General features: G+C 40.1%; 3 protein-coding genes and 1 pseudogene across 6 annotated transcripts; 1 reads left to right on the forward strand and 3 right to left on the reverse strand.

Moving 5' to 3' along the window:
* Nucleotides 1-23,021: 23,021 nt before the first annotated feature.
* On the forward strand, nt 23,022-23,736 carry LOC109219093 (annotated as a pseudogene).
* A 2,987-nt stretch (nt 23,737-26,723) lies between these two features.
* LOC109219090 lies at nt 26,724-27,272 on the reverse strand. The gene has a single exon (XM_019383511.1). The coding sequence runs from the start codon at nt 27,270-27,272 to the stop codon at nt 26,724-26,726; it is 549 nt and encodes a 182-aa protein (XP_019239056.1).
* Nucleotides 27,273-29,898: 2,626 nt separating this feature from the next.
* On the reverse strand, nt 29,899-35,398 carry LOC109219092. 2 transcript variants are annotated; one of them, XM_019383516.1, is made up of 10 exons: nt 35,002-35,398; nt 34,836-34,905; nt 34,208-34,275; nt 33,754-33,815; nt 33,070-33,151; nt 32,719-32,952; nt 31,506-31,634; nt 31,360-31,421; nt 31,136-31,276; nt 29,899-30,247 (listed from the first exon to the last, which is right to left on the reverse strand). In XM_019383516.1, exons 1-9 carry the CDS (start codon nt 35,050-35,052, stop codon nt 31,156-31,158), a joined length of 879 nt encoding a protein of 292 aa, XP_019239061.1. In that variant the 5' UTR covers nt 35,053-35,398; the 3' UTR covers nt 29,899-30,247; nt 31,136-31,155. The 2 variants fall into 2 exon arrangements, with proteins under 2 accessions (XP_019239061.1, XP_019239062.1); XM_019383517.1 differs by having other exon boundaries at nt 31,160-31,276; nt 35,002-35,397.
* Nucleotides 35,399-36,445: 1,047 nt separating this feature from the next.
* On the reverse strand, nt 36,446-50,683 carry LOC109219091 (serine/threonine-protein kinase EDR1-like). Of its 3 annotated transcripts, none has more exons than XM_019383514.1 (15): nt 50,570-50,683; nt 49,347-50,101; nt 45,260-45,697; nt 44,343-44,443; nt 41,416-42,404; nt 41,088-41,306; nt 40,950-40,990; nt 40,374-40,442; nt 39,069-39,169; nt 38,798-38,876; nt 38,602-38,700; nt 38,439-38,507; nt 37,388-37,437; nt 37,087-37,263; nt 36,446-36,874 (listed from the first exon to the last, which is right to left on the reverse strand). In XM_019383514.1, exons 2-15 carry the CDS (start codon nt 49,836-49,838, stop codon nt 36,715-36,717), a joined length of 3,084 nt encoding a protein of 1,027 aa, XP_019239059.1. In that variant the 5' UTR covers nt 49,839-50,101; nt 50,570-50,683; the 3' UTR covers nt 36,446-36,714. The 3 variants fall into 3 exon arrangements, with proteins under 3 accessions (XP_019239059.1, XP_019239060.1, XP_019239058.1); XM_019383515.1 differs by lacking the exon at nt 50,570-50,683 and having other exon boundaries at nt 49,347-49,675; nt 49,961-50,406; XM_019383513.1 differs by lacking the exon at nt 50,570-50,683 and having other exon boundaries at nt 49,347-50,406.
* Nucleotides 50,684-62,922: the final 12,239 nt, after the last annotated feature.

Consider the following 62,922-nt stretch of genomic DNA (forward strand, 5'->3'; position numbering starts at 1 on the left):
AAGGAACGGTAGTAGCAGCATTCCAAAATGGGTTGAACAGGAGCGGTTCAAGGGCGACCAAAAAATTATTGAGTTGGCTCATGAAATACACTCCTACCACTTGGGACGAAATATACAATGTGCCGAGGTGAGAGCAGTTAAGGATGACCTCAACGGACTAACCTAACGGTTGACATCGGTCCAAATGGAGTCGAGAAAGGATCGCAGAAACGATAACAGAAGGGACCATGCAGGTCCACATCCCAACCGTGTAAGACACCAGCCATACGTTAGAGCTGCCGTCATACCACCCCCCGCCATGGCGACGGTCCGTCCAGGCCACAGACAGGGACTCACCGAGACGACAGAGGTATGCTTCCACTACTATCTGCTCACAATTTTTGTGTCTCTCCTTCAGAGATAGTCTACGCCCTGGAGAAGCTCGGCCCCAAGGTAAAATGGCCACAAAAGATGAAGTCCGACCCAAATACCAGAAAGTCGAATGCCCTCTGTGAATTCCACCAGGAACGAGGTCATAAAACCAAAGACTGAATTGCCTTAAGGCAAGAGGTAGTAAACATGCTCCATCAAGGGCATCTGAGAGAACTAATGAGCGACTAAGGAAGGGCGAACTTCGCTCGAGGACGAGAACAGCATCAAGGCCTATTGAAACCGCCCTCCCCAGCCCGCACCATCCAAATAATCATTGGCGGAGGCAACGATGCAACAATCAACAACGTGAAGTTCACAACCACCCATAAGCTAAAACGATCAATCACCCATGAACGGTATGATGACCTCGAAGAAAGAATCATCTTCGACGAGTCGGATACCCACAGTTTGACCTTTCCTCACTATGATGCTCTAGTTATTACTTTGCGCATTTCAAATACCGATGTAAAATTAATTATGGTAGACGACGGAAGCGACGCGTGAATTATTCACCCTCGAGTTCTCACAAAAATGAGGCTCGAAGATAGGATAGTGCCACGCTACATCACACTAACAGGTTTTAACAATGCAGTTGAGCCTGGAGAAATCACTCTACATGTCCTGGCCGGTGGTATCACTCTGGAAACTACGTTCCATATTAGGGATCAAGATACGGCGTACAACGCCATCATAGGACGACCTTGGATACACACCATGAGGGCCATCCCATCCAGCTTATATCAGATTGTCAAGTTTCCCACCCCGTAGGGAGTATTCAGCATCCGCGGCGAGCAGCGCACAGCCCAAGAATGTTACTGCATCGCCCAAGACTGCACATACACCCAACAATTAAAGGGCAAGGGCGCAGAAGCATAGTAATTACCGAGGTCGAGGTATGATGGTGACGAAGGGAAAGATGTCATCAAGCACCCTGAGGCCGTGGAGGCTACGGGATCAACTGTGGAAGACCTCGACCCCGTTCAGCTCGATAAAAACGACCAAGCAAAAAGGCTTATATCGGCCACAAACTTCAAGAACCAGGTAAATTCCATCAGGGAGTCAAAATACCGAAGGAAATAGCAACACATAAATTGAATGTTGATCCACTCTACCCCCCAGTACGGCAGGTTAGATGAAATTTAATGTCGCGATAAATGATGTCGTCCGCGAAGAGATGGAAAAATTACTTGAAAACGGCTCCATCAGGGAGTCAAAATACCAATGGGTCGTCAACGTGCTCATGGTGAAAAAGAAAAATGGGAAATGGCGGATGTGCGTAGACTTCACAGATCTGAACAAAGCATGCCCTCAAGACTCATTCCCACTGCCTCACATTGATCAGCTCATCGACGCAACAGCAAGGCACGAGCTGTAAGTTTCCTGGAAGCCTATTCAGGTTACAACCAGATCCTCATGGAGGAAGAAGACCAGGAAAAAACTACTTTCATCACACACCAAAGGATGTACTGCTACAGAGTTATGCCGTTCGGATTGAAAAACGCAGGGGCGACATACCAGAGACTAGTAACCAAGATGTTCAGAGAACAGCTCGGCAAAATCATGGAAGTATATATTGACGAAAGAAAGGAAAGCAATATCGACCATTTGAGAGAAGCCTTTGACATACTCAGGCGGTACGGCATGAAGTTGAACCCCGAGAAATGCGCCTTCGGCGTAACATCAAGAAAGTTCCTTGGCTTTTTAGTGTCGCAAAGAGTCTTCGAGGTTAACCCCGACCAAATCAGGGCTATAGAGGGAATACCAGAAAACTTAACCAGCAAGAAGCAGGTGAAGAAGCTGACCGGCTGTATAGCCGCCCTATCGAGGTTCATCTCACGATCCTCTGATATATGCCACAAATTCTTCGGCGTGCTCAAAAAAGACAACGGACTCCAATGGAATTCCGAGTGCGTCGACGCCTATCTTCGCCCCCGCTGCTTGCTAAGGCAGAACCCAGAGAATGACTCCTAATCTACCTGGCCGTGTTCGACGTTACAGTAAGTGCAGTCCTGGTCCGAGAAAATAAAGGCACGCAATCTCCAATCTACTAAATTAGCAAGACCTTGGTCGATGCTGAAACGAGGTACCCCACATCGAAAAGCTAGACTTGGCTTTGGTCGTTGCTTTACGAAAGCTTAGACCTTATTTCCAGTGCCACCCCATCTCGGTGGTCACGACCTTCCCTCTAAGGAGTATCCTGCACAAACCCGAGCTGTCAGGTAGGTTGGCCAAATGGGCCATTGAGTTGAGAAAGCACGATATAACCTATTAGCCGCGAACAGCGATAAAATCGCAAGTAGTTGCTGACTTTGTCGCTGACTTCAGCGCTAAAATAATGCTCGAGGTCAAAAGGAAAGCCACTAGTACTTCCCCCAAGACACACGACCTATGGATTCTGTACACCGATGCTCATCCAACGCGTCAAGATCTAGACTAGGACTTGTACTCGAGGTCCCGACAGGCGAGATAATTCGCCAGTCCATACAGTGTCCCGATATGACTAACAATGAGGCCGAGTATGAGGCCGTGATTGCAGGGTTAAAACTTCAATCAAGTATGGAGCACGACAAGTAGTCCTATGATGTGACTCACAACTCGTCGTTAATCAAGTCACAGGGACTTTCCAAATCAAGGAACAAAGGCTACAAAAATATCAGGTCGAGATCTACAAGCTGCTGCCCGAGTTCGACGAATGTCAGCTCGACCAAATACCTCTAGCACAGAACATCGAGGCGGACGACCTCGCCAAATTGGCGGTGGCCACTAAAAGCATAACCGGAAAAGAGAATGTGGTCACTCTCCTCCCCTCGTCCATCGACCAAATTGAGGTACGCACAATTAACCTAACTTGGGACTGGCGCAACCGTATTGTCTCCTACCTACAGGACACCGTGCTCCCAAACAACAAAAAAGAAGCCAAAAAACTTCGAATGCAAGCGGCCAGGTATAGCATCATCAACAACGACCTGTACAAAAGGACGTATGGCGGCCCTCTAGCAAAATACTTGAGACCAAACCAGATGCGGCGCATCCTAGAAGAGGTCCATGAAGGTCACTTCGGGGCTCACACCAGCAATCGAGCCCTAGTCAAATGTCTCATACGAGCAACTACTATTGGCCCACAATGAAAAAGGAAGCAACTGATTTTGTTAAAAATGCGAACAATGCCAAAAGTACGCCCCCATGATCCACCAAGCGGGCGAGAACCTCCACTACGACACCTCGCCCTGGCCCTTCATCAAATGGGGAATGGATATCGTCGGCCCCCTTCTAACAGGACGAGGTAATGTACGATTTCTTTTGGTTTTAACTGACTATTTTTCTAAATGGGTGGAAGCAGGTGCGTTTGCCCAAATACGCGAACAAGAAGTGATCTCCTTTATATGGAGGAACATCGTATGCTGCTTCGGCATTCCCAAAGAAATAAGTTGTGACAATGGACCCCAATTTACAAGGAAGAAGGTCGTCGAGTTCTTCAAAAAATGGCACATCAAACGAATACTCTCCACACCATATCACCCAGCAAGCAACGGGCAAGCTGAATCCTCCAACAAAACGATATTGAATATCATGAAGAAGAATCTCGAAAATGCCAAGGGACTGTGGCCAGAGCTACTGCCGGAAGTACTACAGGCATACCGCACTACGCCAAAGACAAGCACAGGGGAAACGTCGTACTCACTAGTATATGGGACTGATGCAATGATACCGGTCGAGGTCGGAGAACCAAGTCTAAGATATTCAAATGATAGCGGGCCAAGCAATGATGAAAACAGAAGGCAAGACCTCGATGAGGCCGAAGAAAGAAGAGACATGGCTTACATAAGAATGGTAGCCCAAAAACAATAGGCGGAGAGGTATTATAACAAAAGAGCCAAGGTGAGACCCCTCAAAGTCGGGGATTATGTACTCAAGGCCAAAACATAAGTGAGCAAGGATCCACGGGAAAGCAAACTGGGAACCAATTGGGATGGCCCGTACAAAATCACGGTGATAGTAAGCAAAGGATCTTTCCAACTAGAAACAATGGAGGGAAAATTACTACCAAACAATTGGAACGTCGCCCATCTCAAATACTTCAACTTCTAAGGACATACGTCCTCCGAGTCGTACTCTTTTTCCCTCACCTGAGTTTTTTTCCCAATTGGGTTTTCTCGGGGAGGTTTTTAACGAGGCGACGGAGGGGGCATCTCGAAGTTAAGTATAAGTTCATCGCTCAACCTCTCAACTACTTCTTCAGGTCGACCAATGAAGGGACTAGATAGGTTGGGACTTCTCCAATATATGTATAAGCAGAGCAAAAACATGTGCACTTCTCCAGTGTAAGTATAAACAAAGCAAAGTATGCAAACACACGATGTTCACGTGTCTCCACCAAGAACATTACACCAATCCAGGAAGTAACATTCGACCTCGCTCGAATTAATTATAAGTCATCGTTCGACCACGCTCGAATCGAATTACATTCGACCTCGTTCAAATTAATTAAAAGTCATAATTCGACCTCGTTCAAATTGACTTACATCCGACCTCGTTCGAATTAATTAAAAGTCATAATTCGACCTCGCTCGAATCGAATTACATTCGACCTCGTTCGATTAATTAAAAGTCATCATTCGACCTCGTTCGATTCGACTTACATTCAACCTCGTTCGAATTAATTAAAAGTCATCATTCGACCTCGCTCGAATCGACTCACATTCGACCTCGTTCGAATTTATTAAAAGACATCATTCGATCTCGCTCGAATCGACTCACATTCGACCTCGTTTGAATCAATTAAAAGTCATCATTCGACCTCGCTCGAGTCGACTCACATTCGAGCTCGCTCGAATCAGCTCATACTCAACCCGACTTAAGTCTGACTTACAAGTTAAAATTGTTTGAGTCAACCACGACAACATGAAACTTACCTAGATTCAATCAAAGATATATTCGACCATGTTCGAGATAACACATACCAACGCAACTCTTCTAAAGCAACTACTTGAAGAAATTCGTTCGAACAAGAATAAAAAACCCAGTAACATACGGTAAGGGTTGCAATCATTTCATTCCAAAAATATCTTACAAAGGGCCAGAAAGACGCCCACAGAAAAAAAGAACAAAAACTAAGTGCAAAGTACTTCACATCATCCTTGCCTTCTTCGCCGCCGTCTCCACCACTCGGCCTAGCAGCGCCATCTCCACCACTCGGCCTAGCAGCGCCATATTTACCACTCGGCCTGGAAGCGCAATCTCCACCACTCAGCCTAGCAGCGCCGTCTCCGCCATCACCTTGGGGGTATTCATCCTCGTACCAGGCATCCTCCTCAAGATTGTCCAATTCTTCCTCTTCCTCGCCGTCGTCGACTCCAGGGGTAGATGGATCATAACCATAAGCAATCCTAGCCGCACGTGCCTCGGTGCGAGCATCATCAAAATCAGCCTTAGGAACCTTCCTTGCAGTCATCAAATTCCTATAAATGTCCAGCTGAGCCTCGACATGGATCCACATCTCGTATAAGTTCTGTGGAACGTCAGGGAAAGTAGAATTATGAGAGGAGGACGGTTGGGCCAACAGCTTCGCCTTTTCGGCCTCAAGGACGGTGACATGCTCCTTTAGGTCCGAAATATCTTTCTCGAGACCACCAATCCGTTCATTAGACCTCGCCTCCCTGAGTGCGGCTATCTCAGCATCGCTTGCCCGTTCAGATTTAAGGACACGAACAGCGTCCTCCGATTTCGCCACCTACGCCAATGCCGCCACCCGGGCTCCCTCGGCCCTCTCCAACTCCGCCACTCTCTCGACCAACTCATCACTCAAGCCATTAGTTCTGATCGAGCTCTGCTCAAGCTCAGCCCGCAGAGACATCACTTGAGCCTGGAGGTCGACACACTCAGCCGCAACCCCCTTGTCACTTCGATCTCGTCCTCCTTAATCTTGAGCACCCCCTCAAGCTCGTTGCATTTGCCGATGACTCTCACGAGCTCATCGTCCTTCTGACTCAACTCCTCCCCGAGGAACTGGAGGTTACGTCCTACGCGGAGCCGAGCACGCATCTCACAGTACTTATCACGAAATCAGCGATACCATTTTCATAAAGACCACCTTCCGCTTCTCCGCTCGGCGTGAACTCTTAATCTCCAAGATAAGAATCTGAAGAGAGAAAGAGCTAAAAAAGAAGGGAAGAGTCAGTAAAAATGAAAAGGAGAAAAATGCAAGGTACAAGAGCAAAACAAAGATACCAACTCACTCGCAAAGCCAGTCCAGATACGCTTAACGATAGGTCAGCATCCTTGAACGATTGTAGAGTCCTGTTCTCGGCGCCATATCAAAGATGGGACCACGCACTCTGTATTGTTCAGCAAGTTGCAATCCAAAGGGATGACTATTGAACGAGAAGATCCATCAGTTCTCACCTCAACCCGAGTAAGCCCCTCCTCAAACATCTTCTCCTTCTCAGGGTCGACGTCAGAATCGGATTCAAAATCATCTACGGTCACACCTCTTTCCCCCTCCTCGGCAGAGGAAGGAATATCGACTGGCTCGGATATTGACGAATCATTCCTCGACACGACCGTGGCAACCTCTGGTAAAGGAGCAATCTTAGCATCAAGAACCGAAACCCCGACGTTCGAAGTCACGCATTTCAGGCATGGGCACGGCTGGCCCGGGCTCAGCACCTGTTGATCCTTCGCCCATTGTTACTTGCCGCCAACCTCTACTCGCCGCCTTTTCAACGGAATCGCTTCTTCATCGCTTGGAGACGACTCATCCACCAAATGCAGTAAAAAAGAAGCCGTAGTCCCTGTTTATGGGGCAGCCGCCCTACGGCCAGGCCTACGCAGAGCTGGGACTTTAGAAGAAGCAGCGGTCCGTACAGATTCACCTGTAGTCACAGCGGTCAGAGACCTGGTTGCAGTACCCAACTGACGAAAAGCAGGGGTGGGATATTTTTCCTTCTTCGGAGCCCTTCGACCTATAAGAAAGGAAAACCGCGTGAGTGAAAAAGAAAAGCGATATTGAGGTCGAGGTGACCGGAGATCAGAACTGGACTCAACGGTCGAAGAAGGTTGGGGCCCAAATTTCTTGTTAAATGACGACCATCACGAATCCCCACCGTGTGGGGCAAAACCTGAGCCACCCAGTTGCAAATATCGGCGACCAATGTAGGAGGCTCCTTCTCGACTGCACCATAAAAGAACGATTAGGTAACCAAAGGAAGACAGCAAACGACTAGTCAACAAAAATATTTACGGGCGAAGTTCCACTCCTCGGGAAACCCAGCAGAGTTCGCCACCACGTGCTCGATTTTGACGTAGAAAAAGTCAACCCAAAACCTACGATTGGTCTTATCGTCCATTTTCACCACTAGTCCTTTAGCCCCTCGATGACGAAGGTGTATCATCGTGCCCTGGTGAAAGCTCGGAGCGAAAGGATGTAGCAAGTGGAGGATAGAGATTCCGCGGTGGCCAGCTCCGTGTACTTTATCAACATAATGAAGAGTTTGTAAATATAGGGAGAGAGCTGAGCCGGACAGATGTTGTAGTAGCGGCAGAGTTCCTCCGCTAATGAGGGAAGAGGAAGAGAATAGCCCACTCGAAATGGGTACGCGTAAAATGCGTAGTACCCAGGACGATGAGTATGGACCACATTGTTCCCGGCCAGTACCAGGTCAATGTGAGCAGGGATGTTGTACTTGGCCCTAAGTTTAGAAAGGTGGGCCACTCCCATCTCAGATTTCACAGGCACAGGTGTTTAACCAAAAAATAGGTATTTCAATAAAAGCCTATTTTTAGAAGTACTCGGGCTACTGACAATCAAGAAATTCAATATTCTCACAGTGATAAGAAAGGAAATTAGAACATGAGATAGAAAAGTAATCAATAGAAAGCAAAAGAAAGTAATTGTATTCCAACAATAATTAGAACGGGTCTGTAAAAATGATATCTCTTTCCCTTTTATAGGAATCTATAAGTACAATGTCTTTCCCCTTTTATGATCGAATCAGTATGAGCATTAATGATATTAATGAGACGTTATAATTGGTAATCGTAACTGTTCATGGAGATTCTGTAACGTTCGAGATCATTCATGCTCATTAATTGATGATTCATGAATCTTTCCTTTTTATTGTCTCGATTCATTCCGCCGGTACCTCTTCATGCGACCATTTAAACTTGAACGACAATATCTTCTCCTCTCGTGGGTGATTTGCTCGTATCTGTTACGACTTGTGCCTCTTTTAATGCATCTCTCCAATTGTCGCTTTCTCAATGATCCACGTGTCTTGTCATATCATCCATTCACATAAATCCACGTGTAATATTTATTTTTACCAATACAAATAGTCCCCCCACTTGTCGAATATTCTGCAATTGAATATTTGGGAAGTGGTATGTATTTATGGCAGGAATTTTTGCTGCCGTTTCCCATGTATCATTATGTCTTCTCCACAATCAACACGTCATCCGTCACTTCCATTTAATGCATATGCCACGTGATCTTCGTTAATTGGATGTGCGACTCTTCAGCGATTTCTAGGGCTTTTTTACGGCTGCATCAGTCATGAAGCAACTGTTTCATTATGACGTTTCCATCATGACCCCCCTTTACATGACGATTTCTTCTTCATATAAATACTCCGTTGCGTTTGTTTTTACGAAAAAATTTCTACAGTGTTATTTGTTCTCTATAGTTCTCGTTCTTCATCACATATTTATTTCTTATACAACTATGTCTTCTTCAAATCCTGATCCTCGTAAAGTTGTTATAGTGGATGAACTTCCCCCTTTCTCTGCTCCTACCAGAAGTAGAAGAGGTAGTAGGTTACGTAGTTTAGGATCTATTTCTATCCATAGTTCTTCTTCTTATCCCAATACTACTCCTCCGTCGTCTTCTAGAACTAGGGCTTCTTCTTTACACAGATCTTCTGTTAGAAGTAGAGATTCTAGTGAACCACTTCGTGAACCCACTGTTGATGAGATTATTCCTGCTGAACTTTCCTTCTTTATTGAGAGAAAATCGATTAGGAATCAAGTCACTTCCATGACTTCTCATGATCGTGCTAATGTTTACCCTTCCCAGATTACTGAGGGTTTGATTTCCATTGTGCGGAGAGACTGTCATTGGAAATTTGATTTCCCAATTTTAGTTCCTAATGCAAATCAAAGAATCACCTCGTTCAAAGCTGGTTATTCTTTTGTGTATACATATCCCTTTACGTTGGGTTTTAGACCTCCTATTGACGTAGTCATCATAGAGTTTTGTCATTTCTTAAATGTTTGTTTAGGATAGATTGGTCCTATCGTACGGAGGGTCGTGGCATGCCTTAGATACTTGTCAAACGTGGCAGCTTTATCCTTCACCTTTTATCATCTGATTCATCTTTATTCCCCCAAGTTATTTTGTTCTGGGGTGTTTACTCTAGTGGCCAGGAGTAAGAGGGTTTTAGTGAGCCCTAAAGATGACAAAGATCGTGGTTGGTATGCCCGATTTGTTGCTGCTCCCACAAGTGGGTTAGTTGGAGAAGAGAACATGCCTTTCCTAGAAAAGTGGAACTTTGCACGTAAGTTTCTTTTCATATTTTCTATTTCTCTTCTTTGTGTTTTGTGAAGAACCTGCAACCTCATAGCTGTTTTATTTTTCTATTTTAGCAACCATGGAAGCTGTTGAGGAAGTCCCAAATTTCCGTGGTTGAGTAGAAAAATTGTTAACCGTTGCTCCTATGGAAGAAAGGTCCTGGAAATACCTTTCTAACAGGTTTGGATGGAAAGTGAAGACTCATGGTATCTTTCTTTTCCACTTTCTACCTTGCTTTTATACTTACTTGGACACTTATTAACCCTTTTCTTTACTAGGGTTTCCCATTCGGGGTGTGAGTGCCGCATCGATTTCCGCTTCGAGACTCTCTATGTCAATGGCTCAAGAGATAATCTTGAGTTCTTCATCAAAAAGAAAAGTTAAAAGAGCACACGGTTCTGAGAGTGAAGAGGAGCGGGATGAAGGCTCGTTGGTTCGTAAGCCTCGAGCTAGGAGACGTGTCATTTTAGATGACGAAACTACTCCTCCTCCCAGTTCTGTTCCCATGCACGAACATGAAGGTGTTACCTTAGTGAGTTCTGATGATGAGATGTCTACCGCTTCCCTTGGCTCTACTGAACAACTCTTTTCTCGTGGGTTTGATGAAGATTTTGGCTTTGTTTCTGAGGAAATGCCTCTTGCTTCTTTTCCCGTGTCTGTTCCAATTGATCCTCAGTTCCCCGCACCTGTTGCTACTGCTCCGCCCGTGTCTATCTTGACTCCCTCGACTGTTCCTATTGTTACAACTTCTCATGCTGAAGTTGGTTCCTCTAGTAGAGCAATGAAAAAATTTACCATCGAGGTTTCTGAGGATGGTAATCTTTTGAAGAAATCCGGCCAAGCTGATGTATGGCTGAAGCCATTGATTGGCCCAGTTGAGAAGTAAAAATTAGCCACAGTTTTTTAACGTGGATGAATGATATTGTACATTCATCTTTGAAGGTATAAGCCTTAGCTTTTTATTTTGCTCGTGATTTCCTTTTCATTGGTATCATATTTTTCTTTTCTTTGTGTAGATCAAGCTCATCGGTACGGAGATGATGAAGAGGATCATCCACATAGAGCAGTTAATGAACGATTATCACATCGAGGCAGACAACTGGAAAGAGCAGTTCGATGGCCTTCAGCTTGAAAAAGAAATCTTAGAGGAAGAAAAGTATACCTTGGAGCAACAGGTGAAAGTAATGGCAGCAGAGTTGGCAGTTGAAAAAGCCTCATCTAATCAGGCGGGCAAAGATAAAAACCTTCTTGAGTCTTCATTTGCTGAACAACTTTCGAAAGCCATTGAAGAAATTAGGGGTCTGAAGGAACTACTGAACCAAAAATAAGTTTACGCCGGGGAGCTTGTTCAAACGCTCACCCAAGCTCAAGAAGATCTCCGAGTGTCTTCTAACAGAGTTCAATTTTTAGGGAGTTCACATGCCCCATTACAGGCTTCTTATGATGCTGCCTTGAATGAGAAGGAAGAGTTAAGAAGTGAGATTGAGCAGTGGGAAAGAGATTATAAAGCCCTTGAAGATAAGGCCGTTGTTGAAGTTAGTTGGGCTTTATTTAACACACGCCACGACACTTTAATGGAGGCAAGCCAAGAAGGCTTTGACTTAGCTGCTGAGATTGCAAAGATTAAAGAAACTATTGAGAAAATCCAACAGAGTCAGAGCTTTTCTTCACCTGCGGTTGACATTCCCGAGGGTGATGAAGTTACTCCTAGTGAAGCTGCTGTTCAATCTCCTTCCTCTCAAGTTGTTTCTCCCGCTACTGATGATGCCATTCTTCATCCTACTGGTTCAAATTCTGCCCCACAGTGAAAGTTTAAAAAGTTTGAAGTGTTGTTTCGTATTTTTTTTGTTAGAATGTTTGGAAGTTTACCCCTGGTCCTTTTTGGGGGTTTAGTAATGTTTGAAAAGTTTTACCCCTAGTCTGTTTTGGGGTTTTAGCATCAAGTAACTAGGTTGGAACTAAGTTTTATATTTAGTTTTAACCAAGTTTATAATTTTACTAAGTTTTTGTCTAACTCTTATAATACCTTTATTTTGAGTTTCTGTTCTACTCTCTTAGCGGTTTACCCTTGTCTTATATTTATAAGTTTGCTCTTTATTTTCCGCCTATTTTAATGTTTGGGTTTTGTTTTACCCTTTGTTTTTTAACTTTGCATTAAAAATGCTTCAATGCTTCGTGACTCTTTTGAATAAGCACGAATTATAAAAGAGGGCCCTTTTATATACGACACTTAATGAAGAAGATGTCTCAACTTTATATTGGTGTAAACATACGAAAGAAGAAGTAGGAACATACATATTTCTTAGAATAACTTGAAGAAGTTTTGTATTCTTGAACTTTCAAACTATATACTTTACATGTATTCAAATAATATCTATAACTCTTTCATAACTGTTTTCTTTATAACAGATTTTACAAAATTGAAGGGTATATCTTGCAACCTACGACTAAATATTGCCTTTAATCTAGATACTCATAAGATTTTGTAATTTACATCTGCGAGTGTATACTTCATCATAGGTTTTTGAACCGGCTATTCCTTTCCGGCGGGTGATTTATTCATGAGCTAGAGAGATAGCAGCTTCAATTTGCAGGCAGGATATAGAAATCGGGCACTAACTATATATAGTAGTTTCTAGCTTTGCAACTAAACTAAAGGCTCTAGAACATAGTATACGCCTAGAACTGGTGATGTAGATAATGCGATATCTCTTGGAATTGGAGAGAATATAGATGAAATTGACCAAGTTAAAGCAAGGGGTTGAAAAAGCACCACAAGGGACGGGAACGATGTCTTGACTAAACAAGAGTTTCTTCAATAATGGCTTGGTCGAAAGTCGTAAAGAAGGCACCGGATAAGCAGCTAACATAAACTACTACCGTACAGCGTATACTGTGTGCGGCCTTCAAAGGCTATCATTTGTAGGACGAGACGCTAACCTACGCAATTTTTGGCTCTTGATTTGTTTGCTCTTAACTTTCGATTTGTTGGGTAGATTGCCTCATGCTTGACTTGAATTCTAACTTTTCTAGTCTTCTTTGCCTTCTATATATATAGTCCCCAAGTGTTAGAGCTTTGAAGTATGAAATCTCGAGCACTTGATTATTCCTTCCATGTGGTCCATTTCCTGAAAAGGAAAAACATACGGGACTCGGAGGTATAATTTTAGATGATGACTGCTTAACCCTTTTTATTTCCATCAGAAAGGTTGTAACCCAGACCGGGAATAATTTTGCATCCCGCGTGTCATATAAGTCTAAAATGTTTAGTACAATTAAAAAAGAATAAATTTAAACCTTGCATAAACAATATCTGACCAGGGGTTTTCCCTTTCATAAGTAATACTTCTTTAAATGAATAGCATTCCAATTTGATGGGAGTACATTTTCGTCCATTTTCTCTAACTCATATGCACCCTTTCCTGCAGTACCTCGAATCTTGTAAGGCCCTTCCCAATTTGGGCTCAACTTTCCTGCATTGGCTGCTTTCATCGATTGAAAAACTTTTTTGAGTACAAAGTCCCCAATCCTGGAGTACCTAAGATGAGCTTTCCGACTGTAATACCACTCAATAATTTGCTTTTGCGCTGCCATCCTTATCAAGGCTGTTTCTCTCCTTTCTTCAAGCAAATCGAGATTTATTCGCATCTCTTCCTCATTTGCCTCTCCGGTTGCTTGGGTGTATCTCGTAATTGGTTCACCTATTTCAACTGGAATTAAGGCTTCAGCACCATACACAAGTGAGAATGGTGTCTCTCTCGTACTCATTTTTGTTGTTGTTCGGTAAGCCTATAAGACTCCTAGTAACACTTCTGGCCACTTCCTTTTGACTCCTCCAATCTTTTCTTCAAGTTATTAATAATAACCTTGTTTGTTGATTCGGCTTGTCCATTAGCCACAGGGTGATAAGGTGTCGAAGTTATCCTCTTAATCTGCCAACTCTAAAAGAATTCCGTGATTTATGCGCCTATGAATTGCGTACCGTTATCACACACGATTTCTTTTGGAAATCCAAACCGGCATATGATGTTTCGGCAAATGAAGTCCCTGACCTCTTTTTCTCGTACCTGTTTGAAGGCACCTGCTTCTACCAACTTGGTAAAATAATCAGCTAGTACTAGTAAAAATTGTACCTTTCCTTTGGCTTGTTGTAGTGGACCCACGATATCCACCCCTCACCTCATAAAAGGCCATGGTGCAATAACCGGATGTAATAACTCTGCTGGACGATGCACATTGTTACCATATATTTGGCATTTGTCACATTTGGCCACAAAGCTTTCTGCCTCTTCTTCCATTTTAGGCCAATAATACCCTACTCTAATTAGGGTTTTTACCAAGGATCTTCCTCCTGCGTGATTTCCACATTGTCCTTCATGTACTTCTCTCATAACATACTCTGTTTGAAAAGGTCCGAGACACCTTGCTAAAGGTTCACCGAACATCTTTCGATATAATTTGCCTCGATCCAAACAATAACGGGCAGCTTTTTGTCGAAGTGCCTGAGCCTTTTTCTTATCTTCAGGTAGAATTCCGTACTACAAACAATTAACGATCTTGTTTCTCCAATCCCAGGTTAAATTATTAAAATTTACCTCGTTTTTATCTTGATCGAGTGCCGAATGAAACAAATGTATTACGGAAGCATTTTCTTCATTTGTCACTTCTGTAGCGGATGCAAGATTAGCCAATGCGTATGCTTCGACATTTTCTTCCCTGGGTTTGCATAATTTTCCAAGATGAATTGCCTGATCAAATCTCGTGCTTTTCCAAATATTGTTGCATCCTCGCCTCTATAGCTATATAAGTCCCCTGCATTTGATTAACTACAATCTGCGAGTCGCTTTTAATTATAACCTGCTCTATTCCGAGCTCTCGTGCCAATTCTAGACTTGTAATCACAGCTTCATATTCTGCTTCATTATTAGTAATAGGATGGCACTTTATGGCTTGCCTTATAGTTTCTCTCGAAGGGGAGATTAGATCAATGCCTAATCCCGCTCCTTTAACATTTGAGGAGCCATCAGTAAATAGGGTCCAAGTACCTGGATTAGACCCGTTAAATACTTGCAGTTCTTGGGCTGAAGTCTGCCATGAAATCTGCTAAAACATGTGATTTTATCGCAGTTCTAGGTTGATATGTGATATCATATTCACTTAGTTCTATGGCCCACTTGGCTAATATACCTGATAATTCTTCGTAAGGGGTAAGCGGTCACTACAGAGAAAGGGTGACATTGAAAATAAGACCTTAATTTTCGAGATGCCATTATTAGTGCTAAAGCAAGTTTTTCTAAATGAGGATATCGAGTTTCAGCATCCAATAAGGACTTGCTAACATAATAAATTGGAGATTGTTTACCTTTATCTTCTCGAACTAACACTGCACTTACCGCCATTTCTAACACGGCGAGCTAGATGAGTAGCCTTTCTCCATCCTTCGGTTTAGCCAGCAACGGTGGGTTTGACAAGTATGTTTTAAGATTTTTGAGTGCTTGTTGGCGTTCTTCAGTTCATTCAAATTGGCTTTGCTTTTTCAACACTGAAAAGAACTTAAAGCTTTTCTCCGAAGATTTGGAAATAAATCTTCCCAATGCTGCTATCCTACCTGTCAACCTCTGCACTTCTTTTTTGCTCATGAGTATATCCGGTATTTCTTCAATGGCTTTAATCTGCGCTGGATTTACTTCAATTCCTCGATTAGAAACAAGGAAATCTAAGAACTTACTTGAAGACACGCCAAATGCACACTTTTCGGGATTTAAGTTCATATTGAATTTGCGGAGAATCTGAAATGTATCTGACAAATGTTGGATGTGATCCCCCGCCTGTGTTGACTTGACTAACAATTCATCAATGTAGACTTCCATGGTTTTTTCCAAATGTTCCTGAAACATCTTCGTTACTAACCTCTAGTACGTGGCTCCAGCATTCTTTAGACCGAAAGGCATGACTTTATAATAATAAGTCCCCCTTTCTGTAATAAAGGAAGTTTTTTCCTCATCTAAAGGATCCATTTTTATTTGCTTATATTCCGAGTAGGCATCTAAAAAACTTAACAATTCATGTCCTACAGTAGCATCAATTTGTTGATCTATGTGCGGTAAAAGGAAAAGAATCTTTAGGGCAAGCTTTATTCAAGTCTGTATAGTTTACACAAACTCGCCACTTACCATTCTTTTTGGGTACCACTAAAGTATTAGCTAGCCAATTAGGATATTTCACCTCTCGGATAGACCCGATTTTTAAAAGCTTTTGTACCTCCTGAATCACCTAGTTTTTGAAGGATCCTCGCTTCCTTTTCTTTTGTTTGATAGGTGGGTATGTTGGATCTTCATTCAGCTTATGGGTCATCACCTCCGGGGGTATACATGTCATATCTGAATGCGACCAACCAAAACAATCTGCGTTAGCTTTTAAGAATTCAATTAACTTACCTTTCATTTTTGGGCTCCGGTTGGTTCCGATGTAAACTTTTCTGTCCGGCCAATGTATAAATAGCACCACAACTTCGAGTTCCTCAATTATTGTTTTGATGTTTTTGTTCTCTTCTGGCTCTTGAATAGTATCAGGCCTTGAGTCTACATTCGTTTGTCCATCTTCGGTTGTGGTTTGAGTTGTTAAACCCTCAACTGAATTTTGTAATTGCTATTTCACATCTGCAACGTCATTTTGTATGCTTGAATCTGCCACTGAGTTGATACTTCTAGAAGCCTGTTGATCACAACGAATTTGCCTAATTCCCCATTGCGAAGGGAACTTAATAACCTGATGTAAAGTAGATGGAACAACATCCATCTCATGAATCAAGGTTTGCCGAGGATCATATTGTACGCCATATCCATATCTATTACTTGAAATTTCGTATCTTTGACTACTCCTTCTGCCAATGTGGTGAGTATTACCTCCCCTTTTGTAACAATGCTTGAATTGTCAAATCCAGATAAGGTATGTGCTTTGGGTACCAATTTGTCATCAGCTTGCATCTTGTTTACCACTCTTAAAAGAATAATATTTACAGAGCTACCTGGATTAATCAAAACTCGTTTCACATTAGTATCATGTACAAGTAAAGATATTACCAGTGCATCATTGTGTGGGATCAACACGCCATCTGCGTCTGCATCATCAAATGTTATATTGTCTTCTTCCAAAACTTGGTGAACTCGCTTTCCGTGGGTGACTGTGATTTTGACACCTTTTTGCAGTCGTATATGTCGCACCATTGACCTCCTCCCCTCCGCTTATGAAATTAACCGTTCTCTTTGGTGACGGAGGTTTTGGTGGCTCCTGTCTATTCTTCATATATGCTTGCTTACCCTTCTCACTAAACAAATCGGTTAAGTAGCCTTGTTTTAATAAGTGCTCTACTTCACCTTGTAACAATCTGCAATCTGCTGTTTATGACTGTGATTATTATGAAACTCGCACCAGAAATCTGGGTTTCTTCTGTTGGGGTTCGATCTCATTTCTTTTGGCCACCGCACCTTATCTCCCATGCTTCTTAAAACAGCTACCAACTCAGATGTGCAAACATTAAAATTGTAACCACCATTCTTCGCTTGAACTTCTATCGCTGTCCCGCATGTCTCGTGTGTCTCGCTCCTTTCCAAACTTGGATGACGAACCCGAATTTCTGTCCCTTGATCTGGAATCGTACCTCGGGTTCTCTTGTTTTGAACGTGAATCCCTTCATGCTGGTCCCATGTAAGGTTCGTACCTATTTTTACCGGACCTTTTTTCAGTTTCTGGTCGTCTCGAACTTACTCTTTCATCTCCCCGTGACTGAGTGATAGTATCTTTTTCTATCCACAGCTTCGTGCTATATCTATTGTAAACATCATTCCAAGTTGTTGCAGGGAATTCTCGTAGGCTTTCTTTGAGTCTCCTTGTGGCTTCTCAGCTTTTTTCAATTAGGTTACTTGCAAATGCCATAGCCGCCCAATTGTCAGGTACGCGTGGTAACATCATCCTTTCACGCTGGAACCTATCCACGAATTCCCTGAGTAGTTCCGTATCTCCTTGTTTTATTTTGAATATGTCTTCCATCCTCTTTTCGACTTTTTGAGCTCCCGAGTGTGTTTTTATAAATGAATCTGCAAGCTCAGCAAAAGAATCAATAGAATTTTCAGGTAAAAGAGAATACCATGTTAGTGCTCCTTTTGTGAGTGTTTCACCAAAAAATTTGACCAGCACTGATTCAATCTCTTACTTGGTCAGGTTGTTGCCTTTCACGCCAATTGTAAATGCAGTTACATGATCACATGGGTCGGTTGTCCCATCATACTTCGGGATATGGGGCATCTTAAACTTTTTTTGGAATCGGCAAGGGAGCGGCACTTGGCTTCCAAGGTTGTTGAGAATATTTATCAATATCCACTCCTTTAATTACGGGTGGAACACCATGTATCTGCTTAATGCAATCGTGCTCCTTGAGTTGCTTCTGTAAAGTTAGTACTAAACTTTTTAAATCAAAATTAATTGGGATACCTGACCTTCCATCGCGAGATTCGCTGGGAGTTCCTCCAGTGGCCGAATTGGTGAGTCCTGAGCGTGTATTCTCTATGGTTATAGTGTTGTTTGGAGGCGGAGTTGGTGGTAGAGTTGGTAATCCGCTAACAAAAGCTTGAAGAGCATTTTTCACGTATTCTGCAATTAGTTGCTTCAATGCATCATCAACAATTTGATCATCCCCTTGTTGGTTATTCACATGTGACGTTGATCTGTCAGGTGAATTTTCTCGGGAATGTCGAGGAGAATTTTGGGGTGAAGGGATTGGAGTGTCATTCTCTTGTTGATTTTGTTGGTTCAACTGGTCTTGCTGATTTTGTTGGTTTTGTTGGTTGTTGTCGTTAGTGGTCAACATGATTTTTTGACAAAAAAATGAATTTGTAAAGTGAAAAGATTATCAGCTTCGCGGTAACAGAACCAATTTGTTTAACCAAAAAATAGGTATTTCGGTCAAAGCCTATTTTTAGAAGTACTCGGGTTACTGACAATCAAGAAATTCAATATTCTCACAATGATAAGAAAGGAAATTAGAATATGAGATAGCAAAGTAATCAATAGAAAGCAAAAGAAAGTAATTGTATTCCAATAATAATCAGAACGTGTATGTACAAATGATATCTCTTTCCCTTTTATAGGAATCTATAAGTACAACGTCTTTCCCCTTTTATGACCGAATTATTATGAGCATTAATGATATTAATGAGACGTTATAATTGGTAATCGTAATTGTTCATGGAGATTCTGTAACGTTTGAGATCATTCACGCCCATTAATTGATGATTCATGAATCTTTTCTTTTTTACTGTCTCGATTCATTCCGCCGGTACCTCTTCATGTGACCATTTAAACTTGAACGATAATATCGTCTCCTCTCGTGGGTGATTTGCTCGTATGTGTTATGACTCGTGCCTCTTTTAATGCATCTCTCCAGCTGTCGCTTTCTCAATGATCCATGTCTCTTGTCATATCAGCCATTCACATAAATCCATGTGTAATATTTTTTTTACCAATACAACAGGCTCGTCGGCAGGAGGCTTCGAGAAGTCCAACCTGGCCTTGTCACTACGAGGGACAATCTCTTCTACTGTGGGAAAGCTATCATCTTCTGCAACAATGGCCTCCCCTTCATCACGAACGGGCATGGCCACTGATATCAGAGGCGGGCTGAGAATCTCCTCAGAGTTTGAAGATGCACTAGCCATTTGTATAACTATATAAGAGCAAAACAACCGGAAGTGAAGAAGAAATGATGATGGTGAAAGGTGTAGGAAATATGGACACAGGAAGAAGAAGAAGAAGAAGAAGAAGAAGAAGAAGAAGAAGAAGAAGAAGAAGAAGAAGAAGAAACAAAGTGCATGATTGAGAAATCAGAGAGTGTAAAGTTCTCTCCAAAGAGCCTCCCCCTTCCTATTTATAGAAAACCACGACGCTCGAATTGATGCAAACAACCGTCAATAGCACTAGAATCGAAACGGCAAAAGCACAAAGAACGATGCAATGCATCGGGAAGATGCGTAATGATGACGCATGTAACTGTGACGTCACTTCGTAGCGACACGTAATCATCTCGGCAGCGATCACCATTGCTCGACCTCCTCGTCCGAATTTCTCAAGAATTGCGATTGATGAAGTCCGCTCATTGAGGTCGACCAAAAGACGACCTCGATAAGCAGAAGGACTAACTGTATGAGTCAAAATCCGACTAAAGGAAATTCGACATGAAGAGGTGACCAAATGTGAGAACTGTGGCTCGTCATGGGCGACTAGGTCGAGGTCAACCAGGGGTTGACAATACTGAGTCGCCGAGTAAGCCATTAGGCCGAGGTCGAGCAGTAGGAAAAGAAATAACGGCTAGTATAGCTTTGGAACTTTCAACGGAAATATTCGTTGAATATTCCTTCTGCTATACCTTTTTAGGATTTTTGGAAATATCCCACATAAATAGTAGAAGAAAGAAGGCAAAATGCATGTAATGTTCATTCTGATAAGAACTCTTATGGAAAGTAGATTCTAGAGAGACAATACAAAATATTACTTTTCCACAAGGATTCGATTTGTTGTTTATTCTACCTTTTTCTCGCATCAGATCCGAGAAAACCTCATATATTCCAATATCCATTTATCTTACATTATTGTCAGAGAGAAAATCATCCACCTCATTCAACATTTGGGTGAATCATTCTCTATTTACACTTATTGCCATTTAATATAGTTATTGCTCATCATTGTGCCTTCACTCATTCTTGATAGCATCATTTAATACCATTTGTATTAAATTGGCTCAAACGTTATTCTGCACTATCTATACAAGCATGTGTTAGATCTAGAACTTATTATATTTAACTAGGATTTACCCATCACCTTTATATTTAATTAGTTTAACAAAAAGTTTCATACTTTTTGATCGAACAAGTATAACAGAGAAAAGCACATAAAGATCAAGAATATTAAATATATTGATCATTAATCAATATTATATAAATTTTCGTATTACCAAAAATAATAGTCGTAATGTCATTTTATGATCGGCTTTTTCTGCATGGAGCCGAAAGCAAGGGTTGGGTTTCAACTTTTGAAGCAAGTCCCCTTCTCTGGATTTCCCTTTAAGTAAAAGGGGGGTGAGGTAAGAACTATTATAAGAGTGATTTGGTCATGAATAAGTCTTTTCTTGTTTTTGTAGGGTGAAGATGCAAATATATATTTACAAAGCTCGAATTAAATTACTATAGCGCATCTTGTGTTTATATTTTCCTTAATAGTATGGGTTATTGACGTGTGTATATATATATATATATATATATATATATATATATATATATATAGTGTGTGTGTGTGTAATTAGTTTCGTGATGAACATCTTTGGTAATAGCCTAAACAATCAAAGGTTTGTTTTGCTTTTCTCCAAACTATGTTTTTAGAGAAATGTGAAAGATCATAAGAAAATTATAGCTGTATATATTATCAACGTAGTTACACAATGAGATGAATCGTAAGTAAACTATTGTAATAAGTTTTAATTAATAACCTAAAAAAATTGTACATAATTTATTGTAACATGTTAAATTATAAAGATTGGTGTAAAAAAAAATCTTTATGACGAGTTAATGTAAATATATATATATATATATATATATATATATATATATATATATATATATATATATATATATATTTTAAATCTTTGTCGAAAGTATTTGCTAAAGAGTCTCACATCAATGGTAAAAGGGAGGGAGGGATGTCACAATTGGGGTTTTGAATAAAACGACCTTTTTCATTTTTTATATTGAAAAAGTAATAAAAATGAGAAATATTAAACTTTTTATTTACTTTGGCTACAAGACCTCCCCCGTAGTATTATGAGTTTAACCACCAAGTTCGGGATGTAACTTATGTGATCTTCTTATATGGTTTGGACAGTATTCTTACCTCTTGAGCTACCGTTTAGATCAGTTGAGTTAGACCTAGACCTAAACTCCATTGTATTAGAGTCTACCCAACCAAAGACGTTGTTTATTTATTATTTATCCGATGTGAATTTCGAAGAATATTCCTTCAACATGATCACCAACATACGTGAAATTATGAGCAGGAAAAGTTTTGAACCAAAATAGGAGATTTATTATAAGCGGCTGCTTAATTGTTACGTTACGCAGTAGTTGAATAAAGAGATTCATATTCATTTCCTTATTTACTCTTTATTGTAATACACACAAATTTTCCTTATCTATTCTTCACACTTATTTACTTATTTCCTTACTTCCCTATTTATACTTTTATTTATTTCCTTGTTCCACTCTTAATTATGCATTTAATTCATGCCCATGAGTACTTTTTTTCTACTATAAATATCCCTCAAATTCTTTGACAAGAAGCGGTAGTTAATGTTTAGCCTTAAAAATTTTCTAATTTTGGTACTACTAATTATAAATATGTTACATACTTTAATTAGGAAAAGAATTTGTGTGAGTTATAATCTTAATCGATTTTAAAGTCCTAAATATTAGAACTTTATAAATATAGGAAAAAGATTAATAACTAAAATTTAATTGATTTTAAGGTCCTAAATATTAGGAAAATAATTTAAATTACAATTTTGTCAAACATGAAATCTATTTTAAAGGATAAAAAAAGCGAACGACATTTCGCTAAGGGCCTTCGTACTTTTAATATACTCTCTCCGGTCCAAAATAAGTGATTTTTTGGATGTTTTCACACAAATTAAGAAATTCACCTTTTAGCATTAATTAGCAATGGAATTGACCATATTAACCTTTACTATCTCACATAAACACTCCTAACACATATTCCAATACCATTTACTTCAAACACAATGTAGGAAAAAAATAATTAATTCATTCTTGAAATCTGAAAAAATCACTTATTTTGGACCACAAGAAAAAGGCCAAAAAATCACTTATTTTGGACCGGAGGAAATAGTGTGTGTATATATATATAAAACGGACCAATTTTCGCCCCAACCCATCAGCCAGCCCAAGCCCATAGGCCTCAAAACCCTCATATACATTCACACACTCCTTCAGCAAAAAAAACCCTAGGACCCTAATTTCTCTGTCATCTTCAACAAAAAACGGAGGATCCCTTCCCCTTTGCTAAAAAAAATCTCATTCTCTGCTGATTTGATCGAAGATGAGTCGGGCAATGGAAGAGGATGCCCCTGTGAAAAATGAGGAAGAGGAGTTCAACACTGGGCCACTTTCTGTCCTGATGATGAGTGTTAAGAATAACACTCAGGTGCTCATAAACTGTAGGAACAACAGGAAACTTCTTGGCCGTGTGAGGGCGTTCGATCGTCACTGCAACATGGTGCTTGAAAATGTTAGGGAAATGTGGACTGAGGTTCCCAAGACTGGAAAAGGAAAAAAGAAGGCTCAGCCTGTTAACAAAGATAGATTTATTAGCAAGATGTTCCTACGGGGAGATTCTGTCATCATTGTCCTCCGAAATCCCAAGTAGAGGTCTGAGTGATTTGGAGCGAAGCAGCTAGGAGTTGGACGACCTTGTTTTACTGGAGAGGGTGCTGTAAGACTTGAAATAGGATTTTGCTCTTCTGTTATCTACTATTTCAGTAAATACATTACTGGTATCCGTCGGAAATGTCACTATTATAAAATGGATTGTTTGATGTTTTCATGGAATATTTTGTTCTTTTTTCTTCCTTTTTCTTCTGTTCTCTTTTTTTAATTCTTTGCAGCAGGGTTACTGATAATCTATGGGTGAATTGTGTTCGACATTTTTCTTGTTGATTTTCACATAAGTAAAGTATTGAATGGTTGTATGGTTTATTTAGAGGAGAGATAGGGGATGATGGGCTCTTGACCTTACTTTATGAAATTAGTTGAAGTAATACTTTATATATGATCATCTAACTCCGTCACAAGAATAATTAGTAGAGGTTCGTCAATTCTCAAACTTACATATTGGTCTCTATAGACACTCCTCGCTGACACTGGACCTATACAAGAGCCATAATTACTCATAACATATTGATAAGTCTATCAACATGTTAGAAAATTTTGAAAAAGATTATCTATTTATTTGTGACGGGAAGGGGAGTTCATCATGATCTTCCAAAAGTATCTATCTTTATCTGCTCTTGTAGCCTCTTGTAGGTAATCGCATCATGTAACAGTACAAAAGATGAATTGGTAGAAGAAGTGGATATGCTCAATCAAAGAAGGAATGCTGCTTGTCAACAACCAGTTGGAGACCGGAAGCTTCAGTAGATTCTCCTCCATTCTGCTATCTTGATCATGTTCGCACCTATCCTATCTTCTCTTTTGGAGTGTCTGCAGGCTCAATTGTAGCGACTGTAGCGTTCCTAAGGAACTAGGGGAGGTCATTGGTTGGTTTGTTACGATTTTGAAAGATTGTATTTTCGGTTTTGGTTTTAAAATATTATACTAATATCATATCGAAATAAATTTGGTATGGTTTGGTTTATTATTTAGTTTTGGTTTGTGCTGTTTGATAACCGCAGAAATCTCATGTTTTTTCTTTGGAAATTCAAAATTTTCGCCCGAATTGGGTTGGAAATTTCAAATGAAATCTCCAAATTCTTGAAATTTCAGACCGAAGTTGGTCGGAAAATCTGAATTTTTTTTTGGTAATTATCATATTTTATTACAAAAGCACGAAATTTACAGCTCAAATCAAACACTAAGTCGACATCTTCCCAGACTTAGCTAGTGTTTGGCCATAGATCTCAAATTTATTTTGAAAAATCTAATTTGAGTGAAGTCTTGTTTGAAGATGAAAATATGTTTGGACATACGTTTTCAAAATATATTTTCCAACTTTATTTTGGAAAAACATGTATATAATTTTAAGTTTTGGGATTTGAGATTTGGGATTTTGCCAAAATATGGGCAAAATTTATGGCCAAACATGAGTTTTGAAAATAAATTCCAAATTTATTTTGGCAAAACTCATGGCCAAACGGGCCTTTAGTTTCATCAAAACTCCCTATACTACCCACTGACTATCAGTTATGTATCAAGCAATACTTCATCTTTGCTCATGGATAAAAGTTTAACTCTTTAAGCCTTCTTCTTAGTCTTGACATCGTATAGCCCCTTCCACATATCATTTGTATAATTTGCTTGATTAGTACCCCTGTTTGTTTTTGCTGAGCTCGAAAAATTCTGTGATTTCTCTCCTAGAAGTTTAACAACTATCGGGGCATCAAGTTACTAAGTCATACCATGAAAGCTTGGGAGAGGGGTGGTGAAGGCGAGGGTGAGGAAAATAGTGTCTATATCTGACAGCCAGTTCGGGTTCATGCTGGATCGCTCGACCACGGAAGCTATCCATCTTATTAGGAGGTTGGTGGAACAGTACAGGGATCGGAAGAAAGATCTGCATATGGTGTTTATTGACTTGGAGAAAGCGTATGACAAGGTCCCTAGAGAGGTGCTATGGAGATGTCTGGAGGTAAAAGCTGTGCCGGTAGCTTATGTTAGAGCGATCAAGGACATGTATGATGGAGCTAAGACTAGGGTAAGGACTGTAGGAAGCGATTCAGAGCATTTCCGGTTGTTATGGGGTTACACCAAGGATCTGCGCTTAGCCCGTTCTTAGTTGCCTTAGTAATGGATGCACTAACACACCATATTCAGGGGGAAGTGCCATGGCGTATGTTATATGCTGATGACATAGTCCTGATTGATGAGACGCGGGACGGTGTTAACGAGAGGTTGGAGGTTTAGAGACAGGCTCTCGAGCCTAAGGGTTTTAAATTGAGCAGGACTAAGACAAAGTACCTGGAGTGTAAGTTCAGCGCCGAGTCGAGGGAAGTAGGCATGGATGTGAGGCTTGGATCACAGGTCATCCCCAAGAGAGGTAGTTTCAAGTACCTTGGGTCGGTTATTCAAGGGGATGAAGAGATCGACGAGGATGTCACTCACTGCATAGGAGTGGGGTGGACGAAATGGAGGCTAGCATCTGGAGTCTTATGTGACAAGAAAGTGTCATCGATACTCAAAGGTAAGTTTTATAGGGCGGTCCATGTTGTATGGGGCAGAGTGTTGGCCAGTTAAGAACTCTCATATCGAGAAGATGAAGGTACCTGATGAGGATGTTGAGGTGGATGTCCGGGCTCACTAGGATAGATAAGATTAGGAATGAAGATATTCGAGAGAAGGTGGGTGTGGCCTCTGCGGATGACAAGATGCGGGAAGCGAGGCTCAAATGGTTCGGCCACGTGCGGAGGAGAAGCCTAGATGCTCCGGTGAGGAGGTGTGAGCTGTTGGCTTTTGTGGGTACGAGAAGAGGTAGATGACGACCTAAGAAGTATTGGGGAGAGGTGATCAGGCAGGACATGACACGATTGCAGATTTTCGAGGCATCGCCCTTGATAGGAAGGTCTGGAGGTCGAGCATTAGGGTTGTAGGATAGAGTGGTAGTCGAGCTTCTCCTTCTCCATTCCGGGGGTGAAGCGAGTTTGAGTAGGTTGGTCGTAGACGGCTTGTGGTTAATGTAGATTTCACACTAACCTTAATGTTTTCCATAGCTCTGGACTTTAGTTGCGGGTTATTGTTATTGCATGTCATCTATTATATGGTTTTTAGGATGTTGTCATTATTTCTATGGTTATGTTGATGATACTGATGAATTATCTTTTCTTATTTTCTTGTTTTATTTCCATCTTCCTGAGCCAAGGGTCTATCGGAAACAACCTCTCTGCCCTATTGAGGTAGGGGTAAGGTCTACGTACACACTACCCTTCCCTGACCCCACTTAGTGGGACTTTATTGGGTTGTTGTTGTTGTTGTCTCTCCTGCCACACATAGTAGACACAACCTGCTAGGGCCATTCTGTAGATTTCAGCATTTGCTGATCTACCTTTTGCATTGTTGTATGCCCGCTCTACTTCTTGACTCCATTTCATCGTTTGCCTATTAATGCCCATCCACTGCAGTAGGTTCCTCCAAATTGATGCTGTAAAAGTACACTTGAAAAATAATTGCTCAATGCTTTCCTCTTCTATATTGCACATAGGAGACAGTAGCTCATTAGTTACTCCCCATCTTGCTAGCCTATCTCTTGTATTCAACTTGCCCAGTATAGCCATGTATAGAATAAAAATCCACTTTGGCATTCCTCCATTATTGCATACTAGCTTCCTCCAAGGCATCTTCTGTTGTTCATTTCTTAACATCTTGTATATACTATTAATGGTTATGTGCTCCTTCTCAAGTATCTCTACCATATTGACCCCAGCATCTATCATGTATTGTTTAGCCTTCAAATCTTTTTCACCGGCCATGAAGCTTGATTAGCCTCAATATGTCTTATATCTCTGCCTTTCCCATAGTAAGTATGGATTCACTGCACGCATAGCTTGTCCTTCTTTTGAGCTAAATTCCATAACAGTTTACATATGGCAGCCTTGTTCCACAATGCAATGTCTAGCAAATTCCAGTCCCCATTAGCTTTTGGTTGACACAGCTTGTCCCATGCCACTAAAGTTCTTTTTGACACATCAACACACCCAGACCATAGGAACTTTCTGCATATCGATTCTATGAGATGGATCACCTTCTTTGGGAAGACAAATATTTGGGACCAATAAATTTGAATTGATAACAGAACACTCTTAATAAATTAGATCCGACCAGCATATGAAAGGAATTTTGCAGTCCAGGATGTTATTCTACCAATCATCCTGTCTAGCAATGGTTGGAACTGAATGATTGACATTCTTAAAGGTTTAATTATTTTCGAAATTATTTCATTAGTAATTATTTTCATGATAAAACTTTACAATTTCGAATGTCAATAGTTTATAGGTGAAATGATAATTTTAAAATTACCTAAAAATGTTAATTCAAAGGGGTTTTTAATTCATGCAAATGATGAATTATGTATTCTTCCCTTACCTCAAAGTATTATTGATTAGATAAGATTTACTCATTGCTATACAATATTATTGGTACTCTAAGGTAATATTTCATTTTTGAGAAAAGGCATCATAATTGGTCAAAATAGCACGGTATAGCCAGTTTTCGCACTGGTCAATCAAAAATAGCCAGCGTTTACCAAGTCAATGAAAAATAGCCACTATTTTGCTGCAATAGAGACCGGTCCCGTATAATATACGGGAGTTCGGTGCATTTGTGTACGAACTCCAGCATATTATGCTGGACCGGTATACTTTGTTGACTCCTGTATACTATACGGGAGACTGGAGCACCGGTGCTCCAAACTCCAGTATATTATACTGGACATTTATACTTGCTGGAACTCCAGTATATTATGCGGGAGTTTCAGCATAATTATACTTGAACTCCCGCATATTATACGGGAGTTCCAGCATAGTTATCCNCCGCATATTATACGGGAGTTCCAGCATAGTTATCCTGGAACTCCCGTATAATATGCGGGAGTTCAAGCATACTTATGCTGGAACTCCCGTATAATATGCGGGCGTATTTTCCGGATTTTGAACAGTGTTTTCGCTCAGGTTTATCTTTACATGAAAAGTGGCTAAATTTCGATTACTTTTGCTATTTTTGAATGACCAGTTGTAAATTTGGCTATTTTTAAATTTTTCCCTCATAATTGAGGTCATTTTTTGACATTTATAAAAGTACGGGCAATGAACCAACTCATTTTTTTGCTGTTGAGCTAATATCCGGAGGTTTAATTTGTTATCTCATTCAAATAGTGAAAGCGATTATTGTTTCCCAAAGTTCAAAAGTAAAATAATTCATATTTATTTTCTTATCTATATTTGTGCGTTAATAATTCATAAATGACATAATTGTTTATTTATTTATTGTTCTTGAACTAAATACAACTTTTCAGTAGTTGAGAAGGATAAGGACAAGAAATAATTCATACTTATTTCCTTAGTTATGTACTTTTAGTAATTCCGTTTCCAAAGTTTATTAGGTTCAACGAGCCCTAAATTTGTGAGATTCAATTCAACTAGTTGAATCCCAAGTTGTATGGGATTTGGAAATAATTCATACTTATTGCTGCTAACTGTAAATATGGCCTTAATTAAGTCTTTTGCAAATATCACTCAAAATCTCAGCTCTCAACAATATACTCTCTCTGTTCCAGTTTATGTGAACCTATTTCCTTTTTGGTCCGTTCCAAAAAGAAAGACCCCTTTCTAAATTTGGTAATGATTTAGCTTAAATTTACAATTCTACCCTTAATGAGAAGTTTTTATAATCACACAAATACTCTGTGCCCCTTTTTTTGACTTGTTTAGGACCATAAATTCCAAAAGTCTTTATTTTTTTAAACTTCGTGTCCAATCAGACGGATTCACATAAATTGGAACGGGAGGGAGTATATAATTACTACTAATAAAGATGGCAGATATAGAGGATGAATGTTGTGCAACAGTTGGTCTTAGTTTTCTCACATGCCTTTACTTCATCTTCTATTTGCTGGTTGAATTATTTGTAATCAGTTTCATATGTTAAGTTGCATTCAAACCACCAACTTGTTTACCACATAAGTTATATATATGTCTCAAAATCTCTGCAGTTACACTTGAGGGAAATATCTAAATGAGAAGCATTAGAACAAAGAATAGAAGCTAAACATGATTGGTTGGAATCCCAAGTAACACGAGTTAGCGTACGATAAAGCTACCCGAGCAAAAGAGTGAGCCGCTTTATTAGCATCCACCTAGTCCAATGGAAGGACACATCATGAAACTGATTCTTCAAAGACAAACAATCCCCAATTATGTTATAAATTCCGACAAATTAGGCACGATTGAATCAAGAGCTCTTGACAATACCATCATCTTATCAATATTTAAGCCTTTGAGCTATGAAAGCGCTTCACAAAGAGAGAAAGCTTCAGCATTATGGTAACTAATACGAATGTGGTGAGTTTCTAGAGCTAAGAAGCCCTGACCAACGAGCAGATAACACTGTAACATTATTTACAAACTTTATTAAGATTGTTGCTGCTTATTTGTTGGTCAATACATTTCAAGTTACAATGACAGAGAATTAACTGCACAATACCAAGTGTAAATGCAAAATTAGATATACAAATGAAGAACAAGACGGTAAGTAAGATGAGAGTTAACAAAAGGAACCAAAAAGATGAAGTGGAATGAAAACGAATAAAGTATGTATTGAGTATATAGTAGTTGAGAATTCAGTTGTAACTCAGCAAGCAGTGTTGCTACCTTGTATGCTAACGTGCAAGTTTCAGTTCTGTAACTCGCACAGAATATCAAATTTCCTTATAATTTCATAAGAAGATCATCTGCATAAAGTTGAATGTAGATGATAAGCAAAATCAGAAGCACATGAACTAGATTACTAATGCAGTGGATACAAATTCACAAGTTGAAACAAGCTAAAGTATATCAAAGGATCAGATTTGTTATGCTCTCAAGTCACTGAAAAAAGAAAACTAGCAAGATTTTGGATTTTGTAGAAAGCATGTTAAGACAGAATTTCCATTTATTAGGTCCCTTTTGTGTCTTTGGCACATCTTAATGACACTATCTCCTTCCTTTTTCTTTTTTCTTTTTATATCTTTTTACGCTAAAAGAAGGGAAATCTTGGAGCAACTGTAAAGTTGTCTCTGTGTGACCTATATGTCACGGGTTCAAGCCATGGAAGCAGCCACTAATGCTTGCATTAAAGTAGGTTGTCTACATCACACCCCTTAGGTGCGACCCTTCCCCGGATCCTGCGTGAATATCTTGTGCATCAGGCTGGCCTTTTTCTTTTTGCGCTAGAACAGACATGTGCAACAGCTAAACTAGTTCAGGTAAATATTCTATCTTCTCCACACTCATCATCTTTCTATTGTTTCAAGCTCTATCATCTGATATGCTTCCGGAACTTATCCCGGTGTTAGACAAGGACCAGATTTCTTTCGGAAAAAGCTTTCAGTCATTAAAATCTCAAAGAAGGTTAAGATTGAATCCGAATTCTACAACATTTGAGGCTCCTGTCCAGCAAAAACAACGTAAACACTATATCCGCTAACAAACTTGTAGAGCACACAAAGACAATTTTACTCAAGTCAAAGTGAGTGCTTTCCGTTAACTGAAGTGAAGACTAACAACCTAAAGATATCATAATAACATACAACACTATAGAAAATTAATTGAGATAACCATATTTAAACCATGAAAATTACCATGGTAAAAGATTGAAGTTTTACCAGCTTAACTCTTCTTGGACAAGATTGCGACTGTACAAAGGAAACTCAAAAAGGAATACAGTTTTGAACCATGGAGGAAGCTTTCCATATAATCCAGGGGGCAGCAAAATGAAAGGGCTGAAACATTCAAATTTTTCGAATCAATGTTACCATTTTCCATCAATAATCAGGAAAAAAGCAGTTAGAATCTATGTGCTGACCTTGTTGTCCTCTTATATACTCTATATTCAGCCACATTTCCATGTTTCTTGTCTGCTGATTCCTGTTTGATGTACACTTCAATGGTATAAGTTCATGTTTGAAGGGGCAAATGCGATAGTCAAAAGAAATAAGTCGACGATAGCACCTCAAGCAGGGGTATGCCACTAACAAAAAGAAGCAGCAATGTTAAGAATACTGGTCCAAGAATAACGAGCCATTCAGCACCCTCGAGCACTGGTATCGAAGCCACAAATATTCCCCACCACAGAAGGATCTGAAGACAAGTAAAAAAGCACGATGTAGTTTAATGATAGATGAAACTGGAAAAAGATGGAAAAAATACAACCAAGAAATGGAGATTTCAAGAATCCAAATAAACCAAATAAGCATTTCTGTACTCTTTCATGTGAAACGCCAACACTTGTTATGCGGAGAGAACATATTATTACGTTGGTAGCCTAAAGAAGAAAATCTTATTGATTTGCCTCAGCCGTCTAACCAACCAAACCGAAAAAACTCTATCCTTTCGATTTTTTGACATATAACCACTTCAGCTCATTATGCAGAAAAGGACCCCTCACCACTCCCTGCTCGTTAAAAGAGGCAATGTATCATTGCTCGAGACATGAAATAAACACATCACGAAAGGATAATCAAATATTGTGTGATTGAAACCAATGAGCTGTAAGCTTCAGGATTTGATTTGTGCACAGCACTGTGTAAATTGACAACTTGTTGCTATGAATTCGTATTATTCCCATTGTCCCACTTTACTAGTCCTATGTTGACTGGGCAGAGGAAGTTAAAAACTATGGTATTCTAAAGAATGTAAACATAGTAGAGCTGTAGAGTTGAAAATTACTTTACAGGAAGATTGAGATGTTCCATGTACTTATAATGTAAACCATTCCATTTAAGAAAAATGGACATCATATTGCCACCAACCGAAAAGGGAAGTAGGACCTCAATATCTGAATAAGGGATAGCCTGGTGCACTAAGCTCCTGCTATGCACAGGGTCCGGGGAAGGGCCGGACCAAAAGGATCTATTGTAGGCAGCCTTACCCTGCATTTCTGCAAGAGGTTGTTTCCACGGCTTGAACCCGTGACCTCCTAATCACATGGAAATAACTTTACCAGTTACGCCAAGGCTCCCTTCAATATTTGAATGAAGGGAATATTTCTTAGGAAGATAAGTAGGATCATATAGGGATCAAAACCTTCTATGTGGTACAATAATGCTTGTGTATGAAACATTCTCAGCACAGAAGCAAGAGAACTCTAGATCCGACATGTTTAGCCCCGAGGAAATCAAATTTCTATATCCCAGCAATATAAAGAGAAAATTGAAAGTCTGACCTCGCCAAAATAGTTTGGATGACGGGAATACTTCCAAACTCCAACATTGCACCACTTTCCTCTATTCTCTGGGGAGTTCTTGAATGCCAACTTTTGTTGATCAGCTGTAATCTCTACTGAAAATCCAATAGACCACATAATCCAACCAATGATGTCTACTGCTTGAAGAGATGGCTGGTGGTCACTTGCATTAACAACTGTTACCGGTAAACTAACAGTCCATACCCAGATTGCCTGTAATGGAAATGAAACTGTGATTCACATTATGTGAGAAAAATCTTATCTTGCTGTAAGCATAAACCAGGATATCCATGATAATTTGGTAAGATGGTTTTGAAAAGGAAGTAGAACCTGAAATATCCAAAACACTGCCAATTTACCCAGATTATCACGCTTATCATCAAAACGTCTATCCTCGCCCCACTGTAATATCCTGGTTAGAACAAAAAGGGTAATTAGTATCTGTCACGAACATTCCTCTCTGGTTTTTCAACAGAACACAATGATATTGTAATCAAGCAAACTGAAATATCATATCACTTGTGCAAGATTGAGCTATTGCATTCAACACACCTCCAATGTGACTTTAAGATGTGTGCATTATCTTTTTTCAGAGAAAAAAGGAGATCTCCACTGTAATATCCTGATTAACACATTCACTAATGTGGAATGATGCCTAGAAGTGCTAGTGAAAGTCAACACTAGTATATGAAGTTGAGAGGGAAAGGATAGAGAGTGCTCGACTGCTCGTACTGTAAAGAAGCAGAGGAAACATTTCGACAGAAACTTAAATGTGGAGGTGGTAATATTAGGAGTATTTATCGGAGTGGTGTTCATCAGTACTATCCACACAGTGTAACATTAAGTTACAAAAATAGGATGCTGTACATACAACTAGAGCATGAAAACACTGTAAGAGGATTTTATGAATCTAGAATTGTGAGAAAGACAGAATTAGGCTCTAATGTGAAAAGAGCAATTATCTGCTTTCTTGAAAATACTAACACATGACACACAATAAAATAGTGGTCTTACCTCATTAATAGAAATAGCCCGAGTCGAAGGCCCCATAACACGACAAACACAGACAAAACCACCTGAAAGATAAGCAAAATAGACATTAAAAAAATACATATGCAACAACTTTGGGGCATGCTTAATTATGTATTTAAGCTCATTCTTGATCCAAATATGCACAAAATGCCGCCAATATGTGCAACAAAAACATAAAAGCTTTTAAGATTGACTTCATTGGAGCAAGAAATTCTCAAAGTGGAGCAATAATGCAGTTCCATTTCAAAGCATGGAAGTGCTTCTTGAAAGCAAAGTTCCCATTTGGACTGACTAAAGGTATATGGGACAAAGAGGAAGGAAAGCTGCTCTTCTTTCTATTCTCTTGTGTGGGCTGGGAGAGAGATGTCAATAAAAACAAGTTAAACCAAATTAGACCAACTGCAATATTAATCAGAAACTGAAAAAACCAACTTACCTGTCGAAAATTCCATGAACCCTTTAGTATCAAAGTTAATATTGCAAGCACAATGAAATTTGTACCTCCTGTGTGAAGAAGATGAGAAAATGACAGACATCATTAACAAAAAGTGATAGATCATGGTTCATATATAATTGAGCTTCTGTTAGCAGTAACATGGTGAACTTCAAAAATAAATGCAAATCCCTTTGATATCTGTGACACCCTAGGTGAATCCTACATCGACAAAATACAAGAGAGATGCTAAGAAAGTGAAGAGCTTTATAAGGAATGATACAAGTTCACATGGTGCGTGCGCGTGGCGTAGCCCGAAAGATAAATCCGTACGGAACTAGGCCCGAAGCAGACAATGAGTGCCATGGGCTTGGGTCTTATTCCACAATAAATGCAAATCCCTATGATATTATTTGAGAAATCAAAGTCTTATTGCACCCAAAAATGGATTCGTTATTCTTAAATGCAAACTTCAAGGAACAAGGCGTGCTGATCTTGCTACCAACACGCCTTTTACTTGACTTTGAAAAGCTCCAAAATAGGCACAAAGCAGTTATTCTTTAAGGAAAACAAATTCTAAACTATTATATTGATTACACTAAACATAGTTTTAGAGGACAAACATTCTTACCCGCGAAGTCAGTGACTTTATCAAACTTGAGGAGTGCTGTAATTATAAAAAAGATAAACTGGTAACCAACCTGCCAACAAAAAGATAATAAACGTGCGAATTAATTAGATTGAATTTCTTTGTTTGTAAAGGATGGTGTAAATGAAAAGAATGAGGAGGTTGTTACTGTAACAATGGCAGTTAGTCCCAAGAAATGGGAGTCAATAACTGTCCCCATTGATTGACTCTTCCAACAAATGGTACGTACTACTGTCTGTCTGAACTTCAATTGGTTAATTAATTTGTCTTTGTTTATTCGGCTTGTTTAATGGAATCCTTACTGTATTGTACTACGTCACCACTAATATTGTCCTCATAATCTACTGCCTTTTCTGTGGTTAGGATTTGTTGTTGAATTTTGCTGCTTTTGACGAGTCTTCTGTCTTCCTATACCCAAATCTTCTCATTTAATCTTCTCGCTCATGATTTTTGATTCCTTCCTTGTTTACCTTAGCTACTACTATAAATTTTGATTCCTTCCTTTTGTTTTACACTGATTTAAAAGATTGGAAATCATGACCCTGCACCTGCGAAACCAGGAACTTATTCAAAAGTGTTTTGAAACTTGAAAGAAGTGAAAAAAATTTGTATATTTATATACCCCTGAAACCTAATATTTTACCGGTATATGCAGTATAATTTTTGGACGAAAGGGTGATCAATTAACCACCACCCTTTAAGGACAAAATAGCACGGTCTAGCCAGTTTCCGGACTGGTCATTCAAAAATAGCCAGCATTTACCAAGTCAATGAAAAATAGTCACTGTTTTGCTGCAACAGAGACCGGTCCAGCATAATATATCGGAGTTCGGTGCACCTGTGTATGAACTTCTAGCATATTATGCTGGACTCCAACACACGGAAAGTTCCACCATAATATACTGGAGATTTGAGCACTTGTGTATGAACTTCCAGCATATTATACTGGACCAGTATACTTTGCTGGAACTCTAGTATATTATGCTGGAGTTCCAACATACTTATCCTGGAAATCCAGTATAATATGCTGGAGTTCAAGTATACTTATGCTGGAGCTCCAGCATAATTTACTGGCGAATTTTTTGGGTTTTGGACAGTGTTTTCGCTTAAATTTATCTTTACATGAAAAGTGACTAGATTTCAATTACTTTTGAAACTGGACTATTTTTGAACGACCACTTGTAAATCTGGCTATTTTTGAATTTCTCCGCCCTACATGTAACTTCGCTCCCGTGAGCATGTAAGATGGTACTATATATTTGTAGGAACTACTGATTTCAATGCCGTACTTCTGTCCTTGAGAAAGTATAACATGCATATTACCCCATTGTTTATTACGTCTATGCCCCAATTGTGTTAACGAGAATCAAATTTTTTAATTTTGATCGTGAATCCAGTTATTGAATCTTTAAAAAAATTTAAAATAAAATTTACATATTTGAAAACTACGTAAAAATAAGTCAATAATTAACAATGCAAATATTTAAAAAGTATATGACAAAATCGTGGGACTCTCGAAATCCGAACACTGCCATCTAACTTTGGGACGGAGAGAGTGCATTCTTTGCGTTTGGGTTATTTAACGCTTATTGAAGAGGAGAGTATGAGCTTCTGTTAAGCAACAATTTCCTTTTTAATTACAAAAGAGAATTTCAAGATGAATATACAAAGGGCAGATAGACAATTTTCAGGACTGGGGAACACTGCCAAAAATACTAAAAAGATGAAACAAAAGAATCACCATTGGCTCAATATGAAGTATGTGTTTGTCAGGATCTTTTGATGCCTTCCTTTAGTTTCTTGTGCACAAATTTACACTTGTCATCCTTTCTAACAAGAGATACTCCCCTTTCCTCCTTCACTAACCCTGATCTGCAGTTGGATCTTCTACGATTCGCGATGGCTGACCCTTTATCGGACCTCTGCCAGCCGGTGGTCTTGGTGCCTGTGAACTAATAGGCTTTTGTAGTGGTTTCAAAGCAGCCATAATCTCAGCAAATGAAGGCCGTAACCTCGGATCTCTGCACGTAGAAAAGCACATCGTTTAATCATCTATGTTTATCCTGAACTAGTCGCGGTCGGCTATATCAATCATCTGTATCCTTTATGTGTGTTCAGAAAAGCATCAACTAAAAATTTACAACCAGCAGGATGCCTGACCAGAATTCAGCAAAAGCTAATGAAAGAATCTACTAGCTGGTCGCCACAGGACCGAAACATTATAGATACTCACGTTTGCCAGCATTTCCTGATAATGTCTGCAACAGCCGGATCCATGTCCTCTGGTATGTCAAGACGTCGGTGCTGAAATCCCACAGCACCAACAACTTGCATCGGGTTCATTCCTCCCCATGGTTGCTGCAAAGTACAGAGCTCCCATAGTATGACACCGAAGCTATATACATCACATCTGCAGCTCACAGTTTAATAGTCCAACATCAGCATCATATACCAGGAAGAAATACACAGAATTTATTTTTGAAAATGTCACCCTATACTGCCTGGAATTTTTCTAAACCATTTTTTTGACATACTTTTCATTGGAAGGTTCATTTCTCAGCACTTCTGGGGCCATCCACTCTGCCTGAGAAACAAAATGACTCAAAGGATTATGAGATCTGATTTGGAAAACCACGACATATATAGCAAAGCTAAGAAACCAATCAAATGTTTCACATTTCAGAAGTACATAAATACACTTAAAAGATCTCTAAACAAGCATAACAGTGGCCAATCTGCACTAAATAACCAAAATTTTATACTTCGATGCATGTTAACTCATAAAGAAAAAATATCACATGCTATACCTCCGCAAGTCTAAAGGAAATTGGTGTACTACCTCTATTGTTAACTTTCTATCCTTAATATTGCAAACGTGTGCTGCAAAAAGCTTAACTACACAGTGTCTTCCACGAAAATATCAAAGAGTACAGCTTTGTTTTGTATCAAAATTGACATGTTTACCAATCACCATCATGAGCAAGTATACTCCGATAAAGTAGCTAATTACCTTGAAATATCCAAAAAAAATGAGAAGCTTTAATATTTAATCCAAGGTCAATAAAACAGCAGAAAGTAATGTCAAATAGAAGCTGGCTTTGTAATGTTTTAGGAGAATGCAACCATGTGCACAAACAACAAGGCAAATACTTTTTCACAACTCTGAAATCAAGTGTTTTTACTTTGATATAGAATGAAAAAGTAAAATATTGAATTGGGAGCCTAGATACTCTTCCCTGAAAAGGTAAACCTCTCATGAATTTTATTTTCCGAACCACAGATTATAGCAACAACATTTTTTCAGGAGAAACATGGCAATAAAAACATCTTCAAGGGCCAGAGAGTATAAGGACCAACAGCGTTGACCTTATCTTCTAAAGGGCTGATATAAAATGATGTGCAATTATTAGCCAGTATACAGGACAGAAGCATTACAATTTACATCAAGAAAGGCTCTCCAAAGAAATACCCAGGCACGGTGTGGAACAAAAAACACAATATATAAGAGAAATATCAATCATCGGGAAAAAATTAAGTTATATTGTCAAGACCAGCAGCTTTAGAATGCAACAAGGAGGTGCTTACCGTCCCAGCAGTCGACCTGGATGAAAGAAATGTGCTGTTCTTCATTCTTGACAGTCCAAAATCACATACCTAGAGTCAGAAAAAATCAAAACATATCACATGGATTCTTAGTGAAAAGCAAGCAGCAACATACCCTAGTTTTAAGAGTTAAAAGGAATTCCACCTTCACAACCCAGTTCTTATCTACTAGGAGATTTGGAGACTTCAAATCTCGATGAACTATCATGGGTGTGCAGTTGTGTAGATAGTTCATCCCTCGAGCCTGTTAGTTTAGTAAATCACACAGATCAGAAAGTCACAAACTAATATAGATGGATTAACATGTGGAGAGGCTTAAAAATGAAAAAAGTGGAGCATACAGCATCAAGAGCCATCCTCAACCTTCTGCGCTCATCTAACTGATTGTTGGGTCGATGGATTAATCTGTATAAACTACCTCTGTAGACCAAAAAAGATATTTTGAATTCAAGTTATCATTACCACAGTTCGAATTCCAGCTGACTGATGGTTCTATTTCAGGTTTCCAGGTTAACATATAAACCACCACTTAACATAAACTGACGACCAAAACCACCATAAAAGTGAGGTATATTTCAATTATCTCTAAATTTCCCGAAATATTTAACATACCTATGAAGAAACTCAGTAACAATTGAAAGATGTGGAGAACGAGTGACAGCCCCCATGAATAAAACAACATTAGGATGCCTGAGCCTTTTCATGATCCGCACCTTGCAAGCCACAAGATGAATTTAGAGTATACAATCAAATTGCAATCCAGAAGTTAAGGTAAGCAACACGTCAGAAGATGAAACACTGTGATGCTATCATCATTCATCACAGCTAGGGAAACTGGATTGGTCTAGTGTCAGAATTCAGAAAGCGATTAAAATGGATTGATGCACACAATACCTTCGGCAACGCCCTTCAGAAAGAAAATCTCATGAAAAATTTCATCGGCTTTGTTAATAATGCAGCAGAACTATTAAATAAATAACTATTTTTCTTTGAAGTTAAAATAAATAATTATACCACCTTGCTATATGATACAAAGTGGTAATTTCTTGCCGAATTATCTCTTATCCAGAAGATAGTTTAAGCCCAAATTACCTCAAGAACAAAATTGTTCACCAGCTTTAATAATAATACGGCAGAACTGTTAATGATGACCACACATCATGCTATGTATATATATTTGAAAATTCATTACCGCGACTTACAGCAAGAAAAGCCCGTAGGAGATTATTAACGTGATCAGGAAAAGCATAACTACAAATCAACAGGTCTATATGCCTTGATTTCACTAAATACCTATGTATCATCAGGTATGAGTTAGGAAAAAAGGTGACAAATGTTTTTCAGTTTTCTGGTAACTTGAAATTTTGATGAAACCAACCAAAACAGAAATGAATACTAAATATCAGGTTGTGTATTGCTATATATTTGTTCCAAGTAATGTTGGAATACAGTTCAGATACAATATCTGGTACGTACTTTTCCCTTGAACTTTTTTGCTTAACAGATAGAAGAATCCTCTGGTCAGGTAGGAGTATGCTAAAAGCAACATTGCCTCTTTTGGTGAGCACAATGGAATCCAAGTTAATTATTAGAAAAGGCAAGATTACGAACTCAGACTCGAGAAGGAGTTTCCCGCAAGTGCACCACGGTTAATTCAGGTTTTACCCAGTCCGATGACCCTCAGAAATTGTTTGCACCCAGTGGGTTTCGAACTTGAGACCTTGAAAGGGAGCAAACCCCAAGGCTCAAGTCTATTGCCACCAGGCCAACCCCTGAGGGTTAATTATTCCCTCCAAGATCTTGCCATCAGCTTTTAAAACTTATTCAAGAGTGAGATTTCTAGGGGCATGATGATAGTTTCAAGCGTTGTAATATTTAAGAGCACTGATATTGGCCTATGTTAGACAAGGGTAATACCTCACTTCTAAATTCTTCGAGGGAGTCACCGGTTATATCTTGATCCAGAAACTTCTTCACAGCAACTTCCTGAAAATAAGAAGGCTTAATCTGTTTGTAGCACTTAAGTGCAGTCTATTTGTTTTCATTTAAATTTGATGACAGTAATGAATGAATGAATTAACAGAAGCTATCGTACAAGATTACATGTATGCTACAAATGCATTGACCCACAACCAGACAGGTTCAGCAAAAACTCAGCAGTCGAAAAAGCAGAGATATCATCATATCAAATTTGAAATACAGAATTTTAAGCAGATGCTCAAGTGTAAACAATGTCTAGTATGTAACGGAAATTTGATCCACAAGAGAGTTGCAAAAAGATCAAGGAATCTTCTCATTATTAAGTTCTTGAATATTTGACCCGCAATTTGGATCTGTTAGTTTAAATTGCAATCTATCTAGTTATTCAGCTAGATAAAAAAGAAAGCTCTGCCTTTTAGAGTGAAGGAAACAAATACCACGTACTATTTCTTTTGAACCAACCCCAAAAAAATTAAATGAAACCCCCAATTGGCACAAGGATAATGAACTTACAGTTCCATGCCAGTCTCCGCGATAGACCTCTCCATAGGATCCTAGAACATAGAGAATATGAGAAGTGCCAGATAACAGAGTTTAAATCACCTACACCACAAAAGCTTCAAGCTTGGTAAAACATAATGCAGGTCATACCAAGTCCGATACGCTCACCCAAGGTGATATCCTCCCATGGAATCTCACAATCTGCCACATCATCAAGTGTCACATCTGATTTAGCGCTATCATTACCGCTTGACCTATCTGATATTCTTTCACCCTCTGAATTTGCTCCTAGCGCCTCATGCTCTTGATCACCACTTCGCTGGTGCTCATAAATGGCAGTATCAGCATCTCCATCAACTCTTCCACAATCTACATGATTAAGGAAGACAGAAGGATTAACCGGTGAATGGCACATCTCTCCAAATTTTCATTTTGTTACCAAAATGGAACAAACAATTTGTTGGCAAGTTGTATATACCTCCTAGTGCCTCGTATTGCCTACTGACAGCTGCAGTTGTTGCTACCACTGCTGCAGCTGTGGCAGTGGCAGCAGCTGCTACAGGGAGATCCGTATGAGAGTTAGTCTTGGCTGCAGCAACTACCATCGAAGAGGCAACAACAGCTGCTGCTGCGGCGGCGGCAGCAGCAACAGGCATTTGTTTCATAGGTTTCAACGGAGCTACTTCAGTCTGTCTGGAGACTTGCTGTTCCCCAACTTCTCTCACATCTGGCTGAGGTTCGAATGATCCACGTGCATTGCCCTTGGAGTATGAACCATGATAAGGCAGAGGAGGTAAGAAGCGGGCACGGTTTGCATCGGATTGACCCTTGAACTGGAACTCGTCTCTTTCCTTACTTTCTATTTCCTCTAGTCTGTATTTTCCCTCTACATGAGATACATCTAATTGCTCCGGATACATTTCAGCGAACAGGTTTGGTGGTGCAATAACTCCACTTTCAAGTAAAACAGTGTGAAGTTTTTGAGCTAGCTGTGGATTTTCTTTGGCGGCATCAATCATGTATTGTGAAGCATCCTTTACTTTCATTCTGCGTACAGCAGGCGAGCTAACACCTTCTGTCCACGAAGGAGATCTTGCATGTGAAAAAGGAGATCTTGCATGCCCAGCTCTCGAAGAAGTTTCTTGCCCCTGCGCCTTCGTAAAATCGTGGAAAGTATTATAACATCCTTTCTCTGCTTTTATCTGCTGTTCCAAATTACTAGAAGAGGGAGATTCATTTCCTGCAGTAGTGCTTTCTGCAAACCTGGATCTCTTGTCTGCCATTCCATAATCTGAATGATCTTCCAATGATGAAGCAATACCACTACTAGAGGAACCCGGATGAGAATCAACATCTTTAGAGGACGGACTGATGGAGAGAATAGATTCTTCATAGTCTCCATGAATTCCAGATGTATCAGATGGAATAAGTGTACCGGGGTCAGCCATCAAATCGACAATATACTCCCTGCAAATGTATCATCTACTTTGTAAATAGAAAAAGACAATTTTAGAAGAAATAATACTATCAAAAAATTATCTCAAACAAAGTATTCAACAAATCTCTGCAGTACAAAAACAACAGCACCAATTTAAGATCATAACATGCTGCAGATTATGAAGGAAATGGGAGAAACAAATTCACATTCCAAATAAATTAGAGGTTTTTGAAACGTTTTATCAACTAAACTAAACAAACTTTTCAAGAATTCTATCCTAAATTTTGAACATTATGCTTCAGATTGCTGTCAAAGGGACGTTTGAGGGGTGCTTAAGCCCTAAAGTGAGACGGAGGGCAAGCTCTGCATATTACCTGGCTTGGTGGTGAGCACATGTGAAATTTTGGAAGGATAAGTGGCTAGGGAACTTCACACTTCAAGAAACCTTCCCCACTCTATTCCACCTAGCTACTGATCCTAACTCAACGGTTGCACAGAATAGATCCAACAACACTTGGGAGGTCCTTTTCAGGAGAAACATACAAGGCTGGGAGGTAGAAGAAGTGATTGATCTACTTGGAAGGTTAGCAAATTGTACAATGAGTATCCAGCACACAGATAAGCTAAGATGGGGCACTTCTAAGGAAGGGGCATATACAGTGAAGGCAGGCTACAATAAACTTTGTGCTTTGAATGAAGTTATTGACATGTGGCCTTGGAAGCTAATCAAACTGCCTAGAAAGGTCAGCTGTTTTGCATGGACGACTCTTAAAGGTGCTATTTTGACACAAGACAATCTTTGTAGGAGGAGATTCCAGATTGTTAATAGATGCCACATGTGTAAGCTAAACTCAGAATCAATCAATCACCTATTTTTGCATTGCACAGTGGCTACTGATCTCTGGCACATGTTCTTCTCAATTTTTGGTATCAGCTGGACACTACCTCAGAACATTAAGGAAGCAGTTGAAAGCTGGAACTTTTGGAAAGTCAGCAAGGCCATCAAAAGTATCTGGAAAATGGTCCCAGGCTGCATATTTTGGAGTCTTTGGACAGAAAGGAATCAAAGATGTTTTGATGGCATTTCAACTCCTATTCACTTTTTGAAAGCTAGATGTCTGGTGTATCTTTTTAGTTGGAGTAATATCTCCCCTGTAAATAAAGTTATTCCCTTTCTAGACTTTATTGGCTCAATGAGCCTAGCCTAATGGCCCATTTTTTTTGGTTAGCTCCCTATGATTAGAATAGCACATGATGTACTGGAGCTAACATCTCTTCTTTTGTACTAATTGCACCTTCTTGATGCCAGCAATACAACACCTTACTTCATCAAAAAAAAAAAAGCTGTGCACCTTATACCAGCCAAACAACTGCTTTTTAAAAGTTTAGGGTAATATATGGGCCTCGGAGGCCTGGAAGGAACAGTAAATGAAGCTTGCGAAACGATATAGTAATTCAAGGAAACTTTATAAATGAGTATCTTAGCAATTAGGAAGAGGAACTTTAAAATTCGGTACAAGAGAATTAGTTACTAGTTAGAAACTTAAAACGGTATCTTGCATCTGATCAAAAGCTTAAGAAGGCTTTTACTTCATATATTTCACTTCATTCCACTTCTTTTTCAACTTCCCTGATAATATTAGTGGTGTTTGCGTTTATAATTTTTCTTTTCAATTATGTAAATGTTTAATTTTTTTTCTTCATTCTGCGCCTACTCTTCATTAAAGCACACGCCTTAAGTTGCTCCTACCTTGGCAGTTTGCTACTACATTTCGTGTTATGAGGCTGATGCTTGCTCTGACTAACTCATAAGGTGTATTCATGCAATGCATGCCGACCAAGGAAGAATATCCAAGAAAAGTGAAAATTCTGACCAAGTCCCAATATGTATACTACTGACAAAAACATAATACAAAAAGATTGCAACTATAGCATTAACGAAAGGAGATAAGGTGAATGGCAGCAACCTTCCATCAATCTTCACATAGTTCATTGCAACATCATCTGAACCTGTATACTGCTTTCCTTTTACTAATCGGCAAGGGATCCCCACACTATCAGCCAAAACCTATACAATTTTCAGAAGCCAAAAAAATGTTGTGGCGTTATAGTTAAATCGTAGCAAATGAAAGGGTAAGGTTGACCAGTAGTAAGCGGAAGAGAAAATACCCAAATTAATAATGATGATGACGATCATGTACGAAGATAATGGTGTTGGTGGTGATGATGATGCAAAACAAAGTTAAAAGTACTATATCTGCAATGCACTAGGACACTTTGTTGTTCACGGCTCAAACTTTAATTAGCATAATTAAAGTACATATAAAGAAAGTGGGACAGAGAGGAAGGGGATATCTAGCAGATTCCGTTTGACAAATAAAAGCACCCTTGAGATGCTAATACGCCAAACATAAGTAAAACCTGTGGACGAATGTCATCTTACAGTCACAACTGATATCTATAAAAAGGATGAAACAGAACAATGAGATACAAAGGCAGAAGCAATGGATACAGAGTACTGACAAGTAGTTGGAAGGATCAAGAACTTGGAGACAAATACTGGAGTTAACTCAGATCAAATGATGTATCCAAGGCCCTCTGCTGACCTTCTGCCTAAATGAGTCTATTGTTCTATATTAAGATTGTACACTCTCCATCCACAGAACCAATAATTTTTCGCAATGAGTAGATATCGTTTTCACTAACCCAAAGAAGTCATACATTCAGTCTTAGCCAACTATAAAGTTAATTAGGCTTTGGAAGTGAGATAAGGGTATTCAGATATCTCATGCATTTTCATTTTCAACAAGCAAGAGAACTAAAAAGTCCATCACAATCTAAAATCAAATACGCTGTAGGTTTTAGAGTCCAAAGTGCTTAGTACCTTGAATAACAGTGCACGATGACGAGCCAATCCAATGGTCAAAGAACCAAGAGGCAAAACCATACTCCCTAGATTTGCCTTTAGATTAAAACTAAGACTTCTCCATGCAAGCAACATGCTGTCCGGATCCACAACTGGGCCTCCCATGTGGTCAGAAACGAGCACAGCAAGCTTCTGCATCAAACTGCTGTCTGAAAAATCTATAAGTTGTGACCTCAGCCCAACAGCAATCTCTAGAGCTCTCTGTTCAAGTTTCAACAACTTGGAGTCTGCAGCTTTACTGACAAGGACGGCTTCCCAACTGATATGATCTGATACTTCTGTTCTTTGCAGATCAATGAGGGATGGCATTTTTGAAGAATTGGACTCCATCAAGACGCCATACAGATCATAAAATCCATCCAGGATCTTGTCATCATAGCTTAGAGCATTGTAATTCTGTGAAGCATTGATAAATCTATAATATGAGATATGCATGTGTTAGAGAGGAATAGGACTAGAAAAGGGAAAATTTTGCACAAATAGAAACTAATTTGATGAAACAATAGAGCACTTATACACCACAAAATTAACCTCTCTACATTTGAGACAATCTAGCTGTCTACAATAGCACTTTCTGGTTATTAAAGACAGAAAACCTATTGGTACCACTTACACCAGACAAAGAATGCAACAACAACAACAACAACCCAGTATAATCCCACGTCTGGAGTCTGGGGAGGGTAGAGTGTACGCAGACCTTACCCCTACCCCGGGGGTAGAGAGACTGTTTCCGTAAAACCCTCGACACAAGGAAATGGAAAAGAGGCAATGGAACAGTAACAACAACATACGTCGGGAAGACAGTGCAAGCAACCTAAGAATCAGAAAAATAAATGGAAAAGGCAGCATCGATAATCAGAACAATGGAAAGGTACTAGGCAATCGGAGCAGAAAACATTACAAACACAACAAGTACCACTAACAAACTAAAGCAAGACACTACAAACTAGCCTAACACCCTCAATGGGAAGAAAAACGCTCAACTACCTACTAACCTACGACCCTAATGCTCGCCCTCCAAACCTTTCTATCTAAGGTCATGTCCTCGGTAAGCTTGAGTCGCGTAATGTTCTGCCTGATCACCTCTCCACAATATTTCTTAGGCCACCCTCTACCTCTTCTCATACCTGACAAGGACAACCGCTCGCACCTCCTAAACGGGGCGTCAAGGCTTCTCCTCCGCACGTGCCCGAACCATCTAAGTCTCGCTTCCCGCATTTTGCCATCATAGAACCAATTCGGGTTCATGCATGGTCGTTCAACTACGGAAGCTATTCATCTTATCAGGAGGTTGGTGGAACAGTACAGGGATAGGAAGAAGGATTTACACATGATGTTTATTGACCTAGAGAAAGCGTAAGACAAGGTCCCGAGAGAGGTTCTTTGGAAGTGTGTGTTTGGAGGCTAAAGGTGTTCTGGTAGTATACATCAGGTGATTAAGGACATGTATGATGGAGCTAAGACTCGGGTTAGGACAGTGGGAGGTGACTCAAAGCATTTTCCGGTGGTTATGGGGTTACACCAAGGATCTGCGCTCAGTCCTTTCCTATTTGCCTTGGCGATGGACGCTTTGACGCACCATATTCAAGGAGAGGTGCCATGTTGTATGTTACTTACTGATGATATAGTCCTAATTGATGAGACGCGAGGCGGTGTCGACGAGAGGCTGGAGGTTTGGAGACAGATCCTGGAGTCTAAAGGTTTCAGTTGGGCAGGGCTAAGACAGAATACTTTGAGTGCAAGTTCAGTGACCTGACGGGGGAAGCGGACAGTGACGTGAGGCTTGATTCACAAGTCATCCCCAAAAAAGGGAGTTTTAAGTATCTTGGGTCAATTATCCAGGGGAACGAGGAGATCGACGAGGATGTCACACACCGTATAGGGGAGGGATGGATGAAAGGGAGGTTAGCATTTGGCGTCTTGTGTGACAAAAATGTGCCACCGAAACTTAAAAGCAAGTTTTATAGAGTGGTGGTTAGACCGGCCATGTTGTTTGGGGCAGAGTGTTGGCCAGTCAAGAATTCTCATATCCAGAAGATGAAAGCAGCAGAAATGAGGATGTTGAGGTGGATGTGCGGGCATACTAGGTTGAAAAAGATTAGGAATGAAGATATTCGGGCTAAGGTAGGGGTGGTGCCTATGATATAGACACTGACCTCCTCACCTTCACTTCCACCATCCTCTCCCACACTTTCATAGTATGACTAAGTAAACACCAGACAAAGAATATGGAAACAAAAAAAGAGGAAATATGTGCAGAGCAATTGACTATGATATCTCCACAGCACAATAGAGATTCAAACTATAGACTTTTGCCTGTGGCAAATGAAGGTGCTCGTAATGCATTGAGAATCATCTGTCATATGAGCTAGCAGGAAACACTACACTGAGATGGCGCCTAACATGCTAAGTTGCGCGGACTCTTCAATTTTCATGTCGTCCCCGTCCCAATACGAGACGGGGACGGGAGCAGGATACGTCCCGGATACAGTCAACTGACTTTGGACACTTTGACCGGAGTCCATCGACAAATTTGGGAGAAAAATTGATATTTTGATTTCTCCTTCTCAAAAATAAAAGAGATTTAGGAGAATGAAAGAATAATGTCCATCTTGGAGAATGAAAGATTGAATTCTACAATACTCATGTAAGTTTTTCACAGAATCTCTCAAAATTTACAATATTTTTATAGCTCTATTTTTTATTAGCCGAATCCTCGCACTCGTATCCATATCCGGATCTGCACCCCCCGAATCTTAAAATTTTAGATTTTGCCGAATCTGATACTCGGATCCATCCCCGTATCGGATACCCGCACCCGAGTCCGAGCAACTTAGCTAACATGTGACAAGGTGGGTTTTGTGTGTGACCAGAGTAATGATTACCCTCTCAATACTACCAAAATAAAAAATGTAAATTTCTTGCGAATGCGAACCTTCCTAGATGGCATGTCAACGTTGCAAAAGAAAGTTTGTGCTCTTCATGTGTAGTCTTTGGCACTGTTTCCTCTAAACCCATATTTCTAAGCGTATTCCATTTCTATTTTTTTGAGTAATTTCAATTCCAATAATGTCAGTAGAGTTTGTACTTGGCATCTCTCTCTCCTCACTTATATCCATCAAGTACTTGTACTCATTGATCACATAATTCCTCAGTCAAGCTAAACTCGGCTTTTTCCCGCTACTTTCACTACAGCATTTTGAATTCTAATATTTCCAGTAACTTATATGTCTTACTAATAGGTTCTCATCCATAACACAACCCAGGACCTCATGATATGAGTATTTGTGTTGGTTTCCTTCCATGGGAAAACAGTGTACCTCCTAATTGCTACAAATTGAACTTTTCTTTTTAAGTTCTTTCAATTTCTCTTCTTTTTTTTTTTTGTGACACCAATGGTGTCCGAACTAGCTTTCGCACACCTCGACTATTCCACTGGGTACTTGGTACCTTCCACCTGCATAGGTACCGAGAAACTCTGCCCATGAAGGACTAGACAGATGGGAAGAAATCACCTAGTGATTTTTGTTCCTGTTGGGATTTGAACCCTGTCATGTAAAATTCATGCTCCAGTCAGCTTGAGGCCATCCCCAGACTTAGCCGAGAGCCTAAGTGCTTTTATTCAGCATTAGGATTAACGAATCTAATAACCAACACCTTGAGGAATGACAAATACAATCAGCAGCAAGACAACTACCATTACCATTACACAAACAATGCTGGAATTTTAAAGGCTGAATTCCATAAACAACTAAAAAGTAGATGCCTGTTCAGCAGTATTTCGACCAAAATCCACAGAAAAGACATACAAACTTCAAAGGCATACTCCATTTATCACATCAAAGTAAAATCAATATATGCTCAGTCAGATCAAAAGGGATTGAATGGCATAGCCATTTCCTTTCTTCTTCTTTTTTTGGTGAAATGAAATCGATATACAATATATTTACCTAAAAGATTGCTAAGCTATGCCTTAAAGTGCATAAAGCAAAGTAAACTAAGAGTTGGAATATGAATGGAACCAAATAGATAGCGACGAACATACCCAATACCGATATGCTACAACTTCTGCTGGAGCATTCTCTGGGGCAGAAGAGCCTAAACTGATCTGCTTAACAGCCTCAATCTGCACCGCCTCGGGGTCTTCCTTCGCACTCAACTCCAGAGCCAACTGAATTTGATACTCTTCCTCTACACCGGGATCCCTGGAGTTGCTAGACTCCGAATCACGCTGTACAGCATCTAAAGCAGCATCCAATTCACCAATAGTCACAGAGTCAGAATGTTCCATTCTGTTCCCTCTACTCACATTCGAGGAAGACGGAGGACTAGGACTTTTCCGATTTGTAACTGAATTTAACCATCCTGAAATTGCTGAAAAAGGTTTATTATCAGACCCCTGAGAATTTCTAGAGTTTGAATGCCTTTCAGGAGATGAAACATCACTCAGTCTCTTGCTCTTTGAGGATGATGTTGACCCTTCTGAATCTTCTGATTGATTGGACCCAATATGCAGTTTCTTGAGAAAATTTTTCATGTTGAATTCACTATTCACTAAACCACAATACTTAATAGTACTAAAGAAACAAAAAAGCTGGCCATAAACCTCTCCATTGTCGCACTCCAATCATGAATCAATCTCAATTACAAATCACTTACCTTAAAAGTAATAACAAGAACTCCAGAGTTTAAGCTTTTCCAATAAACCTTCTAAGTCAGCATCCATAAACTTGACCAAAATCAAATCCAAGAACCGAACTTTGCTTCACTTCTGAATAGACCCCAGTTGTCACTTCTCTCCTGAACAGCAAAAAGACTCAATCTTGAAAACAAATCAAGAATTCACCCTAAAGAACATTCATATATTCAGTACACACAAAACCAATCTACAATCTTGAAAAAGGTTGCTCCTTTATTGCCTTAACAACAAGAGCAAACCAATAAAGGGGTAGCAATAAAAGATATAGAAAATGGTGCTTAAATGACATGGAGAAGAAAGACAAATTGTATAGTCGAAATAATAAATGTATAATTAAAGTGAAAAGGGGTTCAGTGGTCAGATTGGGAAAGGGAGTAAGGGCAAAGACAGCAAAGACCAACTAGTGGGGAGTAGGACCTCAATAATCAGAGCTGACCCACTTGGTTTTTCTGAGGTTAAGGTACCACCACTGGTCCGAAGAAAACAAAGAAATAAGTTTGTACTACAAGTATTAAAAAAAATGGAGTACTAGTACTAAAGTATTTTGCTGGGGAAGAAAACCAACTTGCCTGCTTTGGATCTCTCTCTTACACACACACACGCACTACTGGATGCCTATTGGCTGTTTTTGCTCCCAACACAGTACTAGGAGTTGGCAACTATGAGAGAGGCAATAAGTGGTAAACTTGCTGTAACTACAAAGAGTATAATATTGGAAAAGAGTATTATAATAAGTGGTACCCGCATTGGAGCCTGACTATAGTCGAATTCGCGTCGAGTAGAACCTCATTCGGGCAGTAGCGTTCCCTACGAAGAATTTTTTTATATCCAGAGCTCGAACCTAAGACCTCTAATTAAGGGAGGAGCAGTATCATCCAATGTACCACATTCTTTGCAAAAGTACAACTCGTTACGTTTGCATAAAATGAAGAGGCAAAACTCAATTAACTCATAAGTAGCTCTTTTAAAATTCGATAAAACAGTTAAATTTATAGCGTGGTTTATAGATTGATTCGTCCCCAAAATGGTAAATAAATTAATGAAATGCAAGATTTAGCATTGAAATTGAGATAAAATAGCGGACACCTGGGTTGCGGGAGCAAGGCTTCCAAAGACAGCAATAAGAATATTGATAGACAGAAAATAAAGTATTGTTTTACTTGGAATAATGTGTAGCATAAGTTTGTCAGAAATTTTCGTGTCATACAATGCCTATTGAAATCACTATTTATCGCTAAACCTAGGGAACAAGGTCCTAAAATCAAGCCCCTCTTAAATGACAATAATAAGGACCATTGATGGATATGCAACAGCAGATTATGAATGCTAAAATTCTCTGTAATGGATGTGTATTTAATGCTGAGGAATACTCATTTTGAATGTCATCTGGTGGCAAATATTAGTTTGTCTCCGTTGATAATGCTTTCGTTTTCCGCATATTTCTGGTTCCATGTGTCATTCTCTTATTCGAGTTTAATGTGAACCGCTTTTACCCTAAATAAAACTGTGTTACTCTTTCGTTTCAATTTAGATATCTTACTTTCATTTTTAACTTGTTTTAAAAAAAAATATCATCTTTCTAGAGTTAGGAACTTAAAAGATTGAAAGGGTTTATATTATGAATCTACAAGAATAAAGAATAGTGCCGGAGTAGAATTTTCTCTCTACTGAATGGTGAATGGCTATTGGCTGTTTTTGTCCCGACATTGTACTAGGAATTTGCAAATAGGAGAGTGGCAACAAGCGGTAAACTCGATGTAAGAGTGAGATATTGGAAAAGAAACTAACTTTTCTTTATTGTAGTACTTTTTCTATTAATGAACGGCCAAAACTCGTCCTCCTCTATTCTACTTTGCATGACACAATTATTATTTACAAAATCAAAGATATTCTACCTTTATTCATGATTTTATTAATTATTATCGTAATTTTTACATATTTTTACGTAACTTTTAAATACATAAAGTTTATATTTAAAAAAAAAATAAAAATAAAATGTCTGAATTTACACTTAAAATCAAATACTATGACCACCGCTAGAAATTCGGCCAAAACCGACCGACGGTCAAAAAACTGACCGAAGTCGGTTGGTTTTTTAAAATATTTTTATTTTTAACTTTTTTCACGAAACCGACTGACTTCGGTCGGTTTTTTTGGCGCAAAAACTATTTTAGCATTACGCGAAATTTATTTTTTATGAAACCAACCGAAATCGATCAATTTTTCATATAAAATAAATTAAAATTAATATTCAAAAAACTGACCGATTTCGGTCGGTTATTTCAGTTAGTCATTTTAAAAACGACCGACTTCGGTCAGTAATTTTATATTTTTAATAAAACCGACCGAAATTGGTCGGTTCTTTTCGTGCGTAAATGCAATTAAAGAGTACAAATAAATTAAAAAAAGTCTTAAACCAAAATCTACCTATAGTCTAGTGGTAGAATAGTATCATGCCATAATACAGACCCTGGTTCGAGTCTCAGACGCTGCATTTTTTAATTGCATAATTAAAAATACCGATCGAATTTTGTGGAAAATACCGACCGACTTCGGTCGGTTTTTTCGGTAGATTTTTTCTTTTTGGACCGTTTGTGAAAATTAATTTACCAACCGAAATCGGTCGGATATTGCGACGGACTTCGGTAGCTATTTTTTACCGACCAACCTAATTCGACGGATTCAAGTTGGCCGGAAATCGATCGATTTTTTTAATTTTTCGACCGATTTCGGTTGATATTTCTGGACGGTTTTAGGCAGTTTTCTAATAGTGGACCCTCGTATCCTAACCTAGCAATCTCTTTTTCCCTAATTGGTTGGGTAATGGAGATTCTTTTTGTTAATAGGATTGTTCAACTTAAATCAAAACATGTATGTAAATATGCAAATTTCACGATAATTAAAAGATGTTTCTCATATAGTTAATCTCTCAATAGTTAGTTAATAGTGTAATTATAATTGTGTTTACTTTGAAAATGACAATTATAATTAGATTTGATTTTGTGGTTCTAAAAATACGTGATTTATTTTTATGCTAGTTGTTAAGCAATAGATGCTAAGTGTGAAACTAAAAAATAAGAGAAAAGCTTGAAGGCTTTGTGTCAAGCAAACCGAGTGACTGAGAATCGGGGCCTCGAGCTAGGTTATACGGGGCCTCGGGGTCGAGCTAAACGTTAGGTTGTGGACAGTTGATGAAGAACTAAAGGTTTTGATGAAGGCTCTTAACGATCAATAATGAGTAATAAATGAAGAACAATTAATGAAGCACAATAAATGTAAGCAGTAAGATCAAAGGAAAATGTGTTTAAGCTAGAAAGCAAAGAATGTTCTTATTCTTATATTGAATGTCATCCCCCTTTACAAAATGGTAAGTTTTCCCTTTATATAGGAAGGGAAATCCCAACATAGTACATGAGTAATTATTACAAAAAAATATAGCTGGTACAGCTATTCACTAGTCTGGTACAGACTAGTGTTTCTCTTGCAGGTATTATCAGCTTTGGTCACGTGCCTTGGGAACTTCCCGCTTGTTCATGGTAACCATCGATCTGCGCTGCCCCGAGGTCGGTCATAAAGAACCCTCGAGGACGAACCTCGAGCTGTGTGATAACTAGGGATTATGATGCATTTTACTCCTTCTTGCTTAAGTTTTGATTAGAAATGTGTACAAAATAGTCCCAAAGGCTCACAAGTTGTGCTTGATTGCAGGTTTGATCATCAAGGTGACAAAGGGTCAAAAACCAGCTCAAAAAGAAGTGAAACTTGCACAAGTACCAAGACAAGACAAAGCTCAGTCAAACAGGGCCAGTGCGGTCGCACACCATTCTGTGCGGTCCGCAAGGATGAAGTTCAGAGACTGTCTTTCAGGCCATTAGGCAATGCGGCCGCACTTGATTTCGTGCGGTCCGTATTAGTTTCATCGCGGCCGCACTCGATTTCGTGCGGTCCGCAGAGCCAAGGTTCAGAGAGATGGCAAATTGAAGAAATATGCCCAATGCGGTCCGCGGTCTATTTTGTGCGGACCGCAGTAGAAGCCACCGCGCCCGCGGTGCATTTTGTGCGGTCCGCGGTGGCCAAACTTCAGAGAGCAGAAAAGTCAAGCCAAGAGCCTTAGTGCGGCCGCACTCGATTTTGTGCGGTCCGCACTAACCCCGCAGGGGTATTTTTGTCTAGAATTTTCAGCCAAGTATAAATAGTTTCTTTTCCCATTTTTAGGTAATCAGATAGTTTTGGACGTAGAGTTGCGCTTGTGACTTCGTTTCTTTTACTACTTTGAGTAATTTTAGCTTAATTTCACCATTGAATCTTCAAATTTTATTTAGCAATTAATTATGAGCTTATCTTCATATATTTCTTATTTTTCTCTTTAATCATGAGTAGTTAGACCCATCAGCTAGGGTTGTGGCTCAACCCTAGTGTGGGTAATTGATGGGTCTTATGTTATAAGGTTTGATTGTCTATGGGTGTTTGATATTTGGACTAATTTATGGTTTTGTTGTTGAATTAGTGGTTGCAAACACTAGTTTATGCTTTGTTGATTTTGGCTCTTCTTGAGAAAGAGAGCCTAAGTCTCTAGAATTAGTCCAACAAGGAATTGGGGCATACTCAAGAGAATTGATAGCCCCAATTAAAGGGTTAAACCGAGAGATCGTAATACCCGACTTGAACCTTAATTGCTTGCACAAATGTTCATACCCAATTGATCTTGAGAAAGTCAATTAGGGCAAAATCACTTGAACTGCCGAGAGGCATAGAGTGGGTAGAATCGTGCAATGGTTATATCGTAATCCCCAAGTATGGCAAACTAGCCTTAGGCATAAGAACCCATTAATTATCCACCTAGGTGAAGGTCACTTCCCTAGTGCCTTTTATCTCATTAGAACATCTTCAATAGCTTCCTCTTAGCATAACGTAGCTCAATTTAGCATATTGGTAGTATAAATTTAGAAGTTAATCAAAAAGCCAAAAATATTTAGAAGTGCAATTAAGATCAATTACACAACTCTAACTTGATAGAAACTCAATTCCAATTTCTAGCTCCCTGTGGATATCGATCACGACCTTATCGGGTAAAAGCTGCTTCGACCTCTCTTGCTACTCTTTAGTAGTATAGGATTGCCTTCGATCACTTTTTGGCGCCGTTGCCGGGGAGCTAACGGTCTTGATTATCTATCTTAGTAGTTTTGTGAATTGTTCTTTTTTCCTTCTTTGTTACTAATTTGTGTGTGTCCCAACTTCAGGTGCAAAATGGCAGCAAACAACAATGACCCTCTTGGCAATGTGGTTGCGGGGGAGGAGGTAGATGAGATTGGAGATAATGAGGTGCCTCTTGTACCTCAAGGACAACGTAGAGGCCGTCAGGCCAATGCAAATGAAAATATACCAGACCCTCCTCCCCCACCTCCAAGAGTTGCCCCTCGAGTTCTTCCCAACCAAGGCTATGCTAGTACAATTGTCCCGCCCCGGATCCGGGCGGGTAATTTTCAAATTACCAACGTGATGCTGACATTGTTGGAGCAGCATGGGTACTTCACGGGTGCTCCCACTCAGAATGCTTACAAACATCTCAAGGGGTTCGTGGATACCCATTGGGGGAGCAAGCAATCCAATGTGTCCGAGGATGCACTTCGATCGAGACTCTTCCCATTCTCACTTAGAGGGAAGGCATTGGATTGGCTTGAGCGAGTTCCCAACCATTCTATCACCACTTGGGATGAGTTGGAGGATAAGTTCATTGCCAAATTTTTCTCTTCGGGGCACATGGCAGCATTACGGGACGAGATCTTAGCTTTCAAGCAGGAGCCCACCGAACCATTACACGAGATTTGGGAGAGATATAGAACTATGGTAAAGGAATGCCCCAACAATGATATGACAGAGGCAATGATACAACAAACCTTCTACCGGGCATCAATACAACGAATCAATGCATAGTGAATCAATTGGATGGGGGTAATTTCATGAAGCTGCCTTATGATGAAGCTTGTGCTATTCTTGACGAAATGGCTGACACATCCTCCGCTTGGCAAAGTAGGGCCAATGTGCCACAGGGTGACCCCACGGTTACTCATTTGCACAAAGAACCACATGACCATGGGCAGGCTATAGCAGAACTTACCACAACAATGAACCAATTAGTAAAGGCACAGTTGCAACAAGTTCAAAATCCTCGCCAAGTAAATGCCATGGAGGGTGTCAACATGCTAGTGAACAATAGAAGACAAAAAGGTCAACAGAACCAAGGGAGTTCGGATCAATTTGACAATGATTGTGGTGGATTCCAAGATGATGGTTATGGGCAGAATGAAGAGGTACAATATGTGAATAATTATCAAGGCCAAAGAGGCAATTCTTCTAACCAACAGCAACAATGGAGATCCCAGGGCAATTGGGGTAACCAACAGCAAAGCAACAATAATTGGAACAATCAACAACGAGGGAACAACAATCGTGGAAATCAAAACAACAATCGGAGCAATCAGGAAAACTGGGGCAACAACAATAATTGGGGTGGAAACAACAACAACCAGGGTGGATGGAACAATAACAAAGGAAATCAGGGGCAAGGCTTTCAAAGGCCCCAATGTACCAACAACCGAGTAACCCACCGCCTTTTCCATCCCAGGGTCCTAGTTCTTCCAACAATGAAATGGGGAGAATTGAAATGATGTTTGAACAGATGATGAAAAAGAATGCTGACTCCGATGCGCAATTGGCTTCTCACAACACTTCAATTAGAAATTTGGAGGTTCAGCTAGGCCAAATCACACAGTCCTTGAACACTCGCCCTAAGGGGGCTCTACCGAGTGATACGGTAGTTAACCCAATGGGTGGCAATAATCATGTTATGGCGGTAACTACTAGGAGTGGACGAGGCGGTGATGTGAATGCCTCCAAACAAAAGCAAGTTTTGGGTGATAAAGTTGAGTTGCAAGAAGATGAAGTTCCTTTGGTAGTTGAGAATGTGGTTGATGAAAATGTGAATGAAGAAGTGAGGATTAATATTCAAGATGCCGAGGTGGAAACACAAATGATGTGAACCCGTCTAGGGAACACGTGATTGACATGCCGGAGCCGGTTGTGCCAAATGCCAGGGCACCCTTGCCTAGGCCACATCCCCCTTATCCTCAAAGGCTAGCCAAGCAGAAAAATGAGAATTAGTTCAAAAAGTTCATTGACATGATGAAGAGCTTATCCATTAATGTGCCTTTGGTGGAGGCCTTGGAGCAAATGCCTGACTACGCTAAATTCATGAAAGATTTGGTGACGAAGAACAGATCCATGGACTGTGAAACTATTAATATGACCCACCAAGTTAGTGCTATAGTACATTCAATGGCCCCAAAATTGGAGGATCCCGGTGCTTTCACCATTCCTTGCACTATTGGAAGTGCAGACTTTGCTAAAGCTCTATGTGATTTGGGGCGAGTATCAACTTGATGCCCTACTCAGTTTTCAAGACTTTGGGGATTGGACAGCCGAGGCCGACTTCCATGAGGTTGCAAATGGCAGATAGATCGATGAAGAGGCCTTTGGGTATTACAGATGATGTGCTTGTCCGGGTCGACAAATTTATCTTGCCAGCTGATTTTGTGATCTTAGATTGTGAGGTAGATTATGAAGTTCCGATCATATTGGGGTGACCTTTCCTTGCTACGGGGAAGGCCTTAGTTGATGTCGAAGCAGGGGAAATCACTTTTCGGGTGGGTGATGAAAAAGTTGTCTTTCATGTGTGCAAGTCAATGAAGCATCCCAATTGTACAGAAGTGTGCTCATTTGTGGATCTTGTCACGGCTGTGATAATTGATGATACTAGTGCAATGATAAATGTGGAGGACCCTCTGGAGGCCGTATTGTTGAATCTTGATGTCAATGATAATACGGTCGAGTGGAGTGCGTGAATGCTTTACATGGAATGGGATCTTACTCTTATGAGCCTAGGAAACTCTCTTTGGATCTTGAAAATAGAAAGACTCCTCCAACAAAGCCGTCAATTGAGGAGCCTCCGATGTTGGAGTTGAAGCCATTGCCTCCACACCTCAGGTATGAATTCTTAGGCCCTAGTTCAACTTTGCTAGTTATTCTTTCCTCTTGTCTTACTAACATGCAGGTAGATGCCACATTGGCGGTGCTCAAAAAGCAGAAGAAGGCAATTGGATGGACTTTAGCTGATATTCGGGGAATAAGCCCCACATTCTGTATGCACAAGATTATCCTTGAAGATGATGCAAAACCCTCATTAGAACATCAAAGGAGGTTGAACGAGTCAATGCAAGAAGTTGTGAAAAAGGAAGTGATCAAGTGGTTGGATGCCGGGTTGTGTACCCTATCTCTGACAGCTTATGGACTTCGTCGGTGCACTGTGTGCCGAAGAAGGGTGGTATGACCGTGGTGACCAATTCTTATAATGAACTAATTCCAACCCGAACAGTGACCGGATGGAGGGTGTGCATGGACTACCGCAAGCTAAACAAGGTGACCCGCAAAGATCACTTCCCATTGCCTTTCCTTGACCAGATGCTTGATCGTCTTGCTGGACGTGCCTTCTATTGTTTCTTGGATGGATATTCTGGGTACAACCAAATCTTGATTGCTCCGGAGGATCAGGAGAAGACAACCTTTACTTGTCCATATGGCACCTTTGCCTTTTCTTGGATGCCTTTTGGGTTGTGCAATGCACCGACGACATTCCAACGGTGTATGATGGCCATTTTCACCGATATGGTGGAAGATATTTTGGAGGTGTTCATGGATGACTTTAATGTTGTGGGTGATTCATTTGATGAATGTCTGAAAAATCTGGATAGAGTGTTGGCCCGGTGTGAAGACACCAATCTTGTGCTAAATTGGGAAAAATGCCACTTCATGGTTGAGGAGGGCATAGTGTTGGGTCATAAAATTTCAAAGCATGGTATAGAGGTTGACAAAGCCAAAATTGTGGTAATTTCAAGGTTTCCTCCCCCCACTTCTGTCAAGGGGGTTAAAAGTTTTCTTGGGCACGCAGGGTTCTACCGGAGATTTATCAAGGACTTCTTGAAGGTAGTGAATCGTTTGTGCAAGCTGCTAGAAAAGGATGCCAAGTTCGTGTTTGATGAGGGATGTATGCAAGCCTTTGAACTTCTCAAGCATAAGTTGACCACCACCCCGATCATTACCGCACCCAATTGGAGCTTGCCTTTCGAGTTCATGTGCGACGCTAGTGATGTTGCGGTTGGGGTAGTTTTGGGTCAACGAGTGAACAAAATGTTTCATCCGGTGTACTACGTGAGCAAGACGATGAATGAGGCTCAAAGGAACTACACGTTAACTGAAAAAGAGTTGTTGGCTATTGTGTTCGCAATGGAAAAATTTCGGCCATGTCTCATGGGAGCCAACGTCATAGTGTACACCGATCATGCAGCTCTTAGGTACTTGATGACAAAGAAAGACTCCAAAGCTAGACTGATGCGATGGGTCTTATTACTTCAAGAGTTTGATTTGGAAATTGTGGACCGGAAAGGTAGTGAAAACCAAGTGGCGGATCACCTGTCCCGCTTGGAGGAGGAAGGAAGGCCGTGTGATGGCCTAGAGATCAATGATGCATTTCCCGATGAGCAGCTACTTTCTGTGTCAATGAGTGATATTCCATGGTTTGCGGATGTTGCTAATTACCTTATGACTGGCATCATCTCGTGTGAGCTCTCTTCTAACCAAAGGAAGAAGCTCAAACGGGATAGTTTGGATTTCTATTGGGATGAGCCGTACTTATTCAAAATTTTCACCAATGGAGTGATCCGGAGGTGTGTCCCTGAGGAGGAGCAGTTGAGTATCTTAGAGGCTTGTCATTCCTCTCCCTATGGTGGCCATCATGGAGGGGCGAGGACAGCTTCGAAAGTTCTGAGTTGTGGGTTTTATTGGCCAACTTTGTATAAAGATGCAAGTGATCTTGTGAAGAGGTGTGACCAATGTCAAAGAGCGAGTGGAATTTCGAAGAAAGATGAGATGCCTCTCAACACCATTCTAGAAGTGGATATTTTTTATGTGTGGGGTATTGATTTCATAGGCCCATTTGTAAGTTCGTGCGGGAACACCTACATTTTAGTGGCGGTTGACTATGTCTCAAAATGGGTCGAGGCCGTGGCTTTGCCCAACAATGAAGCTAGGAGTGTGGTTGCATTTCTAAAAAAGAGCATTTTTACAAGGTTTGGCACTCCTCGTCCAATCATAAGTGATGGAGGGTCGCATTTTTGCAATAGAGCTTTTGACACCTCGCTTGCTAAGTATGGTGTCAACCACAAAGTGTCTACTCCTTATCATCCTCAGGCGAGCGGCCAAGTTGAAGTCTCAAGCAGGGAAATCAAGAGCATTTTGTCTAAAACGGTCAATGCAAATAGGACCAATTGGTCTAAGAAGTTGGATGATGCTCTATGGGCTTACTGAACTGCTTACAAGACTCCGATTGGTATGTTTCCGTACCGGTTGGTGTTTGGGAAAGCTTGCCATTTACCGATTGAGTTAGAGCACAAGGCCATGTGGGCTTTGAGGAAAATGAACCTTGAATGGGATGTGGCAGCAAATCTCCGTGTTGAGCAACTCAATGAACTTGATGAATTCAGATTCCATGCCTACTCCAGTTCTTCCTTGTACAAGGACAAGATGAAATACCTTCATGATAAATATGCTCGTGGCAAGGAGTTCAAAGTGGGTGATTTGGTTCTCTTGTTCAACTCTCGGTTACGTTTGTTTCCGGGAAAGCTTAAGTCCAAATGGAGTGGAACTTTTGAAGTGGTGTTTGTGACTCCGTTTGGTGCCCTTGATTTGAAGAACAAAAATGAGGAGATTTTCAGAGTTAATGGGCACAGGGTCAAGCACTACTTGGGAAAAATTGATGATAGCCATGTAGTGGCACTTCTTCATCTCAAATGATTGGATGGTAACATGCGTCGTGCCACAATGTTAAATCAGGCGCTTCTTGGGAGGCAACCCATGTGTTTTTCTTTTCATTTTTCTTTGATTTTCATTCTAGTATAGGATTTATTTTTGGACTGACTGGTTGGGAGATGCTACAGGATTGTGTTAATGCAGTGCAGGGCAAACTGGAAAAATTGACAAGTCTCTGAAGTTTCAATGCGGACCGCACTACATTTTGTGCGGCCGCAAAGAAAGTAGTGCGGGGGCACAAAAACCTGTGCGGACCGCACTGAGGATGGATGAAAATAAACAGCTCTCTGAAGTTTGCCACCGCGGCCACATTCAATTTTGTGCGGTCTGCGGTGGACCACTGCGGCCGCATTGCATATTGTGCTGACCGCAGTGGTTGCCTTCTCAAACTTGTGTGATTCCGTGTGGTACGGACCGCAATGGATTTTGTGCGGTCCGCATTGGGTAGGTAAGCTGGCCCCAGGACTTTTTCTATAAATAGTACCTGAGGCCCTCCTTTTGAACTTTTCACATCCTTTACTCTCAGAACATAAGAATTACTGTTCATCTCTTCTCTCTACTGCACGTAACTGACCATTAAGGATTAATCATCATCTCATCATCTTACTTCTGTTACTTCATTATCTTTTTCAATTGTTTAATTTTATTGTTTTCATTCAATTTTTATTTTCATAGTTCTTCCTCTTCCTTTCCCATTTTTCCTTTAATTTTGTAACTTAAGGTAGTTGAAATATTGTGTTAATTAGGATTAGGTAGTTAAATGACTGAACCAACACTTAGGGACTCTTCAATAGGTGAAAAATTGGACTAATATTGATGAACACATAAACCCTAGGTTGGTATTGCTGCTGGGCTTTCAGTGCGGACCGCATTGCATTTTGTGCGGTTCGCAATGCCCTTGTGCAGACCGCAATGATTAAGTTCTGCATCTGAACATTGAGGACTGCGGCCACACTGGATTTTGTGCGGTCCGCATTGCCTCAATGTGGACCGCATTGCATTTTGTGTGGTCCGAGTGCATTGATTCAGAGAGTGCGTACTCTGAACCCCACCTCTGTGCGGACCGCAATGGATTTTGTGCGGTCTGCATTGTCTTGTGTGCGGCTGCAATGCATTTTGTGCGGTCCGCACTCTACAATAAACGAACTATCTACAACATATTTCTTTCACTGCAACTTTGAATTTCATTGTATATACTGAGACTAACAAAGCATGACTGAACTTGTTTGCAGACAATGGTAAAATCAAGAGGCCAAGGTGCTAAACAACCAGGAGGAGAGTCCTCCCTGGGGAGGGGACGTGGAAAGATAAAACTGATCCCCCAAGTTCGGGAAGCAATAAAAGCAATAAGGAAGGCGATCCGGGCCACTGATAGAGCTGCTTCCCACTCATCGGGAAGTGAGTATCAGCCTTCCAGGGAGTTGTCTGATTCTGACTTTGTCCCAGAGTTTATGGATGACTTTCCGGACAGGTTCAAGCTGACAGATGAGCCCACTCTTCAAGCATCCCCCACTGCTCAGGCTTCAGTGCATGTATCTTCTGGGTCGTCTGAGGGCTCAGCTGAAGGCAGTATGGATGAGTACTCCACCTCTCCCACAACTTCATTATCCGGAGAGGGTGCAGTAGGAGAAAAAAGGGCAGAAGTAGAAGGGGGTGAGCCTCAGGTGGGAGGAGTAGCGAGAATTAGAAACCCGGAGGCGTGGCAAGATCGTTTTGTGAGTGAGGTGGCTTACCATAAGTTTAGAGAATGGTGGCCTGTGAGGAAATTGATCCCGGAGCGTAGTTTTGTGGATAAAGACCTCTTGCCTCACAACCCCAATGTGAGGAGACAGTTTAGAGAGACAGTGGGCTGGGAGTACTTCATAAGCAACTGTGTGGATGCAAACGAACACCTAGTCAAGGAATTCTACACCAATGCTGCCCACATCAAGAAGGGCACCAAAGTGACCAAGGTGCGGAACTTAAAAGTGTTATTTGATGGCAAAGCAATCAATGACTATTT

The sequence above is a fragment of the Nicotiana attenuata genome, unplaced genomic scaffold (genome assembly GCF_001879085.1).
Source record: "Nicotiana attenuata strain UT unplaced genomic scaffold, NIATTr2, whole genome shotgun sequence".
Taxonomy (NCBI): Eukaryota; Viridiplantae; Streptophyta; class Magnoliopsida; order Solanales; family Solanaceae; genus Nicotiana; species Nicotiana attenuata.

Excerpts from the sequence above, each read along its gene's own strand:
- LOC109219090 (XM_019383511.1), bottom strand. The coding sequence starts at position 27,272 with ATGGCCGGTGAAAAAGATTTGAAGGCTAAACAATACATGATAGATGCT.
- LOC109219091 (XM_019383514.1), bottom strand. The coding sequence starts at position 49,838 with ATGAAAAATTTTCTCAAGAAACTGCATATTGGGTCCAATCAATCAGAA. Across the intron at positions 44,444-45,259 it reads ATCGTGCACTGTTATTCAAG|GTTTTGGCTGATAGTGTGGG; the intron begins GTACTAAGCACT and ends AAAATTGTATAG. Across the intron at positions 42,405-44,342 it reads TATGTGAAGATTGATGGAAG|GGAGTATATTGTCGATTTGA; the intron begins GTTGCTGCCATT and ends ATACATTTGCAG.
- LOC109219092 (XM_019383516.1), bottom strand. The coding sequence starts at position 35,052 with ATGGGGACAGTTATTGACTCCCATTTCTTGGGACTAACTGCCATTGTT. Across the intron at positions 31,422-31,505 it reads GTGGCATACCCCTGCTTGAG|GAATCAGCAGACAAGAAACA; the intron begins GTGCTATCGTCG and ends TACATCAAACAG. Across the intron at positions 31,277-31,359 it reads GTATATAAGAGGACAACAAG|CCCTTTCATTTTGCTGCCCC; the intron begins GTCAGCACATAG and ends TGAATGTTTCAG.